This window comes from Astyanax mexicanus, chromosome 6 (genome assembly GCF_023375975.1).
Source record: "Astyanax mexicanus isolate ESR-SI-001 chromosome 6, AstMex3_surface, whole genome shotgun sequence".
NCBI classification, from domain to species: Eukaryota; Metazoa; Chordata; class Actinopteri; order Characiformes; family Acestrorhamphidae; genus Astyanax; species Astyanax mexicanus.
The window spans coordinates 17,721,198-17,793,286 of record NC_064413.1 but is presented as its reverse complement, the minus strand read 5'-3'; the positions used below and the strand labels follow the sequence as shown (position 1 = coordinate 17,793,286).

General features: G+C 37.5%; 1 protein-coding gene across 1 annotated transcript; it reads left to right on the top strand.

The window, feature by feature from the left end:
* Positions 1 to 40,584: 40,584 nt before the first annotated feature.
* pnp4b (purine nucleoside phosphorylase 4b) lies at positions 40,585 to 70,768 on the top strand. Its single transcript, XM_049480573.1, has 6 exons — positions 40,585 to 40,686; positions 42,916 to 43,088; positions 54,485 to 54,588; positions 67,063 to 67,238; positions 68,465 to 68,655; positions 70,119 to 70,768. Exons 1-6 carry the CDS (start codon positions 40,664 to 40,666, stop codon positions 70,340 to 70,342), a joined length of 891 nt encoding a protein of 296 aa, XP_049336530.1. The 5' UTR covers positions 40,585 to 40,663; the 3' UTR covers positions 70,343 to 70,768.
* Positions 70,769 to 72,089: the final 1,321 nt, after the last annotated feature.

The window sequence follows — 72,089 nt, the reverse complement described above, 5'->3', positions numbered from 1 at the left end:
CTTGAGCAATGAAATGCACTGGAATCGTAAGCTGCACTGATCAGAGATCATTTGGTCTTTAAAACAGGCAGGTTAGTGGTGCTTCTGTAACTTGTAACCAAATCCAAAAGGCAGCCTAAACCAGCTTGTTTAAAACTATTCATAAGATGAATTTACATTATTAGGAGATACATACAGTATATCAAATCTTTGATGTCTGACTGCACCAAACATTAACATTAGAAGCATTTGCCTCCCCTCAGCATATCGTTGCTGTCCAATGAAAAACACTCTCCATCTCCAAAACAGCAACTTTACAGGAAAGAGAAAAAACCTTGTAAACTTTCAATTGGAAGTACGGAAAATGTAAAAAATAGTTTATTTCAGGTCATTTTAAAGAGTTTCTATTGGACCATTCATCAAGAAATTTTGGCACAGTGTAAGAAACAGTTTGTCTGTTCAAATTACACAGTAAACAAAAAATCGACAAAAATGGAGAAAAGTGTTTTTCATAGGACAGCGACGATATACACATATACACAGCCTACCGCTACACTGAGGTGTGCAGAAAGCAGAACAGCTCAGGCCAGCCGTGCATAAAGACTCAAAGCTGACAGCTTCTCCCACTGTTGGGCATTGTCAGATTGCAGGAAGTCTGTCTCATTCCCCCGATAAAAAAGCTCATTATGAGCACATGACCAAGTTACATCTGGCCAACTTCACTTCTGTTTTTCAGAAACTGCAGCTGCATAGCCAGCGCATATGTTGAGACTGTACAAATAATGTGTGTTAAAGCGACAGTCTGTGTGAAGTCAGGGTGTTTAGAGACCTCTCTGGTGAGAATGTGTAATTGCACAGAGCAAGCTGAAGTATGTTCAAGGTTGGGGTTAAAGTAATCATGAGTTTAGGTTAAGAATCATTTACATTAAGCTGAGAGTAATTCAATGTTTGTTCAGTGGTGGTTGAATGTAAGTTGAATGTTAGGTAAGTATGGTGTCACATCAATGTCAAAAGTCGGGGACGCAAAAATTAAAAATTAACCAGTGTGTTTTTACATTTTGTGTGTGTAAATTAACTTCTTTTGAGCGCAAATGTGAAGCTCTCCAGTAAAAAAAGGGAATCGTGTGTGCTGAACAGAATATCGCTCTCGAGCTTTTTTTTTCTCCTCTCAGGTATTTATTTTTTCTCTCAAATGCACAGTTCTCCTCTTTTGTTTTTGCTCGAGCGAGGCTTTTGCGCTCGAGTTTTGAAAGGGGTGGTTTTGACAGTTTGAGGGTGGGGTCAGTGTCACTGGTCTCTGGTGCTGTCTGCCCGGGTTTAGTGCCCGGCTCTCTTGTTCAGCGCCTGAAATGAGGACCCTCTGGCACTGTCTGCCCGAGTTTAGTGCTTGGAGTGACCGGCTATTTCGTTCAGTACCGGTCGCTCCAGGCGCTGAATGAGAGAGCCGGTCACTCCTGGCACTAAACCCGGGCTAACAGCACCGGTTATTTGGATGTTAACCCAGCTAGTTAGCTAACTCTCCTGCCATCCCTCTTTCTCCGCTCTTCTCCGGCTGTTGTTAGTAGGTGGTCCGTCACAAACCCTGGAGATATCAGCCAATAGCGTTCACTAGGGGAGGTGACCCTGACTCCTCCTCCAAACTGTCAAAACCACCTCGATCAAAACTCGAACGCAAAAGCCTCGCTCGAGCAAAAACAAAAGGAAAAGAGGAAAATAAACACCTGAAAGGAGAAAAATGAAGCTCGGGCGCACACGATTTCCCTTGTTTTGCTCTCGAGCTTCACATTTGCGCTCACTAGAATGTTAAAGTGTTAAAACACACTGCTTAATTTGTTTTCACCTGGTATTTTTGCGCCCCCGACTTTTGACATTAATGTGACGCCATAGGTAAGCATTTAATAGCCATTTATAATGGACCATCCAGGAACATTGATACCAAAAACAACAACACTAAAGATCATTTGAAATCTAAAATCATTTGAAAATCAACTCTTGACTGTTTAACTGTGATCCTATTCATTTGAATGTTTTGTCCTTTTTAAAAACAATATTAGGAACTGCTGCTTTAAGTTATGTTCATTTATGCATTTAGTCAATGGTATTCTCCTGTCTCTAGCAGCTCTGCCCTAGCACTCTCCAGTCTACTTTCAATCTTGTCTGTCTCACTTTGCTGCCATTTGTGTCCTGACCTCCATCTGACAAGGCCACACTGTTGTGCCTCTGCGTTAAGTGTTTGGCATTTGAGGGACAAAAAGCCCACCCATCCTGAATGGACCATCGGTTCAAGCCTCAAAACAAGCCCTGTCACTAAAGAGGCCTAATGAATTCAAAGATATGCAAAGCCACGTGGCACGCACACGCTGATAAGCTGGAACAGAATGAATTACATTCCTGAAATACACAACCATTAACCTTCCCTGACTTGTCAGACTGCAGGCGAGAGGCTCATCCCTTTTGTTTTTCAGGGCTCGTGAACAGCGAGCCCACAAACTACACGTGCCTCCTCTGTATTCACGAAGATTGATGCCCAAACTGTTGTTCCATTTGTAAAAGCAAATTGAGGTTTGGCTAAAATTAGTGTGGGGAGCTTTCCTGAGGTGTGAATAGTGCTTTATGTGGAATGGAAAAACAGTGGACAGCCTTCCAGATTCATAAACAAGGCAGAGATAATAAATCAGTGTCCTTTTAAAATGACTGTGATGCAGTTTTACAGAATCAAAATGATGATCCCGACAATCCTGTGCTATAATAAGAACTCAATAGGTAGAATAATAATAGGACTGTTATTTGTAATACTACAATAATCTTTATGGCATTAAAGCAAAATGATAAGATAAAATGGTAACACTTTATAATACTGTTCCATAGTTAATAGGTAACTAAGCAGGAACTAAGCAGTAACTAATTAATAGTGCTGCATTAACACCTAAATATTTTCTATTAACTACCAGGGAGTACTGAATAATTACTCAGTAGATAGTACTGAACTAATGATTATAGTAGTTCACTATTAACTCCACAATAATTACTGAGACTTACATATCTCTCGGAGAACTACTTACTAATTATGTCTTCTTTATAATAACTACTTATTAATTACTGCTCAAATCAACATTAACTACTGAAAACCCTTACATGCCACCTGGGGAACTATAGATCTAAATCAGGCATATTTGAGTTAAATGCATAATAATTGAAAGCATTTTTGTATTAAGCAAGTGACACCATTTGTAGTAGTGGTAACCTTAATTACCTTATTATCCTCAGTTCCTTCCAAATATTAGAAACATATAGTAAAATACTACAGTGTGTATTACTCTGCTTAACCATCATTTTTGGAAGAAAAAAACAACATTATAACGTAATATTATTGCATAGAAGACATTGATTAAAGTTCTCCAGAAGGCATCTAAGACTCTAAGAATGACTGTGAGACAGTAATAATGTAACAATCATTGCTTTATTATTAGGTATCAGCCTTATAAAAGTGCATCTTCAGCCTTTGCAGTCTCACAGAGATTTATTTCACTGCGCATTATTGGGGTAATTACGGTAATTTCACAGCGGACGCAGCTCTCCTGGTCCTTGTGTAAATTCTCTGCTGTGCTGCTGCTGCTGCTGGAGGAGGATTAAGAGAGACTCTGCTGCTTTCATATTTCTGTATTTGATTGAAAATAAACTAGTAATCAAGATATTGAGATCTTTTCCAGCTGATTTTACCCCCGGATCAGAGGAGGACTCTTTGTGGGTTGTTAAACAGTTTTAGGATGTGTGTTAGCTAGCTAAGTTAGCTAAGTTGTGTGTGTAGTTAGCGTTAGCCAGCTAAGTTAGCTAGGTTATGTGTGTGTTAGTTAACTGGCTAAGTTAGCTAGGTTATGTGTGTGTTAGTTAACTGGCTAAGTTAGCTAGGTTATGTGTGTGTGTTAGTTAACTGGCTAAGTTAACTAGGTTATGTGTGTGTTAGTTAGCTAGTTTAAATGTGTGTTAGTTAGCTAGGTTATGTGTGTTCGTTTGCTAGCTAAGTTAACTTTTATGTGTGGGTTAGTTAGCTAGGTTATATGTGTGTTAGTTAGCAAGCTAAGTTAGCTAGGGGAAATGTGTGTGTGTTAGTTAACTAGGTTAAATGTGTGTGTGTTAGTAAGCTAGGTTAAATGTGTGTTATTATTATTATTATTATTATTATTATTATTATTATTATTAATGTATATTTCCCTTTATAATACTGTGACATGATCTGCCGTAACTCCTAAAGAAGAACACAGTAACTCCTCAGTCATTAGTAATTAGTTACCATGTTTCTCACTTTATAATACTGTGGTATGATTTACAGTAACTCCTAAAGAAGAACACAGTAACTCCTCAGTAATTAGTAATTAGTTAACATGTTTCTCACTTTATAATACTGTGGTATGATCTGCAGTAACTCCTAAAGAACACAGTAACTCCTCAGTCATTAGTAATTAGTTACCATGTTTCTCACTTTATAATACTGTGGTATGATTTACAGTAACTCCTAAAGAAGAACACAGTAACTCCTCAGTAATTAGTAATTAGTTAACATGTTTCTCACTTTATAATACTGTGGTATGATCTGCAGTAACTCCTAAAGAAGAACACAGTAACTCCTCAGTAATTAGTAATTAGTTAACATGTTTCTCACTTTATAATACTGTGGTATGATTTGCAGTAACTCCTAAAGAAGAACACAGTAACCCCTCAGTCATTAGTAATTAGTTACCATGTTTCTCACTTTATAATACTGTGGTATGATTTACAGTAACTCCTAAAGAAGAACACAGTAACTCCTCAGTAATTAGTAATTAGTTAACATGTTTCTCACTTTATAATACTGTGGTATGATCTGCAGTAACTCCTAAAGAAGAACACAGTAACTCCTCAGTAATTAGTAATTAGTTAACATGTTTCTCACTTTATAATACTGTGGTATGATTTGCAGTAACTCCTAAAGAAGAACACAGTAACCCCTCAGTAATTAGTAATGGGTTACCATGTGCTGCTGTTAACTCCCGAAAAAAGAAGACAGGGACCCCTTATTAATTATCTATGAAGAACACAGGGACACCTAGTCCGTTATCTAACACAAATATTTATTCATTTAAACATGATTTCCTCCAGAATAAGGATGTAGGACACAGCCTACAGTAAAGCTGTATGTGAGCCATCACTTCTACTGAGCACATCTCCAGGAGGACTGAAGAAGAGCACAGGTTTAGAATAAACACCTGTATCACACTGACAGAACATTACAAAAATGGGGGTTAAGAAGACTACTGCACATTTCAGTGTGTCTAACATTTGGAAGATATTGAGCATACTAAGGTAAGTAAGGTTAATATATGATAAGTGGTGTCACTGACTTTAATATCACCACTGATAGAATAACCTGCAGCAGCAGATAAACACACTGATAGAGGCTAGCGGTCCAGCGCTGTGGAATTACCGTAATTACCCTAATAATGCGCACTAAAAACTGTGAGACTGCAAGGCTGAAGATGAACGTTTATAAGGTTGGTGCTTAAAATTAAAGCAGTGACCATTAAAACAAAATTGAGTACAGTCAGTCTTAGAGTCTTAGATGCCTTCTGGAGAACATAAATAATGTCTACTATGTAATAATATTAAGTTATAAAGTTTAAGCAGATTACAACACACTGTAGTATTTTACTATATGTTGCTAATATTTGGAAGATAATGATGATAATAAGGTAATTAATGTCACTACTACTACAAATGGTGTCACTGGCTTCAAATATGCCTTTAATATCACCACTGATCAAATAATTGTTTGTGTAGACTGATTTAGATCTATAGTTCCCCAGGTGGCATGTAAGGGTTTTCAGTAGTTAATGTTGATTTGAGCAGTAATTAATAAGTAGTTATTATAAAGAAGACATCATTAGTAAGTAGTTCTCTGAGAGATATGTAAGTCTCAGTAATTATTGTGGAGTTAATAGTGAACTACTATAATCATTAGTTCAGTACTATCTACTGAGTAATTATTCAGTACTCCCTGGTAGTTAATAGAAAATATTTAGGTGTTAATGCAGCACTATTAATTAGTTACTGCTTAGTTCCTGCTTAGTTACCTATTAACTATGGAACAGTATTATAAAGTGTTACCGATAAAATAAACAGGTTTAAATCATGCAATACGTCTCATTAATTTGATGCTGATATAACTTTACTATATAATGCAGTTTAGCATGATGCTTCAAACTATCATCATTAACAAAATAGTATGATTGCTGAATGCTAAAGTAAAATATGAAAGCAGTCATTTTAAAACTCTAACACCCATACAGAAATTCGATATCTGGCCATATATACAGTGCCTTGCGAAAGTATTCACCCCCCTTTACATTTTTCACATTTTGTTACCTCACAACCTGGAATTCAAAGGGAATATTTGAGGGTCTGCATCATTTAATTTACAGACCATGCATACAACTTTCAACATTTAACATTTTTTTTATTGTGAAGCAAACAACAAATAGGACAAAAAAACTGAAAACATCAGTGTGCATAACTATTCACCCCCGTAAGTCAGTACTTTGTAGAGCCACCTTTTGCAGCAATTACAGCTGCAAGTCGCTTTGGATAAGTCTCTATGAGCTTGCCACATCTTGCCACTGGAATTTTTGCCCATTCCTCATGGCAAAACTGCTCCAGCTCCTTCAAGTTAGATGGTTTCCGTTGGTGAACAGCAATCTTCAAGTCTGACCACAGATTCTCAATTGGATTAAGGTCTGGGCTTTGACTAGGCCATTCCAATATGTTTACACGTTCCCTCTTGAACCACTCAAGTGTTGCTTTAGCAGTATGCTTTGGGTCATTGTCCTGTTGGAAGGTAAATCTCCGCCCTAGTCTCAAATCACTGACAGACGTAAACAGATTTTGCTCAAGAATATCCCTGTATTTAGCACCATCCATCTTCCCCTCGACTCAGACCAGTTTTCCAGTCCCTGCTGCTGAAAAACATCCCCACAGCATGATGCTTCCACCACCATGTTTCACTGTGGGGATGGTGTTCTTGGGGTGATGAGATGTGTTGGGTTTGCACCAGACATAGCGTTTTCCTTGGTGGCCAAAAAGTTCAATTTTGGTCTCATCTGACCACAGTACCTATCTCCATACAGTTTGGGAGTCTCCCACATGCCATTTTACAAACTCGAAACGAGCCTTCCTATTTTTGCCTGTAAGTAAAGGTTTTTTTCTGGCCACTCTTCCATAAAGCCCAACTCTATGGAGTGTACGGCTTATTGTGGTCATATGAACAGATACTCCAGTCTCTGCTTGGGAACTCTGCAGCTCCTTCAGGGTTACCTTTGGTCTCTGTGCTGCCTCTCTGATTAATGCCCTCCTTGACCGGGCTGAGAGTTTTGGTGGGCGGCCCTCTCTTGGCAGGTTTGTTGTGGTACCATGTTCTTTCCATTTGATGGTGATGGATTTGATGGTGCTCCGGGGGATCATCAGAGATTTGGATATTTTTTTATAACCCAACCCTGACTTATACTTCTCTACAACTTTATCCCTGACTTGCTTGGAGAGCTCCTTGGTCTTCATGGTGTTTGTTTGGTTAGCTTAATGGTGTTGCAGCCTCTGGGGCCTTTCAGAAAAGGTGTGTATATACTGTGAGGGAAAATCAACATTTACTTCATGTATTCATAATCAATTACACTGATTATTCATTCAATCAGTATTATTACTCCCTGTAACAGAGTTGATTACTGTATTCTTGTATTACACTATATTCTTGTAGTTTATCATTGAGTGTTATGTGAACTTATATTCTCTGATAAGGCCATTCATTCAGACTTAAGGGCAAAGATTATAAAAGCAGAGGTCTGCCTGGAAACGAGCGGGTCATAGCAAATGGAGTTTTCTGATTTATGCATTATTCTCTCCTAAAGGAATGGAAATCAAGTTTTGCCTGGAAACTGTTTTGTCATAGTAAATAGAGTTTTCTGATTTTTCAATTATTCTCTCCTAAAAAGCTTATCATCTGTTATACGTGCGGTTTCTGTTCCTCTTTTTAAGAGAACAAGACGTCCAGTGTTTTTTCAGCATCTTTTCTCTTGTTAGGTCCCAATCTTTTATTCCATATATGGTAGTGACCTGTTCCAAAACAGATCACGAGGGGATTGCCTCATGTATGCAGGGGGGACTGTATAAAAATGTCCAGTCGACACAGAAAGGGGCTTTTTCCGATCTTTCTGACTACTCTCATTCTTCATCCATTGCTTTTGCTTTATTTTTCCTTTTTGCAACTTCAAAATAAAAACCTTCTCATTTTTGGCATCCCGGCTCGTTGACTGTCATTTGTCGAATTTCCACGACAAATTGGCGTCCCTGCGGTGGGCTGCTCGTGCACCGGGACCTCTAGACCCTGCAAGAAAAGCGGAGGACGCTCTTGGGTTAAAAAAAAAAAAAAAAAAAAGAAACCCAACCTTAGAACCTCAACTGTTTTTTAGAGGAAAAGGCGTTTTCTCTGGGGGTCGAGGGGTGTCCGGGGCCGCTGCAGCCGCACCACGTGTGAGTATATTTTTATTTTTATCCTTCCTTGTTTGGGTTTGAGCCCCCTGGCACATAGGTGAGTTAGTGTGAAGAGGTTAGAGGCAAAAACCCAGGAACATGTAATTCTTTGGTGCTGTGTGTTTGCCTCAATCCGAGATTTGGGGCATAACCCAGAGAAACTGGTTCCTGGGGCCGGATAACCCGCCTTTGTATGACGATATTTAAAGGTTAAAGATTTTTTCCCCTGGTTTTTTGTGAAAACGGAGGGCACAGTTTGACGGGGCTGTGAGCAAGTAGAAATGCGATAGGATCGCAAAACCTGCTTGTGAGTAAACGGATCGATCCGCTCATCTGTGTGTTGAGAACGGGGGGTTTCGGGCCAGAGGGGAAGCTTTGTTAAAGTACATTTTCTAAGGGAAAATGAACGGGGATGCCGAAAGACAAGTGTCTTATAAATTTTTTTGCTATCTAAATTTTTTTTGGCTTTGCTCCGCACCGCTTCCGTTCTTTTCTCACTTCTAAATTTTTCTGTCTGGTTTTTATCCTCTCGGCTTTTTCCTGTTTAGAGTGAGTGAAACAGAAGTGTGTGCGACAGTGCGACTGACAGAGAGGAAAAGAAAAGGGTGTACGAGTGTCTGTTACAGGGATTAAAAGTGTACCTGTGAGTGTGAAAGTGTGCGGGTCCAGTTTTCCTGAGAGAGAAACAGAAACTGTGTATCTTGTGTTGGCGGAGAGAAAGAATGTGTGTGTGGCAGTGAGTGAGAAAGTGTATGGCAGCGAATTAAAGAGTGTGTGTAAGGCAGGGTGAGTGAAACAGAAGTGTGTGCGTATGTGTTGGAGTGTGTGTGAAACTGTGTGAGAGCGGGGCTGATTGAGTGTACGAAATCTTGTGTGACAGCGAAATAGGAAATGGATGAGTCCCACTGCAGGGGAGGAGTCCAAGGTGAAGTAGGTGGAGTTGGTCCAGCCCATTGGTTTTTAGACTGAGAGGTTGGTTTTTATTTGTGAATTAACGCTTGTGAGATATCATAGAAAATAGAACATAAGTTCAGTAGGGAAATAGAATAATACACAGTGAAAATGGGGGACAGAGGTGAACAGGGAAAAAAGGCTTTTGTATGGGTAGATAGATATAAATATATACATATAAGAAAATATAAGGATATAAAAAACCTAACTATACAAGGTGAAGATCTATCTGTAAACGGAGCAGTGCAGTAGATGTTACTAATGGTCATAAATAATTAAATAATTAACAGAGTAAAGTGCAATGACATCTATTATGACAGTGACTAATGTGAAATAGAAATATAATATAATATACATATGCATACGCTATAAGACAGTTCTAAAATAAAAATGTGAAAATGTGAATACCCAATCATGAGTACAGTGTACTTTAATGAAAGCAAGGTTGGGGAAATGTTAATATAAATAATTAAGTTGTTGAATAATGTCGGAGAGGTATGTGACTGGATAGATAATTAGAGAATTTAGAGAATTTTAATAAAGGGATTATGGGGTTGGTTAGCAAAACAAATTAAAAATAAAAGTAACTGGAAATTCCAAAATATACTATGCCATGCAGTACTGCTGTGTCAGATGTCCTCAGAGCAGGACAAATAAACATGGTTTCTTGTTTGATTGTTAAATAAATAAGTTTAATAAATAGAAAATGCTACATAGTGAATAGTGAATGAATTAATGAGTGAGCCATTCCAAACACAGCTTTTTATCAGGTGATTTAGTCAATTATCTTACTATTCGTTTCTCATTCAGACTGATCTCAGTTCAGTCCTAGCTGAATGAGACTTATATAAGACGGATGTAATATCTAATTTCTCTGTTACATTTTGATCCTCATAAGAGGGATAGTTGATTTCAGAAACCAATGAGAAAAGACCTTATTTATTTGAAAATGAAACTACAAGCTTTAGTGAATTGGGTCTTTCTCATTTTAAATAAGGGGAAATAAAGTGTATTTAAAAATGCAGCTCTCTGTTTTGCTTTACGGTATTAAATTAGACTAGAAAGAGATCTGGAAAACAGCATAAATTTAGTTTTTCATGCTTATACAATGCCACCTATAAAACAAATGCATAATTTTCTGGCTGTAGCATGAACAAAATCAGCTAAGCAATATAAAATTGTTTCATCTGCATAATGGTAAAGTTTGCAATCTGAAGAAGCAGAGCCAGTAATATAATTTATATATATATATTAAATAAAACTGGACCAAACTTTAACCTTGTGGTACATCTGTGAGATACAGATGCCAAATCTGAATAATTATTCATTGACATGCACTCTTTTGGGTCTATTCCAGAGCAGTGTTATCAAAGCAAATAATTTAAGCTAAATTCAGTGGGAGAGAAAGGGTGATACTGATGGTAATAAGGGAAATCTGTATACAATAATAACAAATAATAAACCATGGGTACTCGGTGCCTTGCACAGGCTTTCACGGCGAACACCAGAGTGTGAGTTTGTGACAGTGTGACATACCTGGGTTTGTGCTCCCTGCAGAAACACTACAGCACTGAATGTTGATGAAACAGTGCTGCTACGCTGTGTGTGGTTCAGTGGGCTAGGCTGGTTAGCCAAAGACGGGTAAGATCCCAACATATTACACAGGGACAACCTAAGACAGGCACAGTCTCGATCTGACCACCACATGCATTTCAACAGAAAACGGAGAAAACATCGTGGAAGGGAAGCGCAGCCCAGGGGGGAGTGAGTGGATGAATGACGTGATGGGGTGTGTGTTCAGTGGAGGCCTGGGCAGGGTAGACCAGCCCAATGGACAGTAAAGAGGGTGAAGCAATTTTGTGTTAAGTTCTCTGAAACAGAAATTCTGTTTCAGAAAAAGGGGGAGAGGTAAATAGATGATCATTATTGCCACCATTATTTGCCCAATAATTATTTTATAGATATAGAGCATTTTTTTTAAAACTTTTAGCTTGTTTTATCTTTTAAAGTTTGGTTTTTAAAACAACCTCTATGCAGATGAGCAATTACTCTCAGCAATATTGTAACAGTCTTAACTTTAAGACACACTCAATCCTAATTTAAAAAAGAAGAAATAAGAAACTTAGAAATCACAAAATTGAACTTTCACTATTCAACATGTGAGCCACTTTTGGAGCAAGGGAAACAGTAAGTGGGATTTGATAAATTGTTTAAGGAAATATATGTATTGTTGATAATTGTGAAAAGCAATCTGCTTGGCATTGTATATGCATAAATACATATTGAAAATATTGAAAAGTAAATGTAAAACATTGTTCGGATTTGCTTGCTATAATAACGTGGACAAAGCAAAGCATAACATCTGTGTTTATTAATATTGATAATATTATTGTTTGTAATGGAACGATTGATACAGAGAAAAATAATCACGTTCCACTTATACCAATTCTTAAAGCACTAAATAAAATCAACTAAATCTAGAAATCAAGGCTTTATAAAAATCTTGGGAACTGAATAAAGTCAGAATCATAATTTCTTAATAAATAGCACACCGCAGAAAATTAAAGTGGCAGGTAAAATAATATAGCCACAAGCGGTGATGCAAAAGTTAAAGCAAAAGTAACCCAAGAAAGCCCAGTACATCAACATGGAACCTTTCCTGACACAGAAGCCACATTATGTGTAGTTTGTGCAGAGTTTAAAACTTTGGGCCCTGATATTCTATCAATCAGTGTGGAGATGAATGGGAGAATAGAGCAGCTGATCATTAAAACTTTGCATGGAGCAATGATAATAAACATGATTCAGATATATTTCCATATGTTTGTTCCTTATTTATTATCTATGTAGTACTATCAATACAATATAAGAGGATATGCAGGAAGCATTCAGTGGTAGGTTTAACAGCAGGTGCGTTTAAAGCAGCAGCTTTGGGCTGTGAAGCAGTAAAATATGGTCTGTACAATGATGGTGCAGAATTGAGGTGTGTGATCTTTAGCTTGGTTAGTGTTTGTAAGAGTGGAAGTAGAAGTGTTTGAGTTTGTTTATGTGTACTTGTGTGGGTGAAGTTGTGTGCATTTGTGTGTGCATGAGACATAGTGTGTGTCTAGTGGTAAACTAGGTGGTGAAAATTGGAAGTGTTTGTAAAAGCTAATTTGGCTATAAGAGATTAGTTATAGCCATGGGGAAGCAGTTACACTAAAAGGGAAAGGGATGTGAACAAAAGTAAGGAAAAAAACAGTAATTAATGGTGTTGATAATTAAATGTTGCAATTTAAAATTTGAAAATGACTAAATGTTAGGGATTTAAAGCACTTTTGACAGTAAAGATCATGATTGAGTATAACTGAAAATCAGGACAACTGAAGAAGGTAAGAAAACAAAAATTGGGCTGAAATCTGTGCACAGAGAAAATTTAAATATGAAATAATTAACTTCCAAGGGGAAATTAGAGCTCAAGTTAAGTGTGATAAATGTATTTTAACCATGTATTTTAACTTGCAGGAAGGAGACACGGAGGACCCCTTAACAGACTTCCAAAATGAATAGAGAACCTTAAACATGATTATAACGAATACAAAAGTCTTGTTTCAGATCTGTTTACACAGGGGGAGAAGGAGAACGTGGTGCAAAGGTGGACCAGTCCAGACACAGAGTGAGGGCTCCTCCGCCATTGCGCACGAAAGGGGAACGAGCATGGCTGGATTGAGCCTTTCCAGGTGACTGAGAGAACAACGCACGCAGATCAACTGAAAGGCGAGGGTTCTACAGCTGTGCAGCAACAGAGATCGCTCACAGAGCAAGCGGGAGGAGACGAGACAGCAGCAGCTGAATCGTCTGACTCAGACGAAGGCCGCAGCAGGAAGGAGGGGCAGCTGAAATTGCCCACAGCAGCAGACAGCACACAGCAGGGGCGTCAGTGCCTGGCTGTGACGAGGAGAGGAATTGAGGAAGTAACTCATTCAGCAACGTTTCGTTTGCGTCAAAGTACACTACATACAAAGACTCTTAACACATCTCATTAAAAACACACATAGTCTTATCACACACCAACTCATACTTTTCATTCACTGATATTGCAGACATCAAGAGCCAGAATAAAGCTCTTCGTACGTGGGGCTGAGGTAGTGTACCTTCAGAACCCTGAATTCCGAGAAAAAGATTTTAATGTATTTTTTCCTTGTTGCTCTGGGAGCAGGACAACAGCAGGACATTGTGCATTTGACCATCACAGAAGGACACACGGACATATATCATTCTAATCAGCATTTATGCTTGGAAATTTTTTTTTTTTTTTTTTTCTTATTGTGTAATCAAAATGAAAATTTGATTAAAAGGGGGGAAATGTGAGGGAAAATCAACATTTACTTCATGTATTCATAATCAATTACACTGATTATTCATTCAATCAGTATTATTACTCCCTGTAACAGAGTTGATTACTGTATTCTTGTATTACACTATATTCTTGTAGTTTATCATTGAGTGTTATGTGAACTTATATTCTCTGATAAGGCCATTCATTCAGACTTAAGGGCAAAGATTATAAAAGCAGAGGTCTGCCTGGAAACGAGCGGGTCATAGCAAATGGAGTTTTCTGATTTATGCATTATTCTCTCCTAAAGGAATGGAAATCAAGTTTTGCCTGGAAACTGTTTTGTCATAGTAAATAGAGTTTTCTGATTTTTCAATTATTCTCTCCTAAAAAGCTTATCATCTGTTATACGTGCGGTTTCTGTTCCTCTTTTTAAGAGAACAAGACGTCCAGTGTTTTTTCAGCATCTTTTCTCTTGTTAGGTCCCAATCTTTTATTCCATATATGGTAGTGACCTGTTCCAAAACAGATCACGAGGGGATTGCCTCATGTATGCAGGGGGGACTGTATAAAAATGTCCAGTCGACACAGAAAGGGGCTTTTTCCGATCTTTCTGACTACTCTCATTCTTCATCCATTGCTTTTGCTTTATTTTTCCTTTTTGCAACTTCAAAATAAAAACCTTCTCATTTTTGGCATCCCGGCTCGTTGACTGTCATTTGTCGAATTTCCACGACAATACTGACAGATCATGTGACACTTAGATTGCACACAGTTGGCCTTCATTTCACTAAGCATGTGACTTCTGAAGGTAATTGGTTGCACCAGAACTTTTTAGGGGCTTCATAACAAAGGGGGTGAATACATATGCACATGCCAATTTTCAGTTTTTTATTTTTATATTTTCTTTATATACATATTTTTTTCTCATTTCACTTCTAAAACGTAGACTATTTTGTGCAGATGCATCACATTCAATTCAGATAAAAAAATACATACAGGTTGTAATGTAGTAAAATAGGGAAATAATCCAAGGGGGTGAATACTTTTGCAAGGCACTGTATTTTCTTTTCTTCCTACGTTGTAAATTAATACTGATGTCATCCAAACTATGAAGACTATTAAGAACCATGTATTAGGGCGACGAGTGGTCCAGCGGTCTAAAGCGCTGCCACTATGAGCAGGAGGTTGCAGGTTCGAACCCCCCCTCATGCAGCTTTGCCATCAAGCTGCTGGTGCTCAGAGGGAGCACAATTGGCCCTGCTTCCTCCAGGTGGGTAGATGGCGCTCTCTCCCCACATCACTCCTAGGGTGATGTCCGCTGATGTCGGATGTATCATAAAAGTGTTAAATAGAGATGGACCGATCGATCGGCCAAAATACGGTATCGGCGATCGGCAGATATTCCTCTGATTTTAGTCGATCTGATTCAGGAGTTTAGGGTTAAGCAGTTAATCAGAGCTGTGTGTGGATGGCCGGTGAAACTGCTCGCTTACAGGAAGCAGCAGTTCCTCATCCAACCACTAGTCGGCGCTGCAGCAGCAACAGGATGAGCCCTGCTGTCTTCACTTAGTCAGTGCTACAGCCCAGCCACGAGATACAGGGCTCAGCTCAGCCAGTCCGGAGCGTTTTTACAGTTTTCTAAAGTTCATCTGTGTAGGAAATAAAGGTTTTAACCCCACTAAACGGATAATACAGCTCTCTACAGTTCATCTTTCAGCCCAAGCAGCTAACAGCAGCAGTTTAGAGCAGCCGTCACGGAGTCAATGCTCGGATTACATTAAAAATAGGTCATGTTTATAACTACGGAGTTTAGAACACACCACGGCTGCAAGGTTAGACTGTTGAAGGCTACTGGAGACTATTAAAGGCTATTGGAGGTTATTGAAAGGGTTATTGGAGCAGAAATCAGTAAAGACTGGTTAGATAAGTGATTCACGTCCTCGTACTTTGCTGCGGTGAAACTGTGACTAGCGTTGTCACGGTGATGTTTATTAACGTAATTAAAACCGATTTTGTCAGGTATTGTCTTATAAATATTTACACACAACTCCTGAAGAGCGTTTATTTTGGTCAGTAATACTCTTGTGTTTATTTACTATCAGTGTAAATTACCAGTGTTTGCTTTGGCGTGGATGTAATTAGGGGAATCTGTATTAGGTTTGCCTGGCCCCTGTGTGGCATTAAAGTGGCATTTGGCCCCGCCCAATATCGGTATCGGCGATCGGCCGATCGAGATGAAAGACGATCGGCGATCGGAATCAGCCCCAAAAACACTGATCGGTCCATCTCTAGTGTTAAACAAATCAAAAATACTCTGTGGAACACTCTTGTGGTTTCTGAGGCTGGTAACTGTAAGGAACTTAAGCAACCAAGGTAACAGCACCATGAAAATCAAGAAACTCACCAGACAGGTCAGAGAAAGATTTGTGGACATTTCCCAAGCTTTGAGTATCCCAAGAAGCACTGTACAATTCATCATACAAAAATAGAAAAAGTATTCTACACCTGCAAACCTAGCAAGACATGGCTATTCACCCAAACTAACAGATTGAACAAGAAAAGCACCGGTCAGAGAACCAGTCAAAAAGCCCATTGTCCCTCTGGAGGAGCTGCAGAAATCCACAACTCAGGAGGGAAAATCTGTCCACAGGACAACTTTAGGTTGTGTACTCCACAAATGTGGCCTTTATGGAAGAATGGCAAGAAAACATACCTAAAATAAAAGACATATAAAGCCCTGTAAGGGACGTAGCAAAAATGTGGAAAAAGATGCTGTGGTCAGATGAGACCAAAGTTGAACTTTTTGGAGTAAATTCAAAGTGCTATGTGTGGCAGAAAAGTAACATTGCTTATCACCCTATACACCATTACCACTTTATATAGAGAAAAAAAACTTAGATTCATTCATGTGTTAGAATGGCCCAGTCAAAGTCCTGACCTAAATCCCTTAGAGCATCTGTGGTGAGACAATAATGTTGCCGTTTACTGACACCTTTTGAAAATCTTAAAAACTCGTATAATTTTTGTTCCATCTTACAATTATATGCAATAATTTGTGTTGGTCTATCATTTAAAATATCAATAAAATGCATTTATGGTTGTGGTTGTAAGGTGAGAAAATGGGTATGAAAAGTGTGTGTGTGTGTGTGTGTGTGTGTGTGTGAGGAGGAGGAGAGTGAGGTAGACTCGCTGTTTATGTGTGTGAGGTGGAGAGAGAAAGGCTCGCTGTGTGTGTGAGAGAGAGAGAGATGGAGAGAGAGGGGGCTCGCTGTGTGTGTGTGTGTGTTTGTGTGTGTGTGTGTGAGAGAGAGAGGTGGAGAGAGAGGGGGGCTCGCTGTGTGTGTGTGTGTGTGTTTGTGTGTGTTCAGCCCGAATGCTAGTGTTAGCCTGTTAGCTTGTTAGCCTGCTGTATTTTGGCATGGTTGTGTGTGTGTGTGAGGAGGAGAGAGAGGTAGACTCGCTGTGTATGTGTGTGAGGTGGAGAGAGAAAGGCTCGCTGTGTGTGTGTGAGAGAGAGGGGGGCTCGCTGTGTGTGTGTGTGTGTGTGTGTTCAGCCCGAATGCTAGTGTTAGCCTGTTAGCTTGTTAGCCTGCTGTATTTTGGCATGGTTGTGTGTGTGTGTGAGGAGGAGAGAGAGGTAGACTCACTGTGTATGTGTGTGAGGTGGAGAGAGAAAGGCTTGCTGTGTGTGTGTGCAGTGTTGCCAACTTAGCGACTTTGTCGCTATATTTAGCGACTTTTCAGACCCTCTAGTGACTTTTGTTGTAAAAAAGCGACTAGCAACAAATCTAGCGAGTTTTTGTGGTGTTATTAGAGACTTTTGGCGACTCTGAGATAAACACACGCTCTTCAGTTACTGTCCTCCGCGCTGCAGCGGGCGCTGCCGTGAGCCCCGCCCACAATACTCACAGTGCAGTCTGACTGTCAGAGCACACACACACCGCTCCACCAACACAATGCAAATGAATCGCGCGTGCCCACAGCCACCACTGATTGACCCCGCTCTGTATTTACAGTGCAGAAGTATAAATATTAATGTGTCTTCAGTGTGACACGAACAGAAATCCCTTAATTTAACTCACACAGTCTCAGTCATTCTCTCACCTCATTCACCACATAGCCTGTCACTCACCTCCTCCACAGTGTCTGCCTCTTTATAAAAAGCTAAATATCTATTGAACAATTTGTCTATGATAGGTTTAAAAATAAAGAAAACTTAAGAAAACGTAAAAAAAATCAATCAAAGCAAAATACAAAGCCAAAAATAAATAAATAAATAAAACAAAGCTTAATATTTATTGAACCATTGAACAATTTGTCTATGATAGGTTTAAAAATAAAGAAAACTTAAGAAAACGTAAAAAATAAAAATAAAATAAAACAAACAAACAAAAAAAAACAAACAAAAAAAAAAAAAACGTAGAATAACAGGAATAACACTTCCGGCTAACTGCTGCTCTTATAATAACATTTAAGAACATGGCAAAAAACTAATTTATGTAATTCACCTAAAAATGAAGTTACTGTTAAAAAGTGACCTATTTAAAAAGCAACAGAAGTTGTTCATTTGTAACATTTCTAACACATTTATGGTGTTTTTACTCACTTTTTTCTCTCCCACAACCCTAATCCTTTACAGCTTCAAAAACATGTATTATGCAAATTAGGCGATGACGTCATTTAGCGACTTCTAGCGACTTTTAGGACAGCCAATAGCTACTTTCCTTATTGAGGAGTTGGCAACACTGTGTGTGTGTGTGTGTGTGTGTGAGAGAGAGAGGTGGAGAGAGAGGGGGGCTCGCTGTGTGTGTGTTTAGACCGAGTGCTACTGTTAGCCTGTTAGCTTGTTAGCTTGCTAGCCTGCAATATCTTTTTATCAAGGAAAATGAATAATTAATAACGCACAGTGACTTTGAGATGTAACTTTAATCTGATTACAGGATTGGAAATAGTAACATGTTAGATTACTTGTTTTATGTAAAAAATGGAGTATTGGAGTAACTGAGTAACACGTTAGTGACATCACTGGATTTAGCTATGTGTCATGTTCCTGCAAAGTTAGCAGCTACTGTATGTTGTGATAGAAGATGATGGTCACGTCTTCTCTTGTAGATCTGATGTATCCGAGCATTTCTACCAGCTTCCTATCAGTTTATGATTTACGCCTGCCATTTCCCATCCGTCGGGACCCTTGAGTGAGATGTACTGTGACACCAGACCACCTCACTGCAGCGAGGATGTGGCGGTTCCTTAATCTTCTACTGCATCAATGACCTGTCAGTCCTACCAATGATATCTGCAGAGACCATGCTAGTGTGGCTAATCTCCCTCATTTCAGCTCGATATCAAAGTGGCTTTCATTCTTGAACTGGAGATGAGCCATGACGCTCACCTGTGGCACGGAAACCATGGAGCTTTGTGACAGCATGATTCAGCTGCCACCCTCCTGCCACTGGACCTGGCTATTAGAGCCAGTGGGCACTGGCCTGTTACCTCTACTGCTCCATGGGGTGAAGAGATACCACTGTAATGTTCTACTCAGTCTACTGTCACATATAACCTTTTTCGTGGCTCATTACTGGTCATTTGTACCTCAGCTCAGCTCTCAGCTCAGCAATATCTGTGAACAGAAATCCCCCCATATATCCTGCATATACAACATACCACAATATGGTAGCAGGACAGAGAATCAGACAAATCATGTACTATATGTACATTAAATACTAATATAATATACAGATCCGGAAAAAAAAATAATAGACCACTTCAGTTTCTGAATCAGTTTCTCTGAGTTTGCTATTTATAGATATATGTTTGAGTAAATTGCTGTTTTATTCTATAAACTACAGACAACATTTCTCCCACATTCCAAATAAAAATATTATCATTTAGAGCATTTATTTGCAGAAAATGAGAAATGGCTGAAATAACCAAAAAGATGCAGAGCTTTCAGACCTCAAATAATACAACGAAAACAAGTTCATATTCATAAAGTTTTTAAAAATCAGAAATAAATTTTTGGTGGAATAATCCTGGTTTTTAATCACAGTTTTCATGCATCTTGGCATGTTCTCCTCCACCAGTCTTACACACTGCTTTTGGATAACTTTATGCCACTCCTGGTGCAAACATTCAAGCAGTTCAGTTTGGTTTGATGGCTTGTGATCATCCATCTTCCCCGTGATTACATTCCAGAGGTTTTCAATTTGGTAAAATCAAAGAAACTCGTCATTTTTCAGTGGTCTTATATTTTTTTCCAGAGCTGTAGCAACATGCCAGTTGTCAAATGTACCTGAACACACTTCATTTCCAGAACATTTCCAATGGGGGATCCATGATCTCCCATTAAAGACCCAAATTTTAGACAGGTATTGGAGCTGGGAAATTTAACATTGGGTTCCTCCAAATATTGTGATATTTTCTGATTTTCTGTTTGTGCTGTGGCTTATATCCCTAACGTTATGTGCCAGTAATAAACAGTAAAACAGGCTGTTAATCTGCATTTATTAACGAGCAAATATGAACGAATCTCATTAAATCAGCCCATGTGTTTTGTATTTTTTCAATGTATTGGTTCATATGATATATTTGTGACGCTCATATCTAGTTTTTTTTTTTGGTCCTAGTATAATATTTGTCTTTAATCACACATGTAAATACTAAAAAGATAAATTATTATGCAGTGCGGAGAAGCTTCCTGACGTAAGAAGCGTGGGAGAGTATTGCAGTCATCAGAAAATGATGAAGGTCTTCTTCATAAGGTCAAAGTAAATCTAGCATATTGTTCTATGGTTTTGATGGTTCCACACCAGCCATGGTTACGCAGCTGGCTACATGCTTGTCCTGCGTTAATACAGCTCTTATAGTAAACACTCCAGTTGATAGCTTGAGATGATTGTGTATTGCTCTTCAAACACAAATCTATACGACTCTAACGAGCTCAATGCCCTCGCAGATTACCCACTCCATTGTTTTTGACCTTTCTCTTTGGTAACGCCCCGTGACCCACAGTGGTGAGTAATAAATCAGCGCACCGTGTTCGGACACCACTCACTGCTCTAATTAACCCCCTGAAGTAGCGTGTGTGCTGTTCTCTGTAGGGTGAGCGACTGGCTGCTGTACTGCACGCAGGAGGCTGCAGGTGGGCTGGGTTTGCTTTCTGCATTAAATTGGCCGCTCTTAACCTTAGAGTGATGCAGTGACACAAAGAAAATCAGGGCTTTTGGAAACCCACAACCAAGACCAGAGACAACTGCAATAAGTGCAAAAAGCCACTCCATTACAAACACTTTTTAGGTAGAAAACAATCTTTTTTTTTGCAGGTGATCTTGATAAAAAAAAGCTACTCCAAACCCCTAATGCTGATTTGCTAATGAGGTATAATAATGCTCCATGTCTATGTAAAAAAAAACACAAAATCCCAAAATAACACTACTCTCCGAAAATCCATTGGTTAAACTGAATTATTTTCTCTTATTTTGCTATTTATAGGTATATATTTGAGTAAAATGAACATTGTTATTTTATTCTATAAACTACAGACAACATTTCTCCCAAATTCCGAATAAAAATACTGTCATTTAGAGAATTTATTTGCAAAAAATGAGAAATGGCTGAAATAACAAAAATAAATGCAAATAATAATTTGCAAATAATGCAAAAGAAAACAAGTTCATATTCATAAAGTTTTAAGAGTTCAGAAATCAATATTTGGTGGAATATCCCTAGTTTTAATCACAGTTTCCATGCATCTCCTCCACCAGTCTTACACACTGCTTTTGGACAACTTTAAGACACTCCTGGTGCAAAAATATAAGCAGTTCAGCTTGGTTTGATGACTTGTGATCATCCATCTTCCTCTTGACTATATTTCAGAGGTTTTTAATTAGATAAAATCAAAGAAACTCATCATTTTTAATCGGTCTCTTATTTCTTTCCAGTGCTGTATGTGGATTGAAATATGTATGCTTATATTAAGCAAAATATCTGTAAATAATTGGTTGCTAAATTGCTTGTGTAATCAAATATATGTGAACACATCATAGAAAAGATTATTGTACATACGTTCCTAAATATTTCATTATTACCACTCACAATATTACAAGTGTCTCCACCAGTCAACCTGCTTAATGGAGAATAAACAGCACATGCTCCCTTTAAAAACCACACAAGAATGAATTATCAAGTTACTGCTAACAAATATGATTTTACATGGACATGTCATTATATGTAAAAAAAAAAAAACAAAAAAAAAAACATCTGGTTGTTGTTTCACCCACCCATTGGTAGCACTGTCTGTCACTGTCTGATGAACAATTGATAAAATGCTAATAGAGTGCTGTAAGATAATGTTACAAACAAATCTGCAGTTTATTAGCATTTTGGGCTTATAAAAGGAAACTAATGGACCAAAATTCAAAAAGAAATATTTATTAATAATATATTTATTAATATATTATAGATAAAAGACTACATCTATCTAAAAATCTCATCTGTCCAAAAATCTCCTTCTTTATTTTCTATTTCTGCAGAAAAGCATACATTATTCCCCCCCAAAAAATCTGAGTTACTGAGATGCTGATGCATTGTAATGCTGTCTCATTTAGTTCTGAACAAATTGCTTAACCCTTTCAGACGTGAGTTATCTCTAGTGATGGAAAAAAATAAAAAATACTTTTTTCTGTCTGTAATGCACAGAAATAACTTGTTTGGTTGTTGTTTTCACCCAACCACTAGTAGTGCTGTCTGTCATGTACTTGAAGAAGAATTGATAAAGTACTAAGGGATAACATTGGAGACAGTCATTCCTTTTATGAACATTTGTTATAACAAGAAATTGTAAGGGCTTTTTATTCAGGTTTAGTATACGTTAAGATATATATATGTTAAGATATTTGTAGATCATCATCTAACTAATAATCGCACATCTCTAATAATCTCCTGCTCTATTTGTGCAGAAACAACACACACAATCCTCCCAAAAACAAATGCTGTTTCTCAGGCCAAGTTTTACTGGGATGCTGCTGCATTGTGTGGCTGTCTCATTCAGTTCTGAGACATTTTAGATCATCAGAGGTGATAGCAGGGCCAGCTGCTCTCTCTTTCTCTGCTCACACAGCATGACCAGCCAAGCTAAATGAGCTGATTGATAATGCAGCGCTTCCTTGGTAATACCCCAGGCTACACGCAGTAAAAGACACACTGAATGAAAAGCCTGGAGTCTGTAGTGATATTCCAAGGACACATCAAAGGACACACGTGAAATGGTACATCTGAACTGCCCCTCTTCATTACGAACACAAAATCTCATCAGCAACTTCTGAGCACGTTTCCAACATGTGAGAGAATGTGGGCCGGATTAATTGCCTTCTGTTACCCAATCAGTCGCTGGTGATTGGATGTTTCATCTAATCTGAGAGAATGACATGCACTTGGCTGTGGACACTGCACTGAGACACATGCAACAAATAGTAATGCAGTTACAAGATTACAAGATCAGCAGGGAACTGGGCAACTGATGTGTGTTCTGTTGCAAATCTCTAGGAAATATTAAGCCTTTGCTAGCTGTTGAAATGCAAAACAGATGCATTATTACAGTCTGTGCGGTTTAAACTTCGTAACAGTGCTGCACACTGGGGTTCAATTCCCAGCTCAGGCAAAGCACATGCTCTAAATCAGGGGTCACTAATAGGCGGACCGCGGCCCGGGTCCGGACCCAGACGTTGTCCAGTGCGCACCCTAACGATAAACTACAGAGAAGGATTTAATTCTGACAGCGTTCATTTGAAGCGGCGTAACTTTTTCTTGTTCACACTGCAGCGACGCAGCATCGCTCCCAATCGCTTTCTCCGCCTTTCTCTCGCCGCTTTGGGGCGTGTCTCCTGAAAGAGCAAGCAGTTTATCTGCTACCAGCAAGAATATGTACGAGACGCTGTTCTTTTGGGACGCGGACGGAAAAAAAACGCTTTTATAAAGAGATAGGGAGCCCCAGAACTGGCGGAAAAACGAGAACAGGCGGAAACTAAAGACATGCCGAGCGCGAGAGAGAGAGACAGGGGAGGAATGTACAAAAAATTCTGGTCAGAGAGGCATTTTTATTATTATTGTATATTTTCTGAACCTCACGGGTCAGATGTTTCAGGAAATTTTCTCTAACTGGACCGTACTGAATTCTAATTAAATACCCCTGCTCTAATTGCTGTATCTTTTTTACAACACTTGGCCAGTTATTATATTGTGATGAACCTTTATTCGCCTAAAATTTACAAACAATTTATAGATTCTAGTCTACTCTAAGATTTTTTCACTCATTTAAAAATTTCTAGTTGTGGTCTCTAGGATAAATAAATGCCATGTAAGCTGTTTCTTGTGAAAAAAAAAGTGTTCAGGTGTTTCTATTCAGCCCTGCTTTAGATCACTGAATTAGAGGTGTCTAAAGAAAGATAGGTTGGGCTCATGCACATGAATATTCATACAAATATATAACCTCTAACTGGCTAACAGCATTGCAGCAGAGAACGCTTACCTGCCTCCCTCCCCAATTGTCCCCCCTCAACCACAGTCAAATTTACAGCTCTAAAACTCAAAGCACAGAGATACAGCTTTAGTTATAAAGATATAGCACTGAGTGCTAGGTAAAGTTAACCCTTAAACTTAACCTAACATCAGATTCTCAGCAAGGCGAGCAGTCCCACGGCCAAGAAATGTTATTTGGGCAGGGCCGTTCTCCCCCAGCATTGATAATGTTTCTTTTAGCTAAACTAACGCTACTAAACTCTTACCTCAGGCTTGGTGATTCGGTGCTTGGGCTGTTTCACCATGGCGAAAGCCCCAGAATCCGCTCTATATCATAAAGTCAGACTACTCTGACCGGTGGTCAGAGTGGTCCTGAGCCGAGGATGGCAAAGCCATGAACTAACATGTTGACGTAGACACCTAAGGTCTCTCTGATCAACTCGTATTTCTGAGGATTTTTCTTTTCTTATCTACTGCAGACAATGGGGGTTGAAGAAGAGTTTCATATGCAGAATACATATACATCTCAGAGAGACCTATAGTATTTCACAAAGAACAAGAAAAAGTGGATTTTAGCGGAAGTAGCCCTTTATAAGATAAATTTAAAAAATTCCTTACAACCCTGTATTGTACCATTATCAGACTTGGTGATTCAGTGCTTGGGCAGTTTCACAGTGGCAAAGCCCCAGAGTCCGCTCTATATCATAAAATCCAACGTGAACGGTGTTCGCATTGACTGGTGTTCTTGTGCTACCTTGTCAAACCCTGCTTCCCTAGTGTATATTTAAGGTCTCTGTAAAAAACGGAATCCACCAGAGATCCGATTTAAACCTATAGTTACTTACACAAGATAGCTAACGTTAACTGTCTGCTGTAAACAGGAGCTGTAAGCTCCTCCTGTGGACGGTCCTGAGCCGAGGAGGGCAAGGCCATGAACTAACTGGTTGACATCTCTCTGATCAACTCGTATTTCTGAGGATTTTCTTTTCTTATCTACTACAGACAATGGGGGTTGAAGAAGAGTTTCATATGCAGCATCATATACAACTCAGAGAGACCTATAGTAATTTACAAAGAACAAGAAAGTGGATTTTAGCGGAAATAGCCCTTTATAAGATAAATTAAAAAATCCCTTACAACCCTGTATTGTAACATTATCAGACTTGGTGATTCGGTGCTTGGGGCAGTTTCATCACGGAGTATGCTCCATATCATAAAATCAGACGCAAACGGTGCTTGCTCTGACCGGTGTTCTGTCAAGTTGTGCTACCTTGTCAAACTGTGCTCCCCAAGTGTTTATTTAAAGTCTTGGTAAAACACAGAATCCACCGGAGATCCTATTTAAACCTATAGTTACTTACACAAGATAGCTAACGTTAACTATCTGCAGTAAACAGGAGCTGTAAGCTCCTCCTGTGAGCGGTCCTGAGCCGAAGAGGGCAAGGCCATGAACTAACTGGTTGACTTGGACACCTAACGTCTCTCTGATCAACTCGTATTTCTGAGGATTTTCTTTTCTTATCTGCTGCAGACAATGGAGGTTGAAGAAGAGTTTCATATGCAGCATCATATACAACTCAGAGAGACCTGTAGTATTTCACAAAGAACAAGAAAAAGTGGATTATAGCGGAAGTAGCCCTTTATAAAATAAATTTAAAAAATCCCTTACAGCCCTGTATTGTACCATTATCGATTACACGTATAGTTTAAAGTATTTTCTTTTGTTGCTTTTCTGTTATTTTTAGTCATATATTGTCCTGATAACAAAGTTAAGATATAGTCGTATTTATTAATATTTATTAAAGACTAGTAATTGCTTTAGGAGCCTCTGAAAGTCCAGTTTGCATTACTTATAGCAACAGATTCATTAATTCTGTCATTAGGCTACTCACTTCAACAGTCAATAATACAAAAGCATATTAAACATATTAAACAGACATGATACTGACTCTGATAATCCAAGAACCAAGGCACTCACTTAATACTGTCAGCAAATATGTGGAGAAGGTTATGATCTCTTGAACAGGAAGTACTGCACTGAGTACCTGCTGCGTTCTGTTTGACTGTTTGCAGACAGAACCTCTATGTACCTCCATGCCTTTCATGCTTCTGGGTCATGACACCCTAATGGGGTCTTAATCCAGTCATTGGTCAGGCATCTGTGGGTGGGTGGGTGTATGAGTGTATGAGGCAGCTGCTACACTGTCTGGATAAACAGTCCTGGTGAAAGTGATCTGACCCACAGTTCCCTCTGTAAGAGTGCGGCGTTCCTGAGGTCAAACACACACAGGGACCAGAAGGTTTGCTGAGATCATCGGAACTTATCAGCATCTCTTCAATGAGTATTTAAGTCCTATTCATAAAGTTCTGCACACTGCTCTTTCTGTACTTCTCTGGTTTCTTTTTACGCCTATCAAAATCAACATGTTAATGAGCTCATACATATTCATGACTACGCTCCACCACTGCTACATCTGAGTGACAAAAAGTATACAGTAAACTGGAAATATCAGAATTGTAAGGCATTTTTTAAATACAAGAGCAAATGAATAGAAATGAATTTCTATATTTATATATTCATATTTCTATACAGTGCCCTCCAAAAGTATAGGAACAGAGAGGCCAATGCATTTATTTCTGCATTCCAACCTTCTTATTCTCATCTTCTGTTGAAGCCTCTGTATTTTTTTATCAGTAGTTTGCGATACCTTCACACCTGCCCTTTGGAGGTTGTTGCTGATGTCACTAACAGTTGTTTTAGGGTGTTTCTTTATAGAATTCACAATGTTTCTGTCTTTAACTGCTGTTGTTTTCCTTAAACTACCTGTTCGCCATCTGTTAATTAGTACACCAGTGATGACTTTCTTCTTCGGGACATTTTAAACAGTTGTGCTGGCATAAAAATATTTTTTTATATATAGACTTTTGCTCACAAGAAAAATTAATGGCTTCAGATAGAAGGTTCTATCTTCTGAACTGTGTAGCAGATCCAGAGGAAAGTACCTGGACGTAAAAGCTAAATAAAATGAACAGATATTTTAATGTCAAACTCAATTTTTTTTCAGTCTACAGCAGATATAAACAGATTTGACTCATTGTTCCAATACTTTTGGAGGGGACTGTATGCTAAATGAAGTTTTGTAGCTAGAAAAAAGAGTTTATCTGGCTGTTGTGTAATAAATGTTTCTACTGAAAGACCTTCTACTAGATTTTAGTATCATCCCCAACTCCTCAACTCACCCCAAAAATACTGGATATGAGGACCATCATTCCAGAGAACGTATTTCCATATACAGAAATGCATGGATGTGTAATGCATGGGTAACTCAACATGTCAGATGTCTCTGCATAGAGTTGTAGAGGTTCCTAATGGTGTGGCAATCCATCCCATGCAGCTCTTATATTCCTGCAGGTTTTGCAGTAGGGGTGTGGAGTGTTCTTAATGCATCAAATAGAACACAGAAAAGCTATATTACTCAGTCTTTCATACACAGAGTCAAGTACAAAAATATGGTTTATTTTTATCTGTATTGTAAATTAATACTGAAGTCATCCAAACTATAAAGGAACATATCTGTGTAACAGAGGTAACTATTGCTCCTTCTTTCCTGGGGTGGCCATGATGAGAGCCAGTTTCATCATAATGTTTTTGATGGTCTTTGCGAGGATACTTTCAAAGTAGGGCTATTCACAGTATACCAACTCTACCTCTTCACAACTTTACAACTGAAGCTCTCAAACACATTAAGAGGATAAGAAATGAAAGTAATTAACTCTTGATAAGTTCAGCACAGCTGTTAACTGATAGCCTCTACAGGTGACTCTACTTCATACGTTTTGTTTATTAATTAATTCAATTGTTTGGATGACTTCAGTATTAATCTACAATGCAGAACAATTAAACATAGTAAAAAAAAGACACTGAATTTAAGGTGTGTCAAAACTTTTGAGTAGTACTGTATATATTGTGTTTACTGCAAGCTGCATTAGGTAATCCTAAAATATATTTTGCTGCCTAAAAGCTTTGCAGTAACCAGTGTTCTCTACAGTAAGGGTACTATACAGTAAACAGTGTCACAAGGAACAGAAGTCTTTCAAAAGTCACTACACTACAACTACCCTAAATACTCTTTAATCAACATGTTTTTGTGATGCAGAATGATTAATAGCCCCAAATGTATATTTCCTCTGGAAATCACTCATTTATAAAGATCTCAGTGTTTCACATGTAAGTATCTGAAATGTTTCAAAGCACGAGAAAGTGCACATTGTTTCCAAAAGTGATTTACCAGCAGAAAATTCCATTCAAGCATCATTAAGTATTTTGGGGAAAAACGTTCTAAGACATTAAACATGATCTTCTGACTGGATCTGCAGAGTGATTGCTGGTAGAAACTCTCTCCCCGCTCCTGCATTACTGATTGAAATTCGGTACTGCTGTCACTTTTCTGTGTGTGTGCGTTTATGGGAAAGGAACTGAAAGAAAATAAAAATGTAAAGGCACCATTGAATTGGGCCATCTGCTTCACTCAAATAAGACTGCACTCTGTAAAATTACCTTGGAGAACACCTCTCCTGTATTTTTAAATCTTGGCAACAGATTGGGTTTGATATTCCATTCAGGACACCCTTCATATCACAGAGAAATTTCTCAACAGAAAATACAGGAGGAAATGCCTTTAGCATTTTACCACATTCCTAAAAATGAAGGTGCTATAAACGATTATTTGAACAATTCCATGGAGATGTGTTTGGAATTGAGATGCATAAATGTCACAGCTTTGCCATCAAGCTGCCGGCGCTCAGAGGAAGCAAAATTGGCCCTGCTCCCTCCGGGTGGGTAGATGGCGCTCTCTCCCCACATCACTAAAAGGGTGATGTCTGCAGCACAGGGCGTCTGTGAGCTGATGTACCAAGTTGCTGCGCTTTCCTCAAAGTGCGCCAAGGGCCGAGTGCTACTCGCCAATGCTGCATTAGCAGAAGCTCAAAAAAGAAGCATGTATCCGAGGAAGCATTTGCTATTCTTCACCCTCCTGGTGTGTTGGGGCATCACTAGTGATAAGGGGGGTCCTAGTCAGTGGGTTGGGTAATTGGCCATGTAAATTGTGGAGAAAATGGGAAAAATTAGAAATAAAATTCTAAAAAAAAAAAGTCAAAACTCCTTTTAAAGGTTTATAAATACTTTTCACTTGATGTGGCATCACTCAAAAAACCATCCAAAGGACCTTTATGTCAAGAGTGTAGACCAGATATGACTTAATTTCTCTGTGATGTGTGAACTACTGTCTAACTGACTAGACACTCGCAGATATAAAGAAATTGTCAGTGGCTTAATTAAGAAGTCAGAGCTCTCAAAACAACAACCAGAACCCAAGCACAGTACAATCCAATAGCTACCAAAACAGACATGTTGAAGATAAAGACATATAGGAGAAACTAAAAGGGGCAAACAAACTAAAAAAGAGTAATCAGTTAACAGACAGAGATCAGTTATGAACAAACCGACCAAACACAGTAAAGGAAGGCTTGCTATACATTTGGCAATACTTTGCAAAGAGTGAGACAAACTACAGAGGTATTTATACACAGGTAAATTCATGAAGAAATTAGCCTTCTGTGAGAAGTGGATTATGGGAATTGTAGTTGTTGGATTCAGCAAAGACTGAGGTGAGGCCTAAAAGTGTGACATTCTTATTGTGACTAAACCCCAGAGTGAACTGTGGATGTCAAAAGTTAACTTTCTTAAATTTCAAAAGTAGTCAATATAAAAATATTTATATTCCAAATTTATATTGCAAAGAACAATGATTTTTATTTTATTTTATGCATTTATGCAATGTAAATTAATGGTGCTACAGATTATGAAGGAGCACATAAGGAATTATGTAGTAAATCTAAAAGTGTTAAACAAACCAAACTACAGTGTGCAGCATTTAGCTGCACAGTCAGCAGAGAGATAAGTGTTGGGAAAGTGGCTTATGAGGTCTTTAAGTTTAGAGGGCAGAGGTTTTTAACAGATGATCTCACTGAATTATTGCCTAAGATAAATAAAGCTATTTGTGTGATAATTGTATTTTAACCTGTGTTTAAAATTCAGATTATGTGAATATTTAAGTTCTGAAATCCTTTTAGAAGATACAGTGCAAAGCTATCTGAATTTCTGTAATGGCTAAGTGGCGATATGTCCTGTACCTTATTTAGGGCTTACAGGATCTATTTATACTGTTTTACAGTGTAACACATTATGTGCCAGTGTTAGAAAACAAAGTTGCTCATCTGATGACTCATCTGATAGTGACATTAATGTATAAAGATTTTATGAATAGTTTTATTGTTCATATACAGTGGTATGAAAAAGTTTGGGCACCCCTGACCATTTTCCTGATTTTCTTTTATAAATCATTGCTTGGATCAGCAATTTCAGTTAAATATCATAAAGCAGAAGAACACAGTAATATTTGAGAAGTGAAATGAAGTTTATAGGATAAACAGAAAGTGCAATAGTTATTTAACCACAAAATAGGCAGGTGCAAAGATTTGGGCACCCTTGTTGTTTTATTAATTTGAATACATTAAGTTTTTCTCATCTTTGCATCTTCTCTGAAGAGCGGCAACATGGGAGCCTCAAAACAACTCCTTTCAAATGACCTGAAAACAAAGATTGTTAAACATTATGGTTTAGAGGAAGGATACAAAAAGCCCAGGAGATTTCAGCTGTCAGTTTCCAAATGTTGAGGAAATTGAAGACCACAGGGGCACAGTTCTGGTTAAGACCTGAAGTGGCAGACCAAAAAAAAACTCAGATTATCAGAGGAGAAGGATGGTGACAACAGATAAAGTCAACCATAATCAGACCAGCTCCAAAGACATCATTATCTTGCTGCAGATGGAGTCAGTGTGCATTGTTCAACTATTTAGGGCACTTTACACAAGGAGAGGCTGTATGCGTGAGCAGTGTTGGGAAGTAACGGATTACATGTAACGGCGTTACGTAATCAGATTACAAATTATAAGTAACTGTAATCCGTTACAGTTACTGCTTCAATAGATGGTAATCAGATTACAGTTACTCTGCTAAAATTAAAGGATTACATTGCGGTACTTTCCTATTTTTTTGCTCTTCCAACACTGACAAAACGCAAATAACATTTTGCGGTGAATCGCTCTGATATGACAGGGAACTGTCTGCCCCTCCTCCCGTCTCGCTGCCCACACACACAGGGAGGAGGGGCAGACAGCGGCTCCGCACACACAACGAGACGAAATTAATTGACATTTTGGTCAACGAATAAAAACGAGACGAAAATGTTTGGCAGGGACGAAATCCAATCAGAACTGATTTAGTTCTGTGAAAGGTAGTGACCAGTTAGGAAGAGATCCAATCACTGCTACTTTAGCGAAGGTGGAGAGGCGGGACAAGCGGGGTACTCATCCAATCAGTACCTGTTTTTCCTGCAGTAGCGCTGCGCGCTCAGTTACAAACCCGGGAATTAACCTGTCGATACTTACGGAGCTCGACTGGAAGTTAACTCGACAGTGTTCAGCAAGGAGAGAGAGAGAGAGAGGGGCGATATATTTCTCCTTTGACGTCGCAAAAAACAAGATAACGTGTAAACCGTGTGGAGCGACTCCATCTCCGGTAAAAACACCACTAATCTTTCAGCTTCTGCAGACCAGAGTCCCACAGATCTCCATGCAGAGATCCGCGTTTTAATACTGATGTTATTTCATGAGCTGATGGGGTGTTTAACTCGGCAGTGCACTAAAACACAGAACTGATACAGAACTCACTCATTAAGATCAGATCATCTGTTTAGTCTCACAGTGGGAAAGATATAGCTAGTGTTAAAGCAGGAGCAGGTCAGAAAGAAACTCAATAATATATCCAAAATAAAACAATAAAATAAGTCAATCTATGAACCCAAAAGTCTGTGTAAAGTTCCTTACAGCACTTTCTCATAAGTTTCTCACTTTAACTCATGAAGTCTCTCAGTACATCCTGAGAGCATCTCTACAGGACAGTGTGTGAAGGTGTGTTTTTGATCTCATTTATAGACTGTAGCTCCAGTAGGTGTGCTGGAGATAAAACTAGATCATTTAAAAGCTGTTTTTGCATCTACAGCTCTGTTTAAACTATAATTTAACTATTCAGTTGTTTTATGACCTGATTTCTAGAGCAAAATTTTAAATGTAAAATATATATAGTCACACACCTATAATAATAATAATAATAATAATAATAATAATAATAATAATATACATTAAATCATATATAAATATATTTCACATTCAAACATTAACAATATTACTCAATTGGTTATTAAACGTTTCATTTCGTATACGTGTATAGTTAATAATTCAAGGGAACTGATGAAAAAAGCATTTACATTTACACCCTTTACATTTTAGTCGACTAAATTTACTGTAATTTTAGTAGACTATATTCTTATGACATTAAGTTGACTAAAACTAAGTTGACTAAATTACTGAATTGTGACTAAAACTAAATGCTATTTTCGTCACAAAACTATGACTAAGACTAAATCAAAATTTGTTGTCAAAATTAACACTGGTGGCAAACCTGCAAATAGATAGCTTACAGTTGTTGTTACATTGTTTGGTTTTAAATTGTTTTATCATCAATTTATAGAAGTGTTTCATAAAATTGTTTGATGAAATGGTTTCATAAGTATTTTTATAGAGTGATTGAAAAGGCTGTTTTATTTGTTTATCTATTTGTTAACTGGAAAGAAAAATAAAAGGATAATATGCAATATGTGGTTGCTACATTCATTCAGGCTTAAAAAAATGACAATATTGTAAGTAATCCAAAGTAATCAGATTACGTTACTCACTTGAAGTAATGTAACTGATTACGTTACAAATTACATTTTGAGTGATGTAATCAGTAATCTGTAAGGGATTACATTTTAAAAGTAACCTTCCCAACACTGTGCGTGAGTAATGCAGAAGAAGCCTTTTCTGCGCACACGCCACAAAGCTGATTTGTACAAGCCAGCTTCATTTTGGAATAAGGTGCTGTGGACTGATGAAACTAAAATTGAGTTATTTGGAGGGCGATATGCATGGCGGAAAAAGAACACAGCATTCCAAGACAAACACTTAAAGTTACCCACAGTAAAAATGTGGTGGTGGTTCATCATGCTGTGGGGCTGTGTGATCAGTGCAGACACTGGGAATCTTGTTAAAGTTGAGGGTCACATGGATTTCAGTCAATATCAGCAGATTCTTCAGAACAACGTTTAAGAATCAGTGAGAAAGCTGAAGTAGCACCAGGGCTGGATACTTTAACAAGACAACGACCCCAAACACTAAACACTGCTCAAAATCTACTAAAGCATTCATGCAGAGGAACAAGTACAACTTTCTGGAATGATCATCTCAGATCATCTCAGTCCCCAGACCTGAATATTATGGAAAATCTGTGGTGTGATTTAAAGCGGGCTGTTCATGCTCAGAAACCATCAAACTTGACTGAACTGGAGATGATTTATAAAGAAGAATACTCCAAAATAACTTTAACCAGAAGCCAGACTCTCATTGGAAGCTATAGGAAGCTATAGGAAATTTATGCACCTGCCTAATTTAGTTTAAAGAATTATTGCACACTTTCTGTAAATCATATTAACTTCACTTCTCAAATATCACTGGGTTCATCTGCTATATAATATATTTAACTAAAATTGCTGATCTGAACAACCAATGATTTATAAAGGAAAATCAGGAAAAAAAAGCATTGAGGATATACTGCACTGATTTTTGCTGATAAGCAAACTTTGCAGCATCAACCAGGAAAACCTTTATCTTCTGATGCACCTTCTCCGCACTGCAGACTGGGTTTTTTCTCTGTCTACATCTATCAATAATGAGTGATAGATATAATTTAAACAATATAAGGTTGTGAAAAAGAAGAGCCCTTATATGGTCGCTCCACCCCTGACAAAATTCCTAAACTTATCAACGGCCAGTCTGCACCTAAGACATAATGCAAGCTAGAACTGCCAACGCTCTGGAAAAGGGTGTTTAGCAACTACCCTAAATGTAAAGTGTGTTTGTATGCATACAATAGGTTTGACTATAAATTCAGCTGGAAACATGTTGCTGTCGTCTGTCCTGTATCTTAAATATGCCTCTCTGAACTAGCCATGTTTGCTAAGTGAATGACCTTCTGGTTCTGATATCTGTGTGTGTGTGTGTGCATGTGTGTGTGTTTATTCAGTGATGCAACAAGAACCTTCTGTAGATAAGCGATGATGCTCTGTCTGACTTTCATTTCCGATTAGAATACTGTATGAGTTTAACTATTCATTTAGCATATAAAATATTGTGCAAGAAGCTTCTTATCTGTGAAGTAAGTGTTTATTAGCTCAGTAAAAAACAGCATTACAATAAATACAAACAACAATTTTACAAAAAAAACAGAGCTTTTACAGCCCTGTTTTTCTTAAAACATCTAATTTCTCCTCATCTGAGTTTAATATAGTTATTTCTAAATACATTTGGTAAATGTTGGTACAGTATAAAACATATTTAGTTAAAAAAGAGAATTCCTTGTTATGTTTTACTGTATTCATGTTTATTTGCATCTGTTCAAATCATATGTGGGGCTTTTTTCAGGTAAAATTACTCATATTGCTGAGATAAATGGATTAGTGTAATTTGTTTTGGTGCCTAAAACCTTTGCACATTACTGTATATTTAACATATAAACAATATTCAGAACATATAACGTTATTGAGTGTACAAATACATGTATTACAGCCCACATTTAGAAGAACACTACTAATTTTAAAAGATTGCTTCTAGACAAATCACAAACTGTTTAGACTATTACATTAAAAATACATACACACTCATTATCAGCTGGCCTTTTGCTGCCTCAAAAAATGCAGATTATGTTGTGAAATACAGCTGTCTGAAGGCGGGGCTTAGGGGGGAAGGGGCGGAGTGTAAAGGAGTCTGTCACATATTTTTTCTAGCAACTTTTATGTCTCTACTGTATGTAAGCCTCCAACTAAATAACATCCATATAACATAAAGCTAGTCAACAGGGCTACAGTCAGTCAACACAAACCTATAAAATACAGCTAGATGTTCTATGAAAATGCTCTGTAAGTGTGTGTACAGAAGGGAAACTAAGAACCACCAATTAAAAAAGCATGTTTCTAAACATCTGCATAATGTATCTGTTGACATACACTGTAGTCAGACTCATGCAACCATGACAGCAGAATTTTTGTATTAAATATACACACAAAACAAATACAAAAACATTATGAAGTGGAGGTCTTTATAGGAATAATGAAAGCTTCAGTGAGCTAATCACGTTCTTACACTGAGGAAACAGATTTGTCCTAAATTAAAAGGCTAGGTTAATATCCCCTTCCCTGCACCACACACACATCTACAGGTACACACCCAAACACACAGGAGAAACATCTGCTCAATTTACATTTAGATAATCGGCTGCCACCCTCCCTGTGTCCTCCTGGCAAAAAGCACCGACGTAAAAAAAAAATGCTAACTGATCCCCATTCCATCAGAGCTCGCTACAGGTGACATCAGAGGGTAATGTACTGACAGCCTTTCAGGATGTAACAGACATGGACACAATGTAAGCAATGCTGTAGGTAGGATTTATTAGGCTTTAGTGCAATTATGGATCAAAACAGCAAAAAAAAAACAAAAGAGGACATTTAATTAACACTAAATAATGTGATGAGCTTGTTTATATGCTGTGTTTAAGTGAATGAATGAATGAATGAAGTTACACTTATATAGCGCCTTTCTAGAAAGCAAAGGACGCTTTACAATTTGCACGTTTTAAACTCAACCATTCATACTTAGCACTCACTTAGCACTCATCCACACACCGGTAAAAAGCGGCAGCCAATAACACACAGCATACTCTCAACCGGAAACAACCGTCCACCTGGAGGACTGCATTGGCACTACAGCATTTACCCAGGACAGAGTGCCAAACACATATACTTTAAATTTAAGGTATTTTTGTGGGGGGGCAATTTAGTGTATCCAGTTTACCTGGTCTTTATGTTTTTGGACTGTGTGAAGAAACATATGCAAACACAGGGAGAACATGGAAACTTCACCCAGATATTGACTTGAACCCAAGATCAAGACCCCTGGGAGGCAAACGTGCTAACCACTAAGCCACTGCGCCACCAAGTCATCAAGGATTCATATTTTCACCATCAACATACATCAACAGAGCCCAGGTCTTGTCACATACGTACCCTCACAGATCCTGTTGTACATGGATGGCAGGGAGGAGCCAACCCCTTCAGCAATGGGAAAGGACCAACCTGTAGACAGTGGGGAAGAAGAATTGGAAGAACAAAATGTTGGCCTCTGAAAGCAGTAAAGGGAGTGTGTAAGTCGCATTGTTTAATAGACAGGTTAAGAGTCTAAAGAGTCACCTGGTAGAGATTTAAATTAAATTGTTTTGTTAAGATTTTTGAGTTGCATATAATGAACATCATGCAAAAAAAATCCATATTTGCGTTTTTTCACTCACTGAATCTGGTATTTGTTCTTTGCATTGTGTCAAAATTGCATGATTTCTAATAGAATAGCTCCAAAAGCACCTGAAATATATGAAAAATATATATATGAAATATTTTGTCAAATAAATCTTAATTTAATCAGCATAAATGTAGAGTAAAAGGGAAAGACAATAAAATGATTAAAATAAATTAATATATTCTAGCAACTGCCAGCATGGGGGCTACTAAAAAGCTCTCAGGCGAGCTCATGGCATGTACTGTGGTCAACCTTTTTCTTTGTTGCGGAAATTTAGGTTGTTTTAGATTGTTTTGTTGTGGCGATTCCACTGGTGGGGCATTAATCTTCCTCCTGATGTTGGGGTAGTGGGTGGATAAGAGCTCTACCTCCACTGCTTGTTGGTGGTCATTTCACACTCACAATTCACAATCATTCTCTTATTTCTAAAAAAAAATAGAACTTTTCTTCTAGATATCTGGTATTTAGTAGTATCTAGCTTGATGTATCCTTTGATTCTGGCCTCTACAAACTAGCTAAGCCAAATGGGACTTCAGCGAAATAATATAACAAAAAGAAATAATATAACAAAAAGAAATAATATAAAAAACTAAATACAGTTGCAAAAAAAAAGTATGTGAACCCTTTGGGATTACTTGGATTTCTGCATAAATTGGTCATTAAATGTGTTCTGATCTTCATCTAAGTCAAAACAATAGACAAAACACAGTCTGCTTAAACTAATACCACACAAATAAAAATATGTTTGCATGTTTTTATTAAACACAACATGTGAACCTCTAGGCTAATGACTTTTCTAAGAGCTAATTGGATGTGATGAGATTGGATGTGTTGGTTAAAGCTGCCCTGCCCTATAAAAACACACTCCAGTTTTGATTTTGCTGTTCTAAAGAAGCATTGCTTGATGTGAATCATGCCTCGCACAAAAGAGCTCTCAGAAGACTTACGTTCAAGAATTGTTGACTTGCATGAAGCTGGAGAGGGTTACAAAAGTATCTCTAAAAGCCGTGATGTTCATGGGTCCAAGATAAGACAGACGCGGACAGTCTACAAATGGACAAAGTTTAGCGCTGTTGCTACTCTCCCTAGGCATGGTCATCCTGTAAAGGTTACTGCAAGAGCACAGCGCAGAATGGTCAATGAGGTGAGAAAGAATCCTAGAGTGTCAGCTTAAGACTTGCAGAAATCTCTAGCACATGCTGACATTTTTGTTGACAAATCTGCAATAGAGAAAACATTAAACCAGAATAGAGTTCATGGGAGGAAAAAACAGAGGAAGCCACTGTAGTCCAAACTACAGGAAATGTTTGGTTGAGGTTTTTGCTGCCAAAGGAGGGTCAACCACTTATTAATTCCAAAAGTTCACATGCTTTTTCCACCCTGCACTGTGAATGTTAACATGCTGTGTTCAATACAACCATGCAAACATGTAATTTTTTGGGTGGTATTAGTTTAAGGAGACTGTGTTTGTCTATTGTTGTGACTAAGATGAAGATCAGAACACATTTAATGACCAATTTATGCAGAAATCCAAGTAATCCCAAAGTGTTCACATACTTTTTCATCATTAGGTTGCTTGATGGCTTGGGCTACTGCTTGTATGCAGTGGGCGTTGTTAAAAAATTGCATTTCTCTGTGAGCCATAGGTGTATGATTGTGTCAGAATCTGAGGGAAAGGCCAAATTGAAACTGCCCACCCTGCACGCCCCCTCAGGTAGTTACGCCACTGACTGTAACCACTGTTATTTAACTGAAAGAGCAGCGTGTTACTTATTAACAGCTGTTACCTTGAACTTTTGGTGAAAATGCTGAGTGTTGTAGCTTTCAATCACCATGAACATTTGGGAATAAGGACATGTGTGTGTGTGTGTGTGTGTACTTGTGTGTGCGTGCATGATGAAATAAGGAAATGACACAATGTGAAAACAGTCCTCAAATAGCTCCTGCTGTCCATTAGGAATGCAGCTCAGGTAGAGCAGTGGCAGGTGAAATCAGGTGTTGTATACCCACAGGCATATTCAAATAGATCCACGCCCGTTCAAAGCTAAGCCTGTCAATCCATCTCCAGGCTACAGCGGGAGAAATACCTGAGAGAGCAGTGATAAGGCTCCTCAGGGTTCAGGACTACATTCTGTAATTCCTCTCTGCAGCTCTCAGCAGCAGGTGCGCAAGCGTCTGCTCATCCCACGGCAATGTCTGACTCATTTATCCCCGCCCGTTACTCAGCACTGCACTAAACCACGCTGAAGAGCACACCTTGAATAGATGCCAAGCTCTGTAACAGTTCATGGATGAATGAAGGTCAGTATAGAACTGTTAAATACTAAACGGCGTGAAATGAGTCGTAGTCATTGTACATACCAGTAAGAAATGGCTGACTGCCCACTTTAGAATCACATCAAAAGCCAGGATAGTTATTTGGCTGGAACTACCATCTCAACTTCCTGCAGGTCAATCGGGGCTAAATAAGAAAATAATGAAAACAACAGTACAGTAACCTTATAGTGTGCAGTGCTTAATTAAGCAAAGATACCCCCTATTTTATTGATAAAGCCATGATTTGTTGTCAGGAATCTGCTGGTGTAGTGTATGATACCCAGTCATGTAGTGTGTGCTCCCATAAATTGGTAAAAAATGCCAAAAAATGTCACCACCAAGAAAAAGGCACACGCTAATATTTAATTGGACCGCCTTTATATTTGATTGCAGCACACATTCACTGTGGCTCTGTTTTAATAAACTTATGCAATGTCACAAGATTTATTTCAATCCAGTCTTGCATTAATTTTTCACCAAGATCTTGCAGCATTGATGATTGTAAAGTCTGACCACTGCACAAAGTCTTCTCCAGCACATGCCAAAGATTCTCAATGAGGTTAAGTTCTGAAATTGGTTAAGGTGAAAATGATGATCTCATGCTCCCTGAATCACTCTTTCACAATTCCAACCCCGTGAATCCTGATATTGTTATCTTGGAACATGTCCGTGTCATCAGGGATGAAAAAATCCATTGATGGAATAACCTGGTCAATATTCAGTATATTCTGGTAGTCAGCTGACCTCATTCTTTCAGCACATACTGTTGCTGAACCTAGACCTGACCAACTGCAGCACATCATTTGCTTAGTTAAATCTAGGTGCTGATTTTTTTTGGCCAGGCCGTGTATGTCCAGTCTGTTTATAATCTCCTCCCATCCTAAAAGTCATGTAGTGTACCTAAGGTTTATATTTTAACATGTGCCAATGACAATCTGGCAAACCTATGGCTAATACTAAAGAAACAGTCCATAAAGTCAAAGACATAATTTCATTTTTGTCCTTGAAATATGCCAGTATATTCTCTAAACTCAGAAAAAGTTAAAACACATATTACTTTACTTTACCTAGTAGAAAAATACAAAAAATATTATGTTTTTTTATGTAATGTAATTGTAACTTTCATTATTGTATTTTTATTCAGAAATAAATGTGTATTTTTGTTTTTATGTAAAATGTTCTTTACATATTAATGTTGCTTGCCCTAAGATTATCTCTCAGTACTGTACACCTGCCGCAGACTGGTAAACATATGTGTGTCTTATGTCAGAACATGTGAAGGGTGAAAAGGCACAGAGATTGCAATCAAATTTCCTAGAAAACCATGCAAACATTACTGTCCCACCACAAGCTCAGCCAATGAGAAGACACCAGACGCTTGAGCAACATTTCTTTATACAGTCTCTGTGTGTCTGTTATCTGTTATCACAAGGTACCGCCGTCTGACTGTCCCCTCCACAGCCTGGAATCATGCACAGCAAGGGAAATGCATGGTAAATATATATTTTTATTATTACTTTAAATGTGTGAATATTGATGACATGGCATCTTATGATCAGATTTAGAACACACACACTTATAGTTTACATGTACCCACACACAATACACTTACTAGATACAACAGATAAATGAGCAATACAGCTTTGTTTCTAATGCAATTGATGTAAATATTTATGTAAATATACTCCAGATTTTGGATTATTCACATTTTTATTATAGTTTATATTGATAATACTTTTCTCTGCGTCTGTGTGCTTTCCTATGATGTTGATGCGTGACTACTAAAGGGTTATCTTATCTCATCTTAATATTTACTAAATGTGCTATATGCATACTGCAAATATATCCAATATATTTTGACTTGTGACAAAGTGACTTTTTTCCTTAATTTACTGTAAATGTAATAATTATAATATTTTATTTAGGCATTGGAATAATGTACATAAATAAATAAATAAATAAATAAATAAATGTATTTGATTAAAATATTAATATATATTTTAAATAAATATTAAAGTATATTATTTTTAAATAATATAATAATATTATTTTTCAATATTCTCTGCATTAGGGTTTTTGAACCACAAGAAAACATATACTCAAGCTTTATGCTGATTTACAGATTTTTTTTTATGTTGTTTAATATGCATTAATTTGTATTCATTTTGTTAATTCATTTTTTTGTTATTTTATTACATATATTATCACTGTCACTCAAAAACCTTTTATTTCAAAATGGCTTTATCAAAGAACTTTAAAGAAGAGATAAAAATGGAATCAGTGTATAAAGATTCTGTTCCAAGTCACATTGAGAATATATACAGTGCTGTTAAAAATGATTTGCCCCCTTATATATTTATTTTGTTTTTATTTTTTATCATACTACAGTTTTCATATTAACAAACAAGTTTTAATATCAGATAATGATAACCTGTAAACTTTAAATATAAAAAGCAGTTTTTAAATGATAATTTCACTTCTATTCAATCTATTCAAACCAACCGGGTCCTGTGTGAAAAAGATGGTTGTGCCAGGTAAATTCCTGGGGGTAATTTTTCAGCTTATTACTTTTCATGGGATCGTATTTGAGAATACATAGAACAATTGAAAAATTAAGATACAAGTTTGTTTGTGAGTGTAACCAAGTGGCTGTAATACATACTGTAATACAGAATGTGCTCTAGAAATTAAGTCCTATAGTTAAAAAACACCCTTTTATTGGTCTGGCAAAGTGACCAATCTAACGGTGTTTCACTGCTTAAGTAAATGCTATTGGCTGACAGGACATGTGGACATCAGCAGAGGTGGAAAGTAATCATTTCATTTATTCAAGTTACTGTAATTGAGTAGATTTTATGAATAATTAGTCATTTTTAAAGTAGTTTTTAAAATAGGTAATTTTACTTTAAGTACATTTTGACACAAGTAATCTACTTTGCTACATTTGAAAACTCCCCGTTACTGAGTAAAAAAAAATGCTGGGAAAAAAAACAATTGTCTGAATTAAAAAAAATCAGAAAGCATGTGGTGTAAGTTTAAATAGCAGTTAAAGCATAGCAATGGCAAGTTAAAAAATAATAATGAACTGTAAAACTATAAAATTACAGTTTATAGTCACCTATATGACCATAACCTTTTAATAGTAAAGAAAAAAATGGATCATAGAAACCTATGCCACATGTTTTATGGGGTGGTCTGAACAAATACTGCCTGAAAGGTCCAAATTATTATGTGGAATATTAGTTCACTAAAAACAATTTAATTTATGATTTGTTTTTACTTTTTTTACATCAAATAATTAAAAGTAACTATGTAACTTTTACTCAAAGTACATTTTAAATTAAGTACTTTTTTACTTTTACTCGAGTAGGTTTTTAGATGGGTACTTTTACTTTTACTCGAGTAGAATTTTAGCAAAGTAAAGGTACTTTTACTTAATTACAATTTTTCCGTATTTTTGTCACCTCTGGACATCAGATGTGTGGCTTCTTTACCAGCCTAGTGAATAGTGCAATCCTTAACAAATGTCTTTAACTTTGTTTTCTATAGTAATATTACTACTTTTACTACGGTACATGATTTTTAAAAACCTTTATTATTAGATTGTTCAAAACACAAAGTAGTTTGCTCCCCTAATGGGCCAATATTTTAAATAAAACTGGTTGCAATGTCTGTAGTGATATGCTACCCTGTCAGTGGTCTCTGTCTGTCTTCTGATTCAGCTGCTGCTCATTTGACGAGTGCAAGTTGACCACAGAGTGGCTTATGAGCAGAACTAGGCACAAGCCGAAGATAGCTGTGGTGTGTGGCTCGGGGCTCGGCCTCCTCGCAGACAACATCTCCAACAAGCAGGTCTTTCGCTATGAGGACATCCCCAATTTCCCTGTGAGCACAGGTGAGTGATACCTGATCATCATGATCATCATCAGTGCCAATATGGAAAACAGCTTGCTTACTTTGATCTCTTTGGCTATGTTCAAACTGCCAGTGCAAATCTGATGTTTTGCGTACAGTAGGCCTGTCATGATAGGATTTTTTTGTGGGCGATATATTATCCCAAAAATTATTGCGATAATCGATATTGTAATTTTAAGACCATTTAATGTCACTGATATAATGATAGTAAATTTTTATAACAAAAATAAATTATACCTATGAAAGAAAACTAAATTTTCATAATCATAGTTTTGGAAATAAATATTTTTTCTTCACCTACAGCAGTCCACACTGTGTGAATGGAGTCTCAGTTATTGAAGCACTGGTCTGTTATTGCTGGCTAAAATACTCTTCATTGTTATATATGTGTACAAACATACAGATAAACACAATAGACACATATATCACAATAACAAATACTATTAAGTTCATGTCCATTTATTGTATGATAAGTCGATAATGCAATTATTGTGACAGGCCAAACTGTATTTAGATTGTATCCAGAAACCGATAAGAATATCATTAAAAAGTTACTTTATTTCAGTAATTCAGTTTAAAAGTGTAAAAATAATATATTATATAGATGTATTAAACACAGAGTGGTCTATTTTGAGGGGTTGTTTCTTATATTGTTAATGATTATGATTATACAGCCAATGAAAACCAAAGTCAGTATCTCAGAAAATTTGAATATTATATAAGATCAATTGGTACTTTCTACAGTGTGGGCAGTGTGCCAAGTCCTGCTGGAAAATGAAATCTGCATCTCCAGAAAGTTGACAGCAGATGGAAGCATGAAGTGCTGTAATTTTTTTCCGGAAAACAACTGCACTGACTTTATATTTGATATAACACAGCGGACCAACACCAGCAGGTGATATGAATCTCCAACCATCACTGATTGGTGGAAACTTCACACTAGACCTCAAGCAGCTTGGACTGTGTGTCTCTCCACTCTTCTTCTAGACTCTGATCTCTTGATTTCCAAATGAAATGCAAAATGATTACTGATGGTCAGTGATGGTTTGGAGAGTTGAGTTGCTATTTCAGGGGCGCATCTACCTGGACTAGTCCCACACTTCTCAGCAGAGGAAAGTGATCTTCAGTTTATTGTTGATGTGAAAGTTTGCATAGCTGCCAACAGGCATACGCTATAGGTTTGTGCACTGCAGTGTGTCCATGTGTGCCTAACAAATGGGGTGTACGCGTCTGTGTTTTCCATTGTCAAGATAGTAATAAACCAGATATTTACCTGATCTCACCTTACTGTATTTCGATAGCACCACACCCATCAGCACTGATATATTCACAAGGACCTTGGCTATAAGGACACAGGCAGAGGGTCTGAAAATAGACTGTTTGCGGAATGTAAGATAGTAATGAGCATCACAATACACGTTGTGTAGGGTGTAAGATAGGGAGGGCCCTTAGGTTTGTTTGTGAAAGTTTGCCCCAGATTTTGGGTTGTTGTGACTATTGTGTGCATCTTTTCATTTGGTTGGGTTTTCGTTTAGTTTCTTGGACAGGGATTGAAGCTCGTCATAAACATTACAGTTGTGCTCAAAAGTTTACATACCCCCGCATAATTTTTTTTACAGAGAAAATGAATAATAACACAAAAACAATTTTTCCCACTCATTGGTTAGTGGTTGGGTGGAGAATTTATTGACATTTACTGACATTTTCTCTTTTTAAAACATAATGACAAAATGATATCCAATGAATTGATAAAGCCAATCAGCAGTGTTCAAACTGTGATTAATAAATGGAAAATCAGAGGCTCCAAACCTAAACTTATGCCACATCTGCCAGGAAACTTTTACGGGAAGCAAAGAAAAACACACAAATAACATCAGCTAAAATACAGGACTTTCTGAAAACTAGCAATGTGGCTGTTTCAGGATACACAATAAGGAGGCACTTGAAGAAAAATAGGCTGCATTGTCGAGTCGCCAAAAGAAAGCCATTACTGTGCAAATGACACAAATTATCCTGCCTTCAATACGCCAAACAGCACAGAGACCAGCCTCAAAACTTCTGGAATAAGGTCATTTGGAGAGATGAGACCAAAGTCAAAATTTTGTCCACAACCATAAACGCTACATTTGGAGAGGTGTTAACAAGGCCTATGATTAAAGGAAGGAGGTGGACCGCTGATGTTTTTTTAGGATGTGTGAGATACAATGACACAGAAAACTTGGTCAAAGTTGAAAGAAGGATGAATGCAGCACGTTATCAGCAAATACTGGAGGTAAAGTTGCACTCATTCGCCCATAAGTTGTTCATGGGCCGTACTTGGACGTTCCAACATGATGACGATCCAAAACACAAAGCCAAGATGATCTGTCATTGGCTAGAGCAGAACAAAGTGAAGGTTCTGCACTCTAAAAAGTGATTTTGTGTTTTAGTCAGGAGAACTTATATTATCAAGTTGAGTGAACTTGCTGGCCAGTAGAACCCAATAAAATGAGTTCAGAGAACTTCAACCAAACTTAAAATTGTATATATGTACAACGTAACTGAATCAAAGCAAAAGAACGACTTGACTGAGTTAAGTTGAATTAATTTAGAATATTAAATATTTACAACTTAAAGCTCCACTAGGTAGGATTGAGATTTTGTGCTCGTGGGCTCCCCCTACAGTTGCAGAGTGTAATAAATGTTTCAGGTGGATTAGTTTCTCTTTCTCGTTTTCTGGCTTTCACAGACATATTCGGTCTCTTTCCCGCTTCTGCCAGAGTGTCTGTATGTTAATTTGTAAAGAATGAATCAGTAGTCCTTGTAGAACTGTTAGAACTAAAGGTCGGAAAGCAGATTGCAGTTCTCGCGAGCGTTGGTCGCGGCCGCCTCGGAAAACTTATAGAGCCTGGTTTGAGCTCAGAGGAGCTCCGGCACAGACACGAGAGCACTGCTATTCCTCCTATTACACCTCAATGCAGCGCTGCAGTGAGTTTCAAGCTGTAATTTTACTTCTTTAAAAAGATCAAAAATCAAGAAAATCCTACCAAGTGCTGCTTTAACAGAGTCAAAGCAAAATTATGAAATGACTGAGTTAAGTTAAGTGTCCATCTCAGTCTTGTGACCTCAATATCATTAAGCCACTCTGGGAAGATTGCAGGTGCACAATTCATGCAAGACAGCCCAGGAATTTACAGGAACTGGAGGCTTTTTGCCAAGAAGAATGGGCAGCTTTCTCATTAAAAGAAAATAAAGAGCCTCATCCAAAACTACCATAAAATACTTTAAGCTGTCATTGATGTTAGATGGGGGGATTACACAATATTAGGTGTTAACTTTGTAAATGTGAATTTTTGATCAGTATCTTTTGAATGTTTTTAGTTGTCTTTATGATGTAAAAAGATAAAAAACACAGTTGTTTGAAAAAAAGGACTGCACCCAACCGCTAAACATGAGTGGAAAAAAAAATTCTCTAAAAAAGGCCAAGAAGGCTAAGATTCTGCTTGGGTATGTAAACTTTTGAGCACAACTGTATTCCCTTTCAATGAGAAATGAGGTTTATTGTACTAACAGAAAATGTGCAATATGCATTAAACCAAAATTTGACCGGTGCAAAAGTATGGGCACCCTTATCATTTTATTGATTTGAGTACTCCTAACTACTTTTTACTGACTTACTGAAGCACAAAATTGGTTTGGTAACCTCTTTGAGCTTTGAACTTCATAGCCAGGTGTATCCAATCATGAGAAAAGGTATTTAAGGTGGCCAATTGCAAGTTGAATCTTCTCTGAAGAGTGGCATCATGGGCTCATCAAAACAACTCTCAAATGATCTAAAAACAAAGATTGTTCAACATAGTTGTTCAGGGGAAGGATACAAAAGTTGTCTCAGAGATTTAACCTGTCAGTTTTCACTGTGAGGAACATAGTAAGGAAATGGAAGACCACAGGGACAGTTCTTGTTAAGCCCAGAAGTGGCAGGCCAAGAAAAATATCAGAAAGGCAGAGAAGAAGAATGGTGAGAACAGTCAAGGACAATCCACAGACCACCTCCAAAGAGCTGCAGCATCATTTTGCTGCAGATAGTGTCACTGTGCATCGGTCAACAATACAGCGCACTTTGGAGAGTGATGCGAAAGAAGCCATTTCTGCAAGCACGCCACAAACAGAGTCGCCTGAGGTATGCTTTTGGTTTAATGCATATTGCACATTTTCTGTTAGTACAATAAACCTCATTTCAATCCTGAAATATTACTGTGTCCATCAGTTATTAGATTTATCAAACTGAAATGGCTGTTGCAAACACCCAAATATTTAGAACTAAAAATGATTAAGATTAATAGGGGTGCCCAAACTTTTTCATATAACTGTGGCTGGCGAATAAATTATTCCATACTTTTTGGCCACATGTCACAATAGATTTTAAAATGTCAGTTAGTGGTTTGTAAAGCTGTTATCAGTTCTCTGAAGCTCCGTGAAGGTTCAGAGGTTTAACAGTTCTCCTGGTTGTGTTGTGTGGTTAACAAATTGTGCCCAACTCCTGGTAAAATGAGCCGTGAATTTATGAGAGTGAATAACTGCCGCCCATGAATAAACCATGACGACTGGGGTAAAAATAGTCCCTAATATCTGCCAGAGGGGGTTCTTATTATGATATCTTGGACATATTTAAATATTGATGTGCTGAAGTGAATAATCTTGATCAGTGTTCAAATGAGCTTAATGATATTTGCACCACATGTGTTTTTTTATGTGTGTGTATATATTCTGCTCCTGCATTATTGGAATGAGAGATGATAATAAGAGCTTCATTGGGACAAAAATCAAATACACTAATAATTGACGAGAAAATAAAGCATTTGAATGAGCTTTATCATATTTTTCTCTCTGGTTGTTCTACTGATTTATCTGTAACATTGCAGGCTAACAGAAGATTGCTGGCTTAATTTAATGATATACTGTTTAATATGTATCTACTCAGTATTATTCTGCTAGTAACTCAGGGATATACAGGCAGGTGACGGATGATTGGATAATGAGGGGAGAACAGTGATGTCAGAGCCCTTTTAAACACACATATAAAAATGAAAGATGCTATGAAGGGTCCTTTGAGTGATGGGCTTCATTACTGGGGCATGGATGGTAAGAGCTTCTCTGAAAGACTATAATAACATCTGCATTTAGATCTGTGTGTGTCAGGGTTAAATTACTGGTCCAATAATTACAGATATAAAAGTAAGAAATTAGTTTAATAAAGTAGGGATGTTTGTTCATAATGATAACCCGACATTACAAAAAAATAAGAAGATGAGGCCTAACAAGACAGACATGGGCCAAGCAGAGACATAGGCGAGACAAAACAATAAGGATAAGTGGGTAAACAGACAGAGATTGGTAATATGCTAGCAAAACACTGGAGAGAATGCTCAGTGTGCTGCTATGAAGGGTTAGTCTAGTCAGGTCATTTTTATATATACAACAGTTAGTTCCGACCTCACAATCTGAGAAGTGTTCTAGCCGTGCTGATATACGTGATAACATCTCAGCCTTCTCACACTAAACTTGTATCACTCCGCCGACGCGTTGCCGAGTAACGGCGTATATACACAGGACAGTTTTGAACCACCGGCACCAGCAGCAGCGTTAGCTTAGCACAGGTTAGCGCTCAGCCGCGGCACGCTCGTCTCTTGTGGAAAAAAAAGGGAAAGAAAATCACTCGGCTAATGCCGCCTGACAGTCAGAAAGCTAACCAGCCAGGCTAGGCTAAACTAAGTTAATACTGAGCCAAAGCAAGCTACGCTAACCTGACCACAGTCCAGCCAGCTAGCTAAAACCAACCAGACCCAGCAAAACAAATAGAAATGCTCAAAAATGCGTTATTTCACAGTCCTAATGTTACCATCTTCGCTTATTCCCAATTTTGCTTTCAAGCTAACTTTTGAACCGAACACTGTTTTGTAGTTAATTTTCAGTTCTGTTAACTTACAGTTGTTGTGGAACTACTTTTTGGCGGAAGGCACAATCCATATTAAAGCATATTCATTCTGAATTTCTTTGATTCATTTTCTTTATTCATTTTGTAAAAAAAAAAAAAAAAAAGTTGTATAAAAGCAATAGAACACTCGAGGTTGTGTGTTATCACGAATAACAAGACGGCTGTGATGTTATTCGTGATAACACACTCCCTCTCGTGTTCTATTGCTTAATTATATACTCGCACATTTAAAAGACAACAAGTGCTGTACCATAGTGCTGTACAATAAGATCATACACCACAATTTAAAATAACACACAAAAAAAACTAGGCATTAAAGAGATGGGAGAACAGTAAAAATACTAGCAATAAAAACAATCATATGAAAGGACCTGATGACAAGACAGAGCAGACCAAGACAAAACAGACAACTAACAGTACTATCTGCTAAGGGCTCAAATGCCTGAGAGAACAAATGTTCTTTTTTAAATTGGACTTAAAAATATCCACTGTGGCTTCAAAAAAGCTACAAAAAGGCCAGTTCACCTTTAAATTTTAGCTGAGAGTGAGGAATATCTAAACACAAATCAATTAAAGCATGGATGCTTTTGAGCTTAGCTCAATGTTTACAAACTTAAAATAAAGGTTGGCAATACTTCGCAAAGTAATGTACAAACTGAAGGGATATGTATATAAAGAGTAAAAATAGGATAGATTGCAAACAAATTCAAATTATCCAGTACTCAGGTAATAACAAATATGAGAACTGTTCATGTTCATGTTTACAAATGAAAAAAAGAAAAACACATGATTCTTATAAATTCATGATAAGCAGTATCAGTATATTATGTATTATTTGGTTTTGTACGTTTTAAAGGGAAACAAGAAAAGGAGTACCTTGCTAATTAATATATAGGTAGTTTGAGGAACTTAGGGTTAAAGGGTAACTAAACACACTGATTTTAGTTGACTCCACCCTCAGCTAAAATAAAAAAAAAATGCTAATAAAAAGGGAGCCATTGGTCACTGGGTGATGTATGGGTTTAGGGGTGGGGCAAAGAGAGAGCTGATTGGGCTGAGCAGTGTGAGCAGAGGTGAGACACAGATGGTTGGATGTCACTAGGGGGCGGTATTAATGATTGACTAATTTGCATATTGCAAGTGTCCACGTACCAAACATATTTCTGCTATTAATTAAAAAAAATATGCTTTAGGGTTTAGTGCCTCTTTAAAGCTTGTTGACAGGCAAATGTAAAAGCTTTATAAAAAACCCTCGTTACCTGACCCTAGGTGTTTCTTGTTTCCTGTCTACTTCCATATGTATATATAGCCCTGTCGTTTCTGTGTTCCCTTGTTGGTTCTTGTACGTCTTTACGTCTGCTAGGTTTTTTCTTAGTTTCTAGTCTCAGTGTATTTTTTTGTTTCACTGTTGTTTTGTTTATCTCATTTTAATTTCTAGTTTGTTGTCTGTTTTCTGTTTATTCAATTTAAATACTTGCATTTGCTCTCCTTGTACTCCATGTACACCTCCTGACATATACAGTCAGTGAGTTTAAATGGTTCTGAGCAACTTGAAAATCAAATCTTTCCCAATGTCATTAGTAAGCAGTATACAGCTTTTCTCATTACCAATTGTTCTGCTGCTCTGAAAAGGTCTTTCTGAAAGTAACAAATAAGCACATGCTGATTGAGGCATTAATGTGCTCATTAATTTGTGGATGTTTATTAAAATAAATGTTCGTGGCTAGAAATACACCCCCCTTTGTTTCTCTTAAAGTCATCCGTCAGTGCTCGCGGAAGAAAAGTGAAGCAGCTACTGGAGGAGCACAAGCCATTATTCAGCTTCTCTCTCATTACGTTGCACATTTTAAGGCCAAACTAATGTTGGCAGGCAGGATTCAAGGTCAGATTTGCATAGGCTGCGGATCATCAGGCATGATCACCCTGCTCTGCTGGTGAAATATGTTCTGCTCAAAGCAAACAACAACACTACATATCTGCTTATGCAAAACAAAAGTCCAATAAGTCCATGCCCTGCATGTCTAATTGAACATTCAGAGTCATGCCTCTATATCGTGCCTCTACTTTTCTGGAGCTTTTCTTAAGGCTTTAAAGGCTTTACTTTTATCAGGATGCAGTAAACTGCTGCAGATCCTGATGCTGGAATGCTATATGCCTCACTATCAAAGCTTGTGATTAAATATGGTGACCTTAAACCTGAACCCCTTTAAAGGCCTTGGCACGTATACGGGCTACAAGTGAAGGTGATACAAAACCCTTTTATGCTGCAGTAAAATAAGTGAGGGATTTGGAGATTCCTACAGGACAAGCTTGGAGAAGCTGCCTGTTCACTCTCTACTCCACTTAATAATATTAAATCAGTTACAGGAATAAAACAAAAGTCTGCATGTTTGAAAATAGGCAGAAACTAGACCACGACAACAATATGAAAGGAGGACATGTAATTTTTTATTTGTATTCATCAAACTATTTAAATATTTTAAAAAATCGTGAAAGTTCGTGAAAGCGCTAATTTTATGATTTTATTTTATTTTATTGGCTGCTTAATGTAATTTATTATATTTTGTTGCAGTTGCAGATTTGCCTTAAATACTTCTTTATATATTTTTTGTATTACAATTACAGTTTTTTATCAAACATGTAACCTTTATATGTAATGCTCGAATAGAAATCCTTAATACAGAACATTGATTAAAATGATGGCCTGATTAAGTATAAAGATACTACAAAGAATAAACATCGGTTCCATAAAAAAAAAATGTTTAACCCTCCTGTTATGTTCTGGGTCAATTTGACCCATTTTTAAGTTTAAAGATCAAGGAATAATAGTTTTAATTTTTCTTTTTCGTTATGAAATTTCTTCTGCTTGCCTTAATTATTGTAATCAACATATCATATTAAAATGGTTCAGTTACTGAATTTACTAATTTATTAGAAGGAATGTCTGGACACTGTTGGACTTATAGGGGTAGTTTTCCAGGCAGGGTTTAATGATTTTAAGGCCTAGTGTTGAACTGCACAGCTGTCACACCTGACACCTGCATCTGTGTCTACCCATTGTATCCCAGCTCCAGACACCATTGCCCAGAATGTGTTGACCTGCTCCCCTCACTATATATCAGTGTTGTGCCAGTTCACAGCTTTTCTGGACTAGTTCAAGTTCAGTTCATACATGCTCAAAGTTTAGTCCATTTTACTTTTTTGTGAGATATTCAAATAAATACTTTTTTTCACACTACAAGCTAGAAATCACTATACGTTCTTTAAAATGTGACACAGCAATTGTGGGTTTCTTACCAGGTGATGAAAATGTTCATAAGGAGAATCGATGTCTGTCTCCGTGCATCACTTCCACTAGCCATTTTCTTTTATTGCAGCGCTTTCTCTCACTCTCGTCATTGGTCTCTCTCTCTCTCTCTCTCTCTCTCTCTCTCTCACTCTATCTCGGCCTCGCGCTCCGAGCTCCCCGCTTTCCGCGTCGTTGCTCCTCTCTCTCTCGCCCTCGCGCTCCGAGCTCCCCGCTTTCCGCGTCGTTGCTCCTCTCTCTCTCGCCCTCGCGCTCCGCGCTCTCCGCATTGTTGCTCCTCTCTCTCTCTCTCTCTCTCTCTTTCTTGCCCTCGCGCTCTCCGTGTCGTTGCTCCTCTCTCTCTCTCTCTCTTTCTTGCTCTCGCGCTCTCTGTGTCGTTGCTCCGTGCTCTCCGCGTCGTTGCCAGTATGTTACTAACTAGCCAACGTTCATTTACAGTGATGTCTGCCGTTCATGACACATACTGTGAACTAATTTTCGTTCAAGTTCTTTATTAAAAAATGCGCTGCGTTCAGTTCAACGAAGAAATGAACGCGTTCTTTTGAACTCGTTCACGCACAACACTGCTATATATATATATATACATTTATATAACACTGCTATATATATATATATATATATATATATATATATATATATATATAGCAGTGTTATACCAAACCAGATCTAATGCTCGGCTAGGAGTGAGTAAAGTGCAGGGATATATATATCCCTGCACTTTACTCACTCTAGCCGAGCATTAGATCTGGTTTGGTTTGTCTACACAAAGTATTTATCTTGCCTGTTTGTATTGTTTAATCTGTGTTTGACACATTTTTGTATATGGATTGACTTAAAATTCATCCAAAAACTTCTTTGCCCTCTGTGTTTATTTTCTGGGTTTGACCTGTTTTGCCTAGCATTTTGAATGAAATTAGTTTCTATAAATAAGGAAAATATAGTCTATAACAAAGCTTGATCCTATTCTGGGAATCACATTGTGTAGAATTTGCCAGTATATACTAGTAATAAGAATAATTGTAGGCAGTGGTGGATTAATGGTTAGAGCTGAGGGTTATTGATGATACACAGAGCTGTATGTTTAATACCCAGGTCTATCAAGCTGCCTGAGCAAGTTTTCTGAACCCTACCACTGTGTGAGCACTGTAGTGATGACCGCCCACTGCCCAGGGCACACGCACTCACCATATGTCCCAGTCTGTGTATGAGGATGTATGTGCATGTTCACGGCATGGATGGATTAAAGGTTGAGGCCACGTTCCATCTGTGTTCAACCCACATATGGTGAATGAGGAACTGTGGCATATATAATAGCATGACTTATGAAGATGTGAGTGCAGAACACATGCACATAAAAAAATGGACAAATTGTGTCTACAGTTTCAATATTTTGTTTAACTTGTCTTGAGGAATTTCCACTGAAGTTGGATCAGCCTGTCATTTGATTTTCCACTTTGATTTTGAGTATGATTCCAAATCCATGTTTTATGTTATTTTGTTCTCAACACATTCCACTATGTATTAAAGCAGCACTAGGTAGGATTTTCTTGATTAAAGAAGTAAAATTACAGCTTAAAACTCACTGCAGCGATCAATTAGGGTGTAATAGGAGGAATAGCGGTGCTCTCGTTTCTGTGCCGGGGTCCTATAAGCTCAAACCAGACTCTAAGTTTTCCGAGGCGGCCGCGACCAACGCTCGCGAGAACTGCGACCTGCTTTCCAACCTTTAGTTCTAACAGTTCTACAAGGACTACTGGTTTGTTCTTTACAAACTAACATACAGACACTCTGGCAGAAGCTGGAAAGAGACCGAATATATCTGTGAAAGCCAGAAAACGAGAAAGAGAATCTAATCTGCCTGAAACATTTATTACACTCTACAACTGTAGGAGGAGCCCATGAGCACAAAATCTCAATCCTACCTAGTGGAGCTTTAAATAAAGATTTTCCACTTTAGTGTTCCCTTTGTATTTTGAGGAGATTATTTTGATACGATTCCACATTTTATTTGGGATATCTGGTTACACTCTTAGCTGGTACCTTATGTAATGTTATTAGCTCAAGTTACAATGATTTGTCTCTTTCTCTTATGTAGTTCCTGGGCATGAGGGGCACCTTGTGTTTGGCCATGTGAGGGACAAGTCCTGTGTCTTCATGCAGGGGAGATTTCATCTATACGAAGGTTACTCGCTGTGCAGGGTAAGTACAAGTTCAACTGCACTATGCAACTTTGGTGAGGTGAACGCAACACTGTTTCTTTCATGTTCAATGACATTTCTAAAATTTCTCAGCTTGTCCAAAAATGCATGTGCAAAGCATGTTCTTAAGGGGTAGTTCTCACACAATGTTTTTTTTTTTTTTCAAATATTACAATTAATGTGAAATTGTAAATGTAAACATTGTAAAATCAGGTCTGGTTATTTAAATATTTGCTCTATATGGTTATGTATGGTTTTATTGATACAGCTCTGGAACAAATAAGAAACCACTTAAAAAAAAATAATAGTTTTGCTAATTTTACTGTTTATAGACATATGTTTGTACTGTCAATATGTAAATATTGTCATATAGAGCATTTATTTGTAGAAAATGAGAAATAGTCAAAACAATGAAAAAGATGCAAAGAAAACAAGTTTATATACAATTAGAAACAACAACAAAACGAATGTGTGTAGTACTTGGCATGCTCTCCACCAGTCTTACACACTGATTTTGGGTGAATCTATGTCACTACTGGTGCAAAAATTACAGCAGTTCAGCTTTGTTTAATCCATCTTCCTCCTGATTATATTCCAGAGGTTTTCAGTGGGGTTCAAAATAAAAGCATTCAAACTAATAACACCATATAAAAGGAAACTTCTTTATGCTTTAATTGTGTTTCAGAGTAATGCAGTATAAATACTTTGTCTCCTTACTTAAGTAGAAATTTTGGTTATCTATACTTCAGCTGACTTTTTACTCCTTACATTATTACACAATAATCTGAGCTTTCTACTCATAATATTTAAAAAAATAGCATCACTACTCCTATTTCATTTCAGCTTGTTTGCATTCCAGCTTCTCATTTTTAAATCAGATGAATGTCTCACATCTGTATAGAGTGAATTTAATGGTTGGATTAGATGTATAAACATATTGCATTCTAAAACCCTATTGGTTTATACTGTGATCCATCACATCTGCACATGTCACGCCCCCCTTCCCCCCCCCACACACACACACAAAAGCAAGAACATAGCAGACGTAGGTAGTCTAGTATGAAGATGATCTGTGCAAAGATTTAAGAGAACTCGAATCAAATGTCCCAACTAAGCTTCTTTTTTTTAAATATATTTACATTGTACTAAACTATATTAATTTTCAATGGCAATATATGCAGCTAAAACAGGGAGCCTAGTTCATCCCACATTTTTTTTTATATTTTAATATTACATTATAGTCATTATAGCTTTTAGAAAAATGTTTTTTATTTTTATTTTTATACTTTAAGTAATTTTAAAAAACAGTACTTGAACAAAAGCTTGAATTTGTACTTCAACTTCTATAGAAAGTATTTTAAAGCCTACTATCTTTACTTCTACCCAAATGGTAAATGTAAATACATTTGACACCTACTTTTTTGTGTTTAGGACTTTCCTCTCGTTAATAATGGTTATGTGTAAAACTCTCTGAGGAATCTCTTTTTTTCTCATGCTGGGGTTCGCCTGGTAATGAAAAAAGAAAAGGGATTGTGCTTATTTTTGTAAGCTATTGGCTCTGGATGCTCTCTGTGACTCCACAAGGACATGTGAACTCATGGAAAACTACTCCAATCTGTAAAACAGAGTGGAGCTGGCGCCTCCTGTATGCCTCATTAACTTTATCTGTCACAATCAGAAACCACAGTGCATAAATATAGAGACTCCAATCTGGGCCTGCTGATGCTGCAGAGAAATGAACTCTACTCCTTTAGGCACTGGTGTGCGCATGCACGAGGTGGGAAAGCAAATGTGAACATTAAGCGCAAAATATCAAATTAGCAGGAAGTCCAATTACTGAGTACATTTAGTAGATGCAGTTTTTTTGCATTTTTATATTGTAATATATTTTTATCTTTGTAATAATTATGTAGATATGAGGAACAAATACCAACATACTATAGGTAATTAATTTGGGCAACAAGACACTACAACTACAATTACAGCTCTGGAAAAAATGAAGAGACCACTTTAGTTTCTGAATCAGTTTCTCTGATTTTGCTATTTATAGGTATTTGTTTGAGGAAAAATTGTTGTTTTATTCTATAAACTACAGACAATATTTATCCCAAATTCCAAATAAAAATATTGTAATTTTGAGCATTTTTTTTGGAGAAAATGAGAAAGAAATTTGTGAAAGAAATTTTCATTATTTTCCTCAAATAATGGAAAGAAAACAAGTTCATATTCACAAAGTTTTAAGAGTTCAGAAATCAATATTTGGTGGAATAACCCTGTTTTTAATTACAATTTTCATGCATTTTGGCATGTTCTCCTCCACCAGTCTTACACACTGCTTTTGAATAACTTTATGCCACTCCTGGTGCAAAAATGTAAGTAGTCCAGCTTGGTTTGATGGCTTGTGATCATCTATGTTCCTCTTGATTATATTCCAGAGGTTTTTAATTTGGTAAAATTTTTACCTTAAAATAGCAGCTTCAAGGCCATAGCGATCCACCAAACCCTGAGCTATAATAGGGAGGACAGCATTTGCGAATGTCACTTTTGCTCATTTTTTACTGTGTTGATCTGAAGGTGGGGTGGGGTGACACCCTGTATTGGAAGGTGGGGTTATTGAGTGGAACTGTAGAGACATTGGTTGCAAGGTGAAATATATGATTGTCTTCACTTTCTATTCCTTCCTTTGCCAATTTTGCCCCTCCCCCCCATTTTATGTCCCTACAACATACCTTTATAACTCATCCTACTTAAAATGACAAACATTTGATCCGGACAAAAAATAAATAAATGTGTTGTATGAATCTGGTTATGAATGTGTGTTGTGAAATATGTTAATAATGTTTAAATTATGTCCATTACACAATTAAATTAAAGTAAATTTAGTGTGTGATTATGTATAATTGTTAAAGCAGTTGTTTAAGTTTAATTTTAGTTTAACTGGCAAAACCCTGATATAAATCTCTGTTTTAACTGAGAATATCCATATTTTGTACATACTGCATTTGTCTCAATCAGGATATCAGCATAATTTCTTTTTTTAGGATGGCATACCCTGTGTCACCTGAGAAAGGAGAAGTGAAATTTACACATGTCAGTCCGGGGGAATCATTTATCTGTCGCACAAAGTGCCAAGGATGCGCTTTTCATTAAATTGCTGAGGAATCTACATCCTGCAGCAGTGCACAAGAACTGCCAGAGTAATTGGACCTCTGACAACATGACACAGTGCATTACAATCAGACGTCACAGCCGCCGCACACCTCCAAAGGCGGGCAGAAACGCTTCACTCCTAATGGAAAGCTGAGGCATTAAATCCATCAGTCGCCTGTCTTGTCCACTATCTGCTTTTCAAGAGGCCGTTTTGGTAAATACCTTTCACCTGAAGCGTTTTACCTGGAGTGGTATTAGATGGCATAGTACTGAGGAGAGTGGCTCCAAACTTTCATCAGGGCTTTAGAGTTAAGACTGAAGACATTAAGATACAATTTCTTCATCAAGTTAAAAACCCAGAGGACATAGGAGAAGAACATTTGCACTGAACAGAAGCAAAGCATGACAGCAAGCAATACCTCATAATACACCCAACAGCTCCCAGCATCTGTGGCTAAATAGTCTAACTGACTATTCATGCACCACTTGCTAATAAGACTAGATTTACACAACACTCTCACAAATGTGTGAGAAGCTCACGAGAAGTTGTAGGGCATTTTATTCACTTACATCAGAACATTGGGTTTCTTATTTAAAATATATAGTCTCCCGGCTGGAGCTAAGTTTTTTTATCTACTAATTGTGGCTATTTTGATTGGAACTGACAGAAAGGCTACAGTAACATTTATACCAACTCTGTATAACTATATAACAGAAAAGCATCTCCGAATTCAAAACATATTAATCCTTATTAATTCATTATTAATTAGTAATCCACATCAGGTTCTACTTCTGTCAGCCAAGAACAGAAAGCTGGGGCTGCAGAGGGCAAATACTCAGCCAAAAGGAAAAGTTGTACAATTGGTATTTAAATTTACACTTACATTTAAGACATTAAGCAGACACCCTTATTCAAAGCAACTTACTAAAGTGCTTCATAGTTTACTTTAAAAAATATTCTTAGCTAGTTTGCAGAAGCTAGAAGCTGGAGGAGCATTAGCATTAGCCAATATCCACGCTTAGCGCTAGCTCTTTTGCTATTCAGAGATGACTGTGCTTGTTTACTGTGTTAAAACAAGTAACATGGGACGAACCGCTAGCTAATATCACCCTGGCTTACCATAAGACTCAGGGTTCCTCAGTGTAGAGCTGTCGGGCGGCATTTACTAGCGCTAACCGTGGTTAACCGCTAATGCTAATGCAGCTGTACCCAGTCTTAGTGGAAATCTGAATATCTAAGCTGACTGTAAATAAATGGAAGCGCTTTACTCACCCAAATAAACCGTTTTCAGGAGAGAAATTTGTGTAGATTAATACTCATTTTACTTTAAAAGAAAATGTTTTTTTGTTTTTGAGAATTACAGTTTTGCTCGCTTAGCTTTACTATGCTCAGTTACCCCCACTACCACCCAGCGACGAGACATGCTGAATTAGAAGAGAAACATGACAACACCCCTGTTCCTTACTAATGTCACATGATGTGCCTTATAATTCAGTGCACCTTGTAGTGTGAAAAAAATAAATAAATAATAATAATATATATATATATATATATATATATATATAATTATTTATTTTTTTTAGCTACACATAGAGAAGTAGTGTGTTACACATGTGTAACACAACATGACAGTATATGTGTCTTCAACAGAGGTGGAAAAAGTACAGAAAAATTGTAATTAAGTAAGTACTTTGCTAAAATTCTACTCAAGTACTAATTATTTGATGTAAAAAGTACAACAAATCATATATTAAATTGTTTTGAATGAAGGTTATGGTCATATATAAACTATATTTTTACAGTTTTACAGGTCATTGTTATATTTAAACTTGCCATTGCTATGCTTTACCTGCTATTTAAATGTTTGTTTTTTTTTAACATTCAAGCAGATTGTTTAATGATAAAAAAAAATTACCACCACATGCTTTCACAGGTTTGCTGTGGAAGTTTTGAAAGCTGACAGCTCTGTGCGGCGGGACAGGCACATTTTGTATTGCATGAGGAAGTTATTGCCCCGTTATTCCATGCGCGAGCATTCGTGCGCCGGCGCATCCATGCCAATTATTGTTTTTTTTAATTCAGACAATTGTTTTTTTTTATCAGCATTTAATTTTTTCTCAGTAACGTGGAGTTTTCCAATGTAGCAAAGTAGATTACTTGTGTCAAAATGTACTTGAGTAAAAACTACTTAAAATTTTTTAATTACTCATAAAATCTACTCAATTACAGTAACTTGAGTAAATGTAATTCATTACTTTTCACCTCTGGTCTTCAAAGTAAGCACTTGATGGATGAGCATTGTCCTGTTGGAATAGCACACTGGAGGCGCCACAAAGCATGACATCATGCCTACTGGATGGAGACTTCATGACAGTCTGGCATGACAATCCACCAAGTTCTATTCCAGTTGGTCGATTCCTTCTGGGTGCAAGTAGCAATACAAGTAGAAAATCCAGTAGAAAATCCATCTGAGGTGCAAGAGGACCTGAAATCAATTTTGCTAAAAATATGTCAGAATGTAATACAACTAATAATAACTAATATGAGATATACAGAGTGTAATACCTCAGATTTGATCGGTAAATGCTCTGAACCTGTTTTCGCTTTCTTCAGTTTGTTCTAAGAACAGTTTATTACAGCCAGTGTCTAGTCCACAAGGACCTGAATCCTGATATCATTCTACATTTATTAGACACCATCTAATTCTACTTTGCTGCACTTCAGTGAATGAATGATCAGACTGTAGAATATTCCTAACAGGCTCATTTACTTTGAGCATTTCTGTAATTCAGCAGCTGAACTCCGAGTGTACGAGTTGGCTTGTGACTGTGATTAAAAACCAGGGTTATTCCACCAAATATTGATTTCTGAACTCTAACAACTTAAAACTGTATGAACATGAAATTTTCTTTCCATTGTTTTAAGGTGAGAAAGTTCTGCATCTATTTTGTTATTTCAGCCATGTCTCATTTTCTACAAATAAATGCTCTAAATGACAATATTTCTTCTGGGAATTTGGGAAAAATGTTGTTTGTAGTTTATAGAACAAAACAACTATGTTTATTATACTCAAACATATACCTATAAATATACCAATAAATCAAAGAAAGTGATTCAGAAACTGAAGTGTTCTTTAAAGAGTTTATATATATATAGTTCAGTTCAGCGAGTCTTCAGCACAGCACGCACGGCAACAGATATGCTTCTCCCCCGTGTCCCACCAGCCAGTTAACATACACATCAAGTAAAATCCTACCGTTTGCCCTCTAAGCCCAACGTGAAATGTCTCAAAAAAAAAGTAAAATGTCTCATACAGCACCAAACTACTATGTATTTTATCAGTTGGTGGTGTGACATTTTTCCATTGAAAAAAAAAGTCAAATTTCATTCAACATGTGCGTGTAATTTTTTTTTTATAATGAAGTGTCCATGTGCGCTAAAAAGTGCCCTTTTTCCCCCTGAGCCCCCCAAAATGTCTGTGCACGCCACTGTCGAGCAGATTCCGGGAGATTTAGGAAGTCTGTCCTATACTGTAAAGTACTGCACAATGTGTTTTCCATTCAGAAGAGACTATTTCGAACTGTAGCCTGTGTGTTTACTGAGTTAAAACAAGCAACATGGGACAAATCGCTAGCTAATATCACCCTGGCTAGCTGAAAGACTCAGTGTTTCTTAGTGTAGCGTTGTTAGGCAGCATTTACTAGCAGTTAACCACTAATGCTAATGCTGCTGCACCCAGCCTTAGTGGAGATCTGGAAGTCTAAGCTAAATGTAAATGTGTAAGACTTTTATTAAACAGAATAATTTCTCATAGAAATGTTCTCAGCTGAATATTACAGCATTTACTCATCAGTAATATGTTGACCATCTGAGCACACAGTCAGAGGACAGTTCTCCTGAGAAAGTGTTATTGATATAGTATCATATATAAACACATTTATTCCAGTTGCAGAGAATGAGGTGGTTTATTTATTTCCAGCAACATGCACAGGAAGGATCAGCAGGGTCAGTGTGAGCCGCATGGCTGGTGATTGTGATGTCAAGGAGAGTTTCTGGTCTGTGGCTGTGTGTGCTGTAATTTGGAGTGTATTGATTTGGAGTGGACTTTGTGAAAGCGCTGGTTCTCCTGCGTGACCTGCCAGAGCACAGAGCTGTAATAGCACTGCTGCTGCTGCTGCTGCTGCTGCTCCACCCCACTCAGCCTCATCAGCTGCACCCGCCACCCTGACACACACACACACACACACACACACCGCCACAGCCCTACTGAGCTGTGCTCTACTGAGCTTACTACTCCATTACTCCATCTCTCAGACTCTTTCTCTCTCTCTTTTATTCTTTATATCTTTATCTCTCTCTGTCTCTCTTTCCTTTCTCTCTCTCTCATCACTCATTTACCCTCTCTCTGTCCCTCACTATCACTCTACCCATCTTGATCTTTTTCCTTCTCTCTCTTTCTCTTGTCCGTCTTCCTTTTCTCTCTCTCTCTCTGTCCCTCTTGCCTTCTGACCCTCCTTATCCCTCTACCTCTCTTTATCGTTTGCTTTTGTTCTTTCTCTCTCTCTCTCTCTTTCTTTCTGTCGCTCTTGCCTTCTGTCCCTCCTTATCCCTCTAACTCTCTTTCTCTTTTTTCCCTCCCTTCTCTCTCTTTCTCTCTCTCTCTGCTTTGATCTTTATATCTTTACCCATCCTTCTATCTATTTTTTTTTCTGTGTATTAATTGTATATCTCTGCCCCTATATATTTCTCTTTTGTCACTCTCCCTCTATCCCCGTTTTTTCTCTGTGTCCCTCACTATACCTCTGTGTCCCTTTCTCCCTCACCCTTCTCTCTTTCCCTTTTTATCTCTCTCTCTCTCTCTTTATTTCTCTCCCCCTCTCTTCTTTGATCTTTATATCTATACCCATTCTTCTACGTCTCTTTATTTTTTCTGTTTATTTATTGTCAATCTCTGCCCTTCCGTATTCCTCTTTTGTCTGTCATTCTCTTTATTTTTCTCTCTCTCTCCCTCTATCCCCGTTTTCTCTCCCTCTCTGTCCCTCTGTGTCTCTTTATCTTTCTTCTTCTCCCCTGCTGTCATATTCTTTCTCTCACTCTCTCTCCCTCTCTTTCCATTGATTTTGATATCTTTACCCATCCTTCTACCTCTCTTTATTTTTTGCATTTATTTCGTGTTCTATCTCTGCCCCTCTGTATCCTTCTTTTGTCTGTCTCTCCCTTTCTCTCTCTCTCTCTCTCTCTCTCAGTGTCTCTTGTCATCTGTTCCTTCCTATCCCTCTATCTCTCTTTTGTCCCTACCCATTTTTCTTTATTTATCTCTGTCTTGATTTCTATGCTTGTATCTCTCTTTATCTTTCTCCTTCTGTCTGTCCATATTACTCTCTCTCTTTATCTCTTTTACCTTCTGTCCCTCCCGGTTCCTCTATTTAACTTTGTCCCTCTGTCCCTCTCTCCTTCTGTCTGTCCATATCATTGTCTCTATCTTTATCTCTGTCACTCTCACCTTCTGTCCCCTCCCATCCCTCTCTTTCTCTTTCTCACTCTCTGTGCCTCCCTATTGCTCCATCTATCTTTATCTTTATCTCTCTCTGTCACCCTCTCCTTCAGTCTGTCTCTCTCTCTTTTTCTCTTTATCTCTTTCTCATTCTCCCTTCTCTCTTTCTCTCTTTATTTTTTGTTTCTCCCCCTCTTTATTCCACAATCTGTTTCATTGCTTAGTCTCTTCTCCTTCCTTGTATTTCTCTATTTTTGTCTTTTATTCTGTCTCTCTGTTTCTATCTTTGTATTTCTCTTCATCACTCTCTATTTATCTCTCATTCTGTCTCTTTCTCTATTTCTATCCTTGTATTTCTCTTCATTACTCTCTTTGTCCTTTTCTCTCCCTGTCCCTCTCTCCTTCTCTCCCTCCCTATATCTCTGTCTTTTGTCCCTATCCTTTTTCTTTATTTCTCTCTGTCCCTTCCTATTCTTCTATCTTTATATTTGTATCCTTTTGTTTCTGTTTGCCTCTCTCTTTCACTCCTTCTGTCTTTCCCTATCCCTCCTTTTCTCTCTCTCTGTCTCTCCTCCTCTCCTTCTGTCCCCCCTGCTCTCTCTCTCTCTCTCTCTCTCTCTCTCTCTCTTTATTGCTCTCTTTATTGTCCCTTCCCTCTCACTCAGTCTCAAACTTTTTGTTTTAATCTCTCCTATTCTTTCTCTCTTTATCTCTCTCTCCTTCTGTCTGTCCCTTTCATTCCCTCTCTCTTTATCTCTGTCACTCTCTTCTTCTGTCCCTCCCCATTGCTCTCTTTTGCTTTATCTCTCTCCCTGTCCATCTTACCCTTTATCACTTTCCCCCATGTCCCTCCCTATCTCCCTCACTCTCTTTATTGTTCTCTCTCTATGTTTTTCTCATATCTTTATCTCTCTCTTTTTTCACTCCTCTTTCTCTTCGTCCCTTGTTTTTTTTTCTCTGTACTTAACAAAACCTTCCAACCCAAAGCTTATATTAACCATTTACCCCTTGTAGGAGAAACTGATTATTCTTTTTTTATACTTTAAAAACTGATTTTAAATAAAAAGTAAAATATGTTTTATTTAGCCTTTATTCAGATTTATCTAATTTACATAGCCAGAACGTCTTTTTGTCAAAATGTAAAAAGGGCAAAAATGGGTCGTCAACAAGGGTAAAGACATGGACTGTTCTGCATGAGAGCAATCAAACTTAAACTGGTAGCAAAAATGTCACTCTTCACTTGTCATTCTTTCATATTTAGACTATATATTGAATATTATGCTCAGGTAAATCACTTTAAATCAGAATGAACTCTTGCTGCACTAAACTACTGCAGAAGAACTCCACCAGTCTGAGCTGCAGTTTATAACTACACAATTTTCACTGCAGAGATGAGGACCAGTATGGAAGAAAAGCTTCTGGCAACGTAATTTGGGAAGAAGCCAAGAAATGTATATATTCAACCCCACGTGCCTGTGTGAGTGTGTGTGTGTTTGTGTATGTGCACTTTCAGAATAAAAGGCTCCAGATGCTGCACTTTATTAATTCCACCTCTCTACACTCACTATACATTATTTTAGCTCCACTGATTATATTATAGTACTTTGTAGTTCTATGTTATAGAATGTAGTCCTTTTGTTCATCTTCATACTTCATTATCCTCCTTACTTCAATAGTCAGGACCTGATGAAGCTCTTCATCATTGAGCGAATCAAGTGATCAAGATGATCTCATAAGAAGAAAACACTGTAAGCCTGGATAAGCTGAAGTTACGTAAATTAGTAATTTATTTAAAACTTTAAAAAAAAAACTTTATTTAAAAAATTTATTTGAGGACTGGTTGCATTAAGATTTTTAAGCAATATTTTATTGATTTTTATTTTTTGTTTCCGTTTTTTTCCACACTACAAGTTGGACTTAAAATCCTTTACTATTTCCAAAAATCGACAGTGTGCCTTATAATCCGGTGCACCTTATGTATAAATTTTGTAAATAAAAGGTTGTGAAGAGCAGTAAAGCCTCTGCTGAAGTACAGCGTTATACAGGAGATTCAGTTTAGCTCTCCAGGAGTATTAGCATTAGCCACTAACCACACTAAGCGCTAGCTCTTTCGCCTTTCAGAGGTGAGTATATCAGACTGCAGCCTGCATGTTTACCATGTTAAAACAAGCTACGTGGGACAAACCGCTAGCTAATATTGCCCTGGCTTACCGGAGCACTCAGAGTTCCTCAGTTCCATGAATTTAACCAGTCAGGTTGTAAGGAGCAGTAAAGCCACTTCCCTGAAGTACAGAATTATACAGGCGTTTCAGTTTAGTTCTCTAGCAATATTAGCATTAGCTGCTAACTACGCTAAGTGCTAGCTCTTTTCCTGTTTAAAGAGTATTACCGGCATGTAGCCTGAAATATGGAACTCTAAGTTACTATAAATAAACTATAAAAAACCCAAATAAACAGTTTTCAGGAGAGAAGTCTGTGGAGATTAATATCCAGTGCTTGATTGACTTTAAAAGTAAATGTTTATTAAAGAATTACAGTTTTGTTTACTTAACTTAGCTTCGCTTTACAGCTATGCCGCCCAGCGTTAGAAGTTTGAGTTAGAAGGAAAACATGGCGACACCCCGGTTCCTAACAAGTGGCACTTAATGTGCCTTATAATCCAGTGCGCCTTATGTATGAAAAAAGACCAGAAAATAGACATTTATTGATAGTGCGCCTTATAATCTGGTGCACCTTCCAGTGCATATATATAAACTGTTTTGCATAATAATTATATGTTGAATGTTACAGTCAGGTAAATAAAATAGATAGTTAGATTTCATTTCATTTAAGTAAAATACAAATTTGAAACACAATACTTTTGTAATAGTGAAACAGTAGAAAACAAAAAAAGATTAAAAAAAAAACAGTAGGGCACACAGCTAACACAGGGTCAGCAGTTTAGAAAATGATGCTTGTTCTTACAGCCTAAACATAGAGGCCAGACAGTTAATCATAATATATATGATCTATAAGCTGATTTAACTCAGAGCTCTCAGTTTGAATGTATATGTGCCCACAATTGTTCAATTGATATAAAACGGTTGAGTAATATTTTGAAATATCCTATTTTACATTGAAAAGACTTAACTAGTTGGAGTTCACTAATTGTGGGTTTACAGTGCACACTGCCCTGCCTTTCACTTTAAGATCATTCCTCTGCATTCTGTAAAAACTACATTACACAGTATCGTACTTTTACTTTCAGAACTTGAGTAGAATATTTAAAAATTACTTGCAATACTTAAGTACAAAAATATTAAATAATTTAGTACACTTTAACTTCTACTCTAGTCACTTTTTTGATAAGCCCTTAAGTACTTTTACTCAACTCTGGGTTTCTAGTACTTATTAAATCTCTGGTGAGGGACAGAAGTTCACAGGCTGGTCACAGGATACCTGCTCAGGTCACAATTCTTGCTCTGTGGTGGTCCTTTGGGGTCCAGACCATTGAAGAACAGGGTGAAAGGGGGCTAGTAAAGACAGTATGCAAAGAAACAGATGGACAAGAGTGGTCCTATGTGATCAGTGGAGCTGATAAAATTGACAATGAGGGTAGAAACAAGGAAGACGTGTTAATGTAATGGTTAATTGGAGTATTTTATATACAGTTTTTTTATTCACAGTTGTCTCACATAATCATTTAATTGATCATTTTTTCTGTGTATTATATGCAAAGATACTAATCAGGTAATATATATATTATTTCAGCAGAATCTGATCACAGTACAGGCAGGGAGGTTCTTTACTGTGCAGAATAAGTGATTGTGTGTACTGTATATTCTCTCCAGGTCACGTTCCCTGTGCGGATCTTCAAGCTGATGGGAGTGGAGACGATTATAGTAACGAATGCCTCAGGAGGCCTCTGTCAGGACTTCAAAGTGGGAGACATTATGATCATCAAGGACCACATTAACTTGCCTGGTTTTGCTGGACAGCATCCACTGTGTGGGCCCAATGATGAACGGTAAGAACAGCGCTAGAGACAGGGAGCTAATTGAGGAAGCGCTAAGTGCTAATATGTACTGTATCTTAATGAGGGTAGTTTAGGGTATACAGCATTTATTGTCCATCATTCTCATCACAGCCTTATAGTAGAATTTAAAGGTTTCAACACACATTCTCATTAATATTTGTTATTTGTGTCACCGGGGAAAGGACGCACACCAAATGACAAAATAAGTTTTTCTGTGGGTATTTTATTCTGATTTTATTGTAAAAATAAAAATGAATACACTGTAAAAAAAAAAAAAAAAAAAAAACCTAACTAAGAACACAGCACAGTATTTGGTAGTGGCACTCAATTTACAGAAAATAGATAAATAACATTAATACCACCTTAATACCATTAACAGAGCTCTTTTTATATTTGTTTTTAAGCTCACCTCGATTTACTCAGCTTTACTCAACAAGACTTGAGCATTTCATCAAGAGAACTTGGATAAACAGCTTCTGTAACCCAGAAAAATACAAGGCTTGAACACGAGGAGCACACTACCCCATTAAAACAATGCCATCTGCCCGCATCTGGTTATGATTCATCCAAAATACATGTTTAGAAAGGCAACATAGGCATCTACTACTGTTATAGGCCAACTAAACCTTATATTGTTCAGTATTTCCTGATTTTTACCTTATATTTCATAAGGATGGCTCTGGATGGATCCTAAAATGGAGCACCACCATTCACTGCAGCTTGAGCCTCCTTCTCTACCATGCTCTTAGCTCCTCCCTTTCCTCTCTCAGGGTGACAACACTTCTGATTGTGTTTCTTAAAGTTACAGACACACATTTTAAAGGTGTATTCTCAATTCACCACCTGGCTACATTTGTTTGTATTATCTACTACATTATATATTTATTTTCAAGAGTAACTAAATCCCCTGATTTTAACTGACTCCACCCTCAGCTCATTTTTTTTAAGAATTATTGGACACTTTCTCTAAATCCTATAAACTTATTTTTACTTCTCAAATATCACTGTGTTTATCTGCTATATGATACATTTAACTGAAATTGCTGATCTGAACAACCAATTATTTCTAAAGGAAAATCCTGAAAATTATCAGGGTTGCCCAAACTTTTTCATACCACTGTAGCACTGCAACCTGTCACTTGCTTCTGGGTGCTTTTATTTTGACAATGAGTGTATATATATTAAATAGAAAAATGAATCATTCTTTACTGCCTCAGCTTTGGAATCCGGTTCCCCTGCATGTCAGATGCTTACAGTAAAGACCTGAGGAAGCTCACCCTGGACATCAGCTCTGAGCTTGGCTACTCCAACTTTGTGCGAGAGGGTGTTTACTGCATGGTCAGTGGACCCAACTTCGAGACCATTGCTGAAGCACGAATGCTACATATTCTGGGCAGCGATTCTGTAGGTAAGGAAAAATCACCTGCTTATGCATTCCACACACACACACACACACACACACACACACTGTCCAGCACACATAAGTGTCTCCAGGGGAAGGTCATTCTGTTAAATGTTCACATGCAGTGCAAAGTTCTTGCCCTTCCACACTGTAATTAGCCCTTATGAATATGTATTCTCCTTACTAAATAATGTAGCCAGTCATAGATCAGTCATGAGATCTCCTAAAAGGGCTCATACAGCAACAACGGCCCAGTATACTGTACAGCACAATTTAGAAACTATGTTCTAAAATTTGGAAGTAAATATTAAGTTTAAGAGCAATGTTAAAATGTTAAAAAATACTGTTCTAAAATGCTGGATCATAATATCATAAATTTGAAAGCACTGTTCAGGAAACCTAGACACAATTATAGAAGAATGAAAATGAGAAATCGAGAAGTACTAAATGATAGATTGATAGAAAGACTGTTTTCATTTGGAAGCAATCTTCAAAAAACACAATGCACTAATCAAAACCTGAGATGCACAAAATTTAAGAACAACAAAAAAATACTGAATGCTGTTTAATTACTGTTTAAATTTTAAAAAGTATAAAACAAAATGGGAGCTATGTTTAAAGCACTGTGTTTGGAAGCTCTGTTGGAAATAATATGGGAACAAAAGATATAGAAACACTGTTTTCCTTTTAAGGAATTGCACATTTTAAAGTACTGTAAATTTGGTAGTACTGTTAGTGTAGCACACTTGGAAGTATTTGGAAGTAATAATAAATTATTTGAAAGCAATGTTTAAAAAATGAAAAATTCTGCTCAAAAATTCAGTAGTACTTTTTTACAAATTTGGAAACGTTTATCAGAAAAGCAGCTATGAAATTATTAATAAGAAAAAACACACTGTCCAGAAATGTTTATTTCAATATTAAAATCAAATAAATATTGTATCCATCTAATTTGGTATGATATAAAATCCTGAGCAACACTGAGCAAGATTATTTAGTTAGACCAACTTTAAACAAGAAACTTAATAAAGGTTTTTTAACAGTGTACTTGCTTATAAAATATATATATAAACTATAAATAGGGCAGGTATTTCACATTTTCTAACTAATCTGTTTTCATATGGTAAATTCTAATACAGTCTCAAACTCTTTTATGCAGAAATAATTGTACAAATATTTAAAGAAAAATATATTTTTCTAACCAAATGTTATTTGTTGAAAAGTAATGGGACAGTCCCCGTAGTTTAACAGATCAGTGTACCTGTAGAAACCCTGTACTGACGGCTAGATGTTCAGCAGGGAGTTAGTCCTCAAGATTAAGAATTAAAAATGCGGAGCAGTGCGTCTCACTGCGATTACTGATGCAGGGCAGGTTCCTGTTGGGTAATTCACCATGAAGGTAATTGGTGTTTAATTAAGTGTGTCTGTGCCTCCCCTGCCCCTCCGTCCTCCTCTTGTCACCCCTGCAGGGATGAGCACGGTCCCCGAGGTGACGGTGGCCAAGCACTGCGGCCTGCGTGTCCTCGGCCTCTCGCTCATCACCAACAAAGTGTCTCTGGACTACAGCCGCGAGGAGAAGGTCAATCACGAGGAGGTGCTGCACATCAGCAAGATGAGGGCCGAGATGTTACAGAAGGTGCTCTACACCTTCATCACTCGCTCCCACCAAGAGGAGGCCATCAACAGCAGCTAGACCTGCTCTATCCGCTGTGTGTGGACTGATGAGATTATGAAGATACTAAAAAAGAGACTTTCATCGTCCAGTTAAATTTGATCCTTTAAATAAACCATACAGCATATTTTCAGGTGTGAACTCATAGACAACACGTGCAAATTATTGTACATATTAATCTACAAATTATATGTTGGGACATCACAGAGGAAAATATAATACAGCCATGCTACATGCTTGTTTGGCAACTTTATCTAATTTTATCTTAACAGTAGTCCTTGCCCATCGGTGAAGATCTTATGTACCCTCCACCCCAACACCAAAAGGCTGAATAATGTTTCATCAGTGTAATTGGTAGATTATTATAAACAGGTTAAAAAGAATTGCCTGGCTTTTGTTCAGGATGGGGTCTGATATTGTAAATAAAACTTTGGAATGATTCTCATATTTCCAGTGAGCATTTTAACTGAAGCATTTAACCTAACTGAAATTCTGTACATTCAGAGATTCATGACTTCATGCAAGTTGAACATAAAGAAAATGAAAGTATCATATAAAAAGGAAACCCTCTTTTTACACACATTGTTTATTTCTTGTTTATGAACGATTTCATCCAGTTAGCGCTGTTTCTTTAAATAAACCATGCGCCATGTTTAAGTCATATACAACATGTGCAAATTACTGTACATATCAATCTACAATCTATATTCTATTATATTTTGGGGCATCATCGGGGAAAATGTAATGCAGCCACACTAGGTGCCCATTTGGCAAGAAAGACCATCAACAAAGAGTAGTCCTTGTCCACCAGTAAAGACCTTATTCACCTTCAACTCACCCAACACCAAGAGAGTGAATGACACTCCACCAGTGGAACACTACAACTAAATCCCACTAATCTAAAGTAACAAATATTACACACTTATAAACATACCCCCTCCCCAAATAACCCCAAGCAAAGAGCATGCTGGGAGCAAAGTAAAACCAGGAGGCAATTGTGAAAAGTGAATTCACAAGTAAAAAAAAATTCACATTGTTGTTTCAACAGTATGGATTTTACTGTGTATATGATCTGAATGCAGGTTCTAGATGTAGAAGATTACTTAATATTAGATTATCTAAATTGCAAAGAATGTAATTAGCTTTACTTCATATGTTAATAAGACAAAGGGCCTTATGGTACACCCTGTGCAAGACCTGTCCCAATGCTCTTTACTATCTTACACCCCGTCAACTGTCTATTTTCATGGCGTGCTCACAAATCATCAAAATAGCATTAAATAGAGTTTAGGAATAAATCTACACTGATGGGCGTGGTGGTGTGGAAGTGAGCTGTGCTCAGGTACATTTTAAGCGTGTTGCTATTTTGGCAGCCGAAAACACAGGTGCGCCACTGACTGAAATAAACCTAGACAACAGTTAATCATCAGAGACCATTTCTATAGGTACGCCATGCACCACACGTACACCCCCGCTCATTAAACACACACATGGACACACTGCAGAGCAGAAACCTGGCTTTTAACATTGCTGTTCCCTTAAATGAGCATTAACACGCAGGTCAGTATCCTCTTCTAAGATGCCCTAAGGCACTGCGCTGTTTAGATACGAATGTGCCAAAGTCAGAGCACACTTGCCTCTTAAAGGGAATGACAAGTAACACACTGACTGGTTTATTTCACGTTATGCCGAAAACATACCCATGATTAATTAAGAGAATTAATATAGGTCTTTTGTACGTTTTGAGCCACACCAAAGACACACCGTT

What these genes read in the sequence shown, in the direction of transcription:
- pnp4b (XM_049480573.1), top strand. Translation starts at nt 40,664, where the DNA reads ATGCACAGCAAGGGAAATGCATG. An exon ending in CACAGCAAGGGAAATGCATG is followed by an intron (nt 40,687 to 42,915) that starts GTAAATATATAT and finishes CTTCTGATTCAG; the next exon opens with CTGCTGCTCATTTGACGAGT. An exon ending in TCTGGGCAGCGATTCTGTAG is followed by an intron (nt 68,656 to 70,118) that starts GTAAGGAAAAAT and finishes TCACCCCTGCAG; the next exon opens with GGATGAGCACGGTCCCCGAG.